Source organism: Salvia miltiorrhiza, chromosome 8 (assembly GCF_028751815.1).
Source record: "Salvia miltiorrhiza cultivar Shanhuang (shh) chromosome 8, IMPLAD_Smil_shh, whole genome shotgun sequence".
NCBI classification, from domain to species: domain Eukaryota; kingdom Viridiplantae; phylum Streptophyta; class Magnoliopsida; order Lamiales; family Lamiaceae; genus Salvia; species Salvia miltiorrhiza.
Window position 1 is genome coordinate 12,910,934 of NC_080394.1, and position 58,154 is coordinate 12,969,087.

At 35.2% G+C, this 58,154-nt stretch overlaps 5 protein-coding genes and 1 long non-coding RNA gene across 24 annotated transcripts; 2 read left to right on the forward strand and 4 right to left on the reverse strand.

The window, feature by feature from the left end:
* Positions 1-3,015: 3,015 nt before the first annotated feature.
* Positions 3,016-3,986, reverse strand: LOC131001111 (uncharacterized). The gene is made up of 2 exons (XR_009093861.1): positions 3,867-3,986; positions 3,016-3,565 (listed from the first exon to the last, which is right to left on the reverse strand). It is a non-coding gene; the product is annotated as an uncharacterized LOC131001111 (long non-coding RNA).
* A 4,054-nt stretch (positions 3,987-8,040) lies between these two features.
* LOC131001112 (uncharacterized) lies at positions 8,041-9,978 on the forward strand. Of its 2 annotated transcripts, none has more exons than XM_057927339.1 (3): positions 8,041-8,263; positions 8,356-8,562; positions 9,496-9,978. In XM_057927339.1, exons 2-3 carry the CDS (start codon positions 8,371-8,373, stop codon positions 9,853-9,855), a joined length of 552 nt encoding a protein of 183 aa, XP_057783322.1. In that variant the 5' UTR covers positions 8,041-8,263; positions 8,356-8,370; the 3' UTR covers positions 9,856-9,978. The 2 variants fall into 2 exon arrangements, with proteins under 2 accessions (XP_057783322.1, XP_057783323.1); XM_057927340.1 differs by having other exon boundaries at positions 8,364-8,562.
* On the reverse strand, positions 9,933-11,265 carry LOC131001113 (guanine nucleotide-binding protein subunit gamma 2-like). Of its 2 annotated transcripts, XM_057927342.1 has the most exons (5): positions 11,075-11,265; positions 10,842-10,985; positions 10,298-10,350; positions 10,176-10,220; positions 9,933-10,106 (listed from the first exon to the last, which is right to left on the reverse strand). In XM_057927342.1, exons 2-5 carry the CDS (start codon positions 10,950-10,952, stop codon positions 10,022-10,024), a joined length of 294 nt encoding a protein of 97 aa, XP_057783325.1. In that variant the 5' UTR covers positions 10,953-10,985; positions 11,075-11,265; the 3' UTR covers positions 9,933-10,021. The 2 variants fall into 2 exon arrangements, with proteins under 2 accessions (XP_057783325.1, XP_057783324.1); XM_057927341.1 differs by having other exon boundaries at positions 10,842-11,251.
* A 16,203-nt stretch (positions 11,266-27,468) lies between these two features.
* On the forward strand, positions 27,469-28,922 carry LOC131001116 (calmodulin-like protein 11). 2 transcript variants are annotated; one of them, XM_057927362.1, is made up of 4 exons: positions 27,469-27,688; positions 27,773-27,930; positions 28,021-28,101; positions 28,584-28,922. In XM_057927362.1, exons 1-4 carry the CDS (start codon positions 27,613-27,615, stop codon positions 28,719-28,721), a joined length of 453 nt encoding a protein of 150 aa, XP_057783345.1. In that variant the 5' UTR covers positions 27,469-27,612; the 3' UTR covers positions 28,722-28,922. The 2 variants fall into 2 exon arrangements, with proteins under 2 accessions (XP_057783345.1, XP_057783343.1); XM_057927360.1 differs by having other exon boundaries at positions 27,483-27,688; positions 27,773-28,101.
* A 4-nt stretch (positions 28,923-28,926) lies between these two features.
* Positions 28,927-30,996, reverse strand: LOC131001114 (uncharacterized). 15 transcript variants are annotated; one of them, XM_057927357.1, is made up of 5 exons: positions 30,842-30,996; positions 30,680-30,738; positions 30,475-30,615; positions 30,299-30,409; positions 28,927-30,185 (listed from the first exon to the last, which is right to left on the reverse strand). In XM_057927357.1, the coding sequence occupies exons 2-5, from the start codon at positions 30,708-30,710 to the stop codon at positions 29,191-29,193; spliced, it is 1,278 nt and encodes a 425-aa protein (XP_057783340.1). In that variant the 5' UTR covers positions 30,711-30,738; positions 30,842-30,996; the 3' UTR covers positions 28,927-29,190. The 15 variants fall into 15 exon arrangements, with proteins under 15 accessions (XP_057783340.1, XP_057783334.1, XP_057783328.1 ...); XM_057927351.1 differs by having other exon boundaries at positions 28,927-30,203; positions 30,299-30,412; positions 30,475-30,612; positions 30,842-30,994; XM_057927345.1 differs by having other exon boundaries at positions 28,927-30,203; positions 30,299-30,412; positions 30,842-30,994.
* A 4,039-nt stretch (positions 30,997-35,035) lies between these two features.
* LOC131001117 (ATP sulfurylase 1, chloroplastic-like) lies at positions 35,036-38,092 on the reverse strand. 2 transcript variants are annotated; one of them, XM_057927364.1, is made up of 5 exons: positions 37,283-38,092; positions 36,304-36,709; positions 35,968-36,228; positions 35,515-35,601; positions 35,036-35,440 (listed from the first exon to the last, which is right to left on the reverse strand). In XM_057927364.1, the coding sequence occupies exons 1-5, from the start codon at positions 37,777-37,779 to the stop codon at positions 35,303-35,305; spliced, it is 1,389 nt and encodes a 462-aa protein (XP_057783347.1). In that variant the 5' UTR covers positions 37,780-38,092; the 3' UTR covers positions 35,036-35,302. The 2 variants fall into 2 exon arrangements, with proteins under 2 accessions (XP_057783347.1, XP_057783346.1); XM_057927363.1 differs by having other exon boundaries at positions 35,036-35,601.
* Positions 38,093-58,154: the final 20,062 nt, after the last annotated feature.

Sequence of the window (58,154 nt, forward strand, 5' to 3'; positions counted from 1 at the left end):
CGGGTTTGCGCTCGGGTTAGGTACTCTTGGCACTATTAGTGCCAAAAGTACCAATATAAAAAAAAAAACTAAATAAATTGGTACTTTTGACACAAATGACAATATTAGTGCCAAAAGTATCAAAAGAAAAAAAAAAGAAAAAAAAAAGTAAATTGGTACTTTTGGCACAAATTGTAATATAAGTGCCAAAAATATCATTCGATGATTAAATCCTAAATGATGAATTTAAATCTTAAATGGAGAATGTAAATCCTAAATAAGAAATCTAAAGCCTGGATGCAGAATCTAAACCCTAAATGGAGAATTTAAACCCCATAGGAAAGTGTTCAAAATAACATATAAATGCACTCATTTATATAAGACAATGCAGTGTATCGGCACAAGTATATGACACTATTGACACTAATATGGTCACTAGTACTATTCGTGCATGACACTATTGACACTAAGGGTGCGTTCTCTTTGGTTGTAAATTTATCATGGGAAAAGAAAGGATAAATAAAATTTCACCCTTTAAATTTTTTCTTTCTTTTTCTACATATCCTACTTGACCCTTACTCATTCCTCATTTACACTACAAATAAGGGATAATATTATCCCTCCAAAAAAGGTGTGATAATATTATCCCTTCTTTGTAGTGTAAATGAGGAATTAGTAAAGGCCAAGTAGGAAATGTGGAAAAAGAAAGGAATAATTTAAATGGTGAAATTTTATTTATCCTTTCTTTTTCCATGATAAATTTACAATCAAAGATAACGCACCCTAATAGTGCCAAGTGTACCTAACCCGCACGCAAATCCGAATTCGGTCCACCCTAATTAAGAGCAAAACGGTCCTAAAACGTAAAAAAATGAACAGATTTTGTGTTTTTTAAATTAGTGGCCAAAAATTGTGTTTTCTTCTTTTAAATGACCACGCGGATGTTGTTTCTATTAAATTTGAGTAGATCACAACAAGAGCATTGATTTGATATTTTTGGGCAAATATTAGATTTAAAATGTAAAAATTATATTTATTTAAAGATTAAAACTCAACAAAATTTTCTCTCCTCTCTCATCTTTTTTGAATAAATCTATTTAATTTTTTTTTTCAATTTCTATTATTGTGTAGTCTTCTTTATTTTTTTTTTATATTTAACTCAGATATATTCACTTAAAATCATATTTTTTATTATATTTATAAATCTGATAAATGAATTAATATCAAATTTATATATATATATATATATATATATATATATATATATGAAAATATTTTTCATGGATTGCACGAGTGCAAATGTTAGCTATGATTAAATAGAAACAATAATTTGATGATAATTAATTTTTTACATACCATCTGCGAATCTGCGATGCCAATAAAATTCGATGAACTTAGGAAATGTAAATGCCATACCTTATTATATATCTTAATCAAAATACTTGATATTTATAAATGAATGATTATAACATCTACCGTATGAGGCTAAAAAACTTTGTTTTGAAGTGTGATTGTTGATTTTACGTTGTTATTGTCTATTTTTCTTGGGCAGTTCTCCAAGATAATGTTCTTTTCTATTATTATTTTTGTTCTAAAAATAATTAATTTCTAGTTTCCTCGTTTCATTGGTTATATTAAATTATCATGTTGGGTTGCATCAAGGTATATATAGACTCTCCCATGCTAGTATAAGTTTCTATTGACATTCTTTGATTTCTGTTCATTAATCTCTCATTTAATTCATCATATATAGTTCTATATTTCTTAAAAGTAATTAAACACTGATAAATCACACCTTTTCAGTGGGGCAATTTTTTCTTGATTACTCTCTTCAATAGTTTTAACTTCTACTAACTTTTTTTTTCCTTTTTCATAATCTTGTATTATAATTAAAATATGACTATATAATTATAGTATATGCACTTTTCTAAATTGTCTACACATAAAATACTAAAACTTAAGCTTACAGTTGAAAATGAAACCAAACACCCTTAAATTGTTTATTTGCTCAAGCTCTTATTTAAATAATTAAACTTTACTTCTATTAAATGAATTAATGAAATATTACACGACGTAGCACAGCAATTCCTTTTGTTTTCTTTTAATCCATTTTTTTTCCCCTCATAAATGATTGAGTATGAAAAGCTACAACAATTTCATAGGGTTCTCTTTTTACAGTCTACTGCATGATTATAATTAAACACATAAACACGCTTATTCTTATGTGCACCGAATTTGATAATGTTTGTGAAACGACATAAGAAATAGATAAAAAAAAAAAAACAATAAATTAATACCATGATTAAAATAAATGAGGATCGTGATAGATAACGACAGAAAGGTGTTTGATAAAGAGTATAAGAAATGATGACTCCAACTTTTTTGCTTTTTCATCCTCTCTCATCAACTCCATAGTAGGAGTATTACATTCGAGTACAAGGTCCATTAACATTTACTCCAGTAGATATGCACCCCCATACTTAATCATGTGACATATGCATTTAAATAATTATGTGAATGTGACATCTCTCTCATATGTTTGAACAAAAATCTATGGGAATGGGAGAAATTTGAATGCATGAAAAGGAAAATATGTTTCCGATTCACACAGTTTAAAAGCGTGTAATATAACTATATTGAAAAAAAATATTAAATACTAGTACAATTTTTAGTTGTGAATTCGTTTTACCAAGAAAAAGATTATGAATTCGAATAAGAGGTTCTGAATTAATAATATGTGAGCACCTTTGAGTAAAAAGTGTAGAAAAAGGAAAAAGAAAAGTTGTTAGTCTTGTGAGAATATTGATGATAATTTGGGTCTCTTTCTCTCATTAAAGGAAAAAATGATTTTGGTTATGAATAACATAAGATATACTCCATATATAATCTTGTGGCCATGGATGAGTGGAGCCGTCTTCTTTTCCCCCAACTCATGAACTTTCTCATTTCTTTTCTCTATCTTCATCTTGCAAATATAAATGCCCATATTGTTTGCTACTCTTTTTCATCTCTTGACACCAAAATATCAATATCGTCTATGGAAAAAAAATCTTAGATACATTGTATTCATAGAATATAGTTCATGTTGAAATATAAAATAGAACACTTAACCATTTAATTTTATGGCGAGAAGTCCCATTGCCTGAGAGAGAAAGACTTAGCATGATGGCCGATGCATCAATGTAAAGCATACTGCAAACTGCCAAAACTTTTATTTTTAATAGCATCAAAGGATAAATGTCATTAGCTTATCCAAACATTAGCTGAATAAGTTGAAGATATCATCATCATCACTACCAGCCTTAAGCAAGGTTAGCCATTAATTTGAAGAAACAGTAGTTCTCTAGTGTCCCACGTCCCACGTGGTGAGACGAGAACGTATGCCCCGTCGTGTGGGGCCCACGTGGGCGGGCGGGCTACGGTTCGCACCCAAAAACCATGGCCTTGTAATGAAAAGGTGTCATTATCTTCATAAAGAAAATACCAAAGCAAAATGCCAAACCTGTCAAATTCACCTTCCTCTGGCAATTCTTGGCTTGCGACATCAAGACTTGATCAATATTTGCAAACTGCGGCTTTTGTCAAACTGAAATTAGAATAAATTACTATTAATGCGTCTACAAAAACAAAATATAAAAAAATATTATGTGTAGAAAGAGATATGATCAGGAAAAGCCAAAAAGAGAGATGAGTAAAATATGGTCTATGGAAGATATCATAGAACGCATCAACATTGACAGTTGCTTATAAATAATAAATAAGCATGATGCTGATATCTAAAATAAAAAGGATGTTTTGAACTTGAACCAGTCAGAGTAATACATATATAATTGTTTAAATCTTAGAAATGAGGCCAGATAGCCTTGTTGTATTTGTTGATCACTCACTATTTTCTGCAATAAGGATAAAATTGCAACTTATAGAGGATGAAAGAATGCATTTGTATGACAAAATACCAAGTTGAGAAGCTAAGAGTGAATTATTTGATTCTATAGCTACAATATTCCAATTCTTGGTTACTGCTATAATTATAAATAAATAGGTGGAGATGGTTGATGGATAAGTTGAACCACAATAAAGAGCTGATCGGCCCAAGCCCACGTGCTAGATGGGATCGGGCCTATTTTTTGCCAGCCCAGCCCGACAATGTATTGTCATTTCACATCCAAAACACCTATTAATAATCACGAATCCTACTAATACAACTTCGCTTATTTTAAAGTTTTGAAGATGAGGATCAATTTTAATCTGGTCTAATTAAAGCAAATAGAATGGAAGGTTAGCTAGCACGAAACAAATGCAAAAACAATTGTAGTATGATTTAAAAATCCATATATAATTTCACCATTTTCAACAAGATGGACAAAATCAAGAATTTATGCAGCTAATAAAATTTAAGTTATAAACACATCACACGTACGACTAGGTAAAAATCTTTTTTTAGTAGGGGTTATTTGAGGTTTATGAAGTATGGTATAATATGCCAATTGCCAAGACAAATAAAATATATATAGTAGATCATCCCTAATTAAGGGAATTCGTTGTTTGATTTTGATTACCTTGAATCATTCATGTGATTGATATTTTTATTTAAACAAGAGATCGAAAATTACATATAGATTTTCTTTTACATGTATATTAGTACATAGCCCGTCGAAAAATTCGATTAAAATATAATTTTTACAAAACTTTCATGCAATCATGTAGATATTAATGTTCATGCATCATACTCGTACGTTCTTCCATTTTCTAGATTTTAAATCCAAAAATCATGTCGTTCAGAACATTTTCCAAAAACACATATATTCGCAGATGCACATTACTTACACAAATTGACAATAAATCTTGTGGACTTGATGAGAAACTTCAAAAAATATACTAGCATTCAAATACTTGCAAGTATAGAGCATCACACATAAACAGATTTTATGAATGCCTTAGCCCTTATTCTCAGAGACAACACCAATTGCTATAAGTAGGAAGGCGTAGTGGGATTCTTTGATGTTAGACGAAACTACACGATATTGATGATTTCCCGGTGAGTAATGAGAACCCTTGAATTGGAGCTTGTGTTTGATGAGATAGAACTATAAAAACAATATGGAGTATGCTCTTGACTTGTATTGTGTATTGATTTTGGCAGCGTTTTTGTATATTTAAATTGCTTCCCCCTTTACAAATGAAGTTTCCCCTCTAATTTTTATAGACGATCCCTTGTCTTTTCCAATCCAAGCACGAGAAGGGCATTTTCATTCTTTCAGGTTTGCCATGACGATGTTAGCCGCCACCGCATCTCTTGAGATTCTCTCCAATGGAAAGTAGTTGTAGGACAACCAAAAGCTTTCCACGTGTTCCTATCGAAGAGGATTTTTTTGTCGTCATCCTCAGCTGGTCGTTTCCTTTAGATTAGATTCGGCTTGAGACCTTACCTTCTTCATTCTTCATGTCTTTATTCTTCTCATCTTCTTTGACTTTTCCTTTCTAGTGAGCCATTCAAATTTGACTAGGGCTTATTTTCTTCTATAACAAACTGTGGAATTAATGGGCTCCATTGCTTAGGGCTTTTGTATAGTTCGTTCCTAGGCTTGATTTTTGATAGTTTGGCTATTTTATACTCTTTTCGTCTCACTTATAATGACATACTTTCCTTTTTATTGTCACATTTTATAGTGACATTTTTTAAAAATAGTATGTGATCCCTACTCACGCTACACAAATTAAATAAGTGGTCTCTACCCACTTTACACTCTAGCTAACACCTTATTCTTAATCTTTGTACTTATTTCTATTGTGACATTATAAATAAGATGAGTCCAAATAGCATCAAATCACAATTAGCGATAGTTAGATTTTAAGTATTTATACACAATATATATAAAATATCTTTAAGTGAAAATTTAAAATGCTCTACTCCTTAAGTTATACTCCCTCCGTCTCCCTGAAGATGAGGCGTTTTTTTTCCGGCAAGAGATTTAAGAAGTTAGCTAGTGTTTAGTAGTTTAAGTATGTTTGGTGGATTGGATTTGTGATTAAGTCATTACCTATATAATTAATAATTATGAATTATTTTTAGAGTTTGTTTCTTTACATTCTTATAAGTGTCTCGCGCTTATAAAAGATAAGTTCTACTCTTCTATGTTCATATAGTCGAGTTATAATTTGTGTTGGGTTTGAAATCGTGAGAGTAATTCTATGTTACTTTGTAAGGGTTGTGTGATAAGTGTCGGTACTCACTCCAGGCAATGTGTGGTTCATTTGTTGCTAACTTCCATTGTTGGTGAATGTTTGGGAAGTTACAGAGGCTTGAAGAGTTGGTTCTTTTGTAAGTCGTTTGTTACTTATCTTCAGCTAGTGGAAAGTTTTTTCGGGCTAGGCGTAGGCCCCTCAGACGTAGGTGTGTTATCTTTGAACTAGGTAATCATATCGTGTGTTGTTTTATGCTATATGCTTGTTTATTGTGAGTTATTATATTAGTACAGAGTGACAACCTGTTTTTTAATTGTTGGAGAACTCTTATTGAGTACCAGTTAGGATTTGACCTTTTCATGAACTATGAATTTTGTATCAATTATACCATATGTCTACTATGCGACGAATAACACAGTGTATTTAACTTACATGACACAAAATGAGCACAAAACAATATTAATATTTTGTGCCACGAATAAAGACTATGGACTATTTATTTTCAATTAGTAAGGTACAAAATGACGTTGTTTTGTCCTTATAAGTTAAAAATGTATAATTATAAATACATCGTGTCATTTGACAAGCCGTATCGACTTTTCATAGTCGAAAAATAGACGGAAGGTGAAATTAATATAAAATTGATAATTCATTATTTAAAAAAGATATTTTTCATAATTCAAAATATGATTGATAGTGTAAAAATAATTTGAAGTTTAAAGTGATATTTATCTTATTTATTACTTACACTGTCCCAATTCAATAGACCACAAGACTAGAGCACGAATATTAACAAACGAATAATTTATAATAAAATAAAATAAAGAAAGATAAAAATAAATAATTTATAATAAAATAAGAAAGAAACAATGATTATTGAGGGTATATTTATCATAAAAGAGAAAAACAATATTGCTTTTAAAGTGAAATTAAGATAACTATTTATGAATTACAATGACATTTGATGTAAATAATTTATTTTATGACAATAGTAATTATGTATTAATTTTTTATTTTAAAAAATAATTTATTAAAATAAAATAATATTTAATTTGAAAAAATATGATTTATTAAAGGGTAAATTTGGTCTAAAACCATAATAAATTTCTAAATTTTAGTTTTTCCCACAATCTTTCATTCTTGTTTCAAAATACATTATAAATTATTTTTTTTGAAATTTCCCACGATGACAGATTCTTTGAAAAAATCGCTTCGGGTATGCTGGGATAATCGGGTCAAGCCATTCAAAGTAATTGCAATTATCTTCCTATCACAAGAAAATCGAAAATCAAAATTACAAATCAGAAAAGTTAGGAATTACAGCTCTTGTTCGACAACAATAATAGCATTAGTACGGATTATAGAATGACTTCGACGTTTCGACATCAGCCCGATACCCATGCTTACAAATTTTATGTGGATTCTCATTCCATAAATTTGAATTATTCGAACATGAATTTGTTGAAGCCATGAAATTGTTGCAATTTCTCCTTCAGTGGCGTAGAAAAGATATAAATCTATATAAAAAAAAATTGAGTTTCAAACCCTAGACTTAGATTTTCAAGATTTTAAATGAGTAGGTGCTAAAACAATGTGTTTCTAATCCCTTCGGTTAAATATGCCACCTCATTCAAGTCCGACGCCACGTCATTTAAAAATTCACCAAAAAGTTACGCAATGAAAATTAAAAAAAAATGATTTATTATGTATTTTGAAATAAGAATAAAAAATGATAGGAAAAATCAAAATTTAGAAATTCATTATAGTCTTGGACAAAATTTACCCTTTATTAAATTGAGACCAAATTTATCGAGTCATCGACTAAAAGTTTGACGACAAAAGATAAAATCAAAAATAAAGAATGTTTCTTATTTTGATTAATTTTTCTCATTTGCCCTCCAAAAGTTACAAATATCGAATGCCGCCCACCAGCCACCACCCCACCCAAAACCCAACCCATTAAGTTTACAAAATAACCACTTTGAAAAATAAAATTAAAAATTCCAAAAGCAAAATCACTAAAACCCAAATTCGTTTCACGACATCAGATTCTCAGCATAATCCAACACCGAATCGCAGTTATCTCTCAGCATAATCGGTCAGATTGTTTTTCGAATTTCAGTAATTTCTCAGCTATCTGCATAGTAGTCGCATCCGATCTGAATTTATTAAATTTTTCTTGGATTGAAGAAATTTAGGGGATCGATGGGGGCGCTGATGTCAAAGATGTGGTTCATGCTGTTTCCGGCGAAGGAGTACAAGATCGTGGTGGTGGGGCTCGACAACGCCGGAAAAACGACGACGCTTTACAAGCTCCATTTGGGGGAGGTGGTCACTACGCATCCAACTGTCGGCAGCAATGTTGAAGAGGTTGTCTACAAGAATATTCGATTTGAGGTGCGTGTTTCTTGGATTTGAAGGCGTGATTTCAGCTCTACTTTAATTTTTATTGTCGATCAGAAGCGATTGGGTTTAGAAATGCAAGTTGGCATTTTTGGTGGTGGTTGATGTCCGATAAATATCATATTCGATTCGCCTGATTCTGGCTCTATGATGATTGTGCGTTTAAGCATTCACATATTCAGTTTGTATTATGTTGGCTTTGTTAGTTATATATGGCGCATCATGATTCATGAATCTTGTTGCTTCTTGAAACAATTACTTGATATGGGAGTTGTTGGTTGCTTTTTTTCACCCATTTCTTTACATTTTTGGGCTATCTCTGGCTCTGTTTCTCCTGGTTAGTGGTTTTTTGGACGTCTATTATATCAAATTAATCGACATATTTACTAAAGAATCGATGATATGTGGGATTTTATGATTCCACAAATGAATGCTATAGGAAGATGGATCAGAACTATGAGCGATTGACACTTGTATTTAGCAGTTTGCTACAAATTGGAGTTTGGTACCTGGATATGTATGAGTTAAATATCTAAGCCAATAGTCCCAAAACCTGAAGTTGATTTACCAAAGGAATTAATAGCATGATGGTTGATGATGGTGAAAACTTAATTTTCTTACATTTGGTGGAGAGTTGCCTGTTTTGTCGAAACTAGCATGCATTAGGTTCCCTCTTTCAAAGGAAGTTAGCAACTAGCATGTGAAATATGGAATCCTTTGGCTTTTCTGTTTCAATAACTACTGGATATAGTGTAGTATCAGATATGATCGAATTTAAACAGAGACGAATCCTCATTAACTAGGCTACCACCCTCACTTGATAAGGTACTTGTCTTGTTCACATATGCCATAGTAGCTACGATTGAATTATTTGTATCTGCTGTAAATGTTCCTGGTTAATCTGATATTATTTGAAATATTTATCAGGTGTGGGATCTTGGCGGTCAGGATAGGTTGAGGACATCGTGGACAACATATTATCGCGGGACTCATGCTGTTATAGTAGTTATAGACAGCACGGATAGAGCTCGGATCTCCATAATGAAAGACGAACTATTCGGGCTGCTTCCAAATGAGGATCTCCAGAGTGCAGTAGTACTCGTATTTGCTAACAAACAGGATCTCAAGGACGCTATGACCCCTGCTGAGATAACCGATGCTCTATCTCTTCACAGTATCAAGAACCACGACTGGCACATCCAAGCTTGCTGTGCACTAACCGGTGAAGGCCTATACGATGGTCTCGGATGGATTGCACAAAGAGTCGCTGGAAAAGCAACCACCTAGACGCACTCCATTTACACAACATTTTCACTTTCCATGTACCGCCCCTAACATTGTTCTTTGTTGTTTCGTGAACTATATTTTTCATGTAATCAAAGAAGCATCATATTGATGGGTTTTGGTGAACTGAAAGATAAAGAATATTCTAAATCTGAATCAAAATATTACATCATAGTATCGGACACCTGCATCCTGAAGAATTTTGTGCTCCTTCGAACCATCTGTCCCAGAATGGATTTATGGGACCAATTGTTCTGAAAAAGCAAATATATACAAACATTTTAGGGTGTGTTAATATGTAAGAACAAAGTAAGAGGCCTTACAGTGGGAGCAGGGGATCTGCTGTGGTTTGCACACTAATCAGCATTCTGGGAAGAAATATGCACTTCAGTTAGATGGTTAGCAACAAGCATGGAATAAGAGAGTATTTGAAATCAATTCTTACTCTTTACAAGAAGCTGATGCCTTCTCCATTTTCTCTAGCTGCTCCAGTTCCTCCTGTATATACAACCTTACTATAAGAAATTTTATTCTTAAAATGCGACTCTTCAAACTCTATTACCAAATGTAAGATAAGGTCTATATAACATCAACTTTATTCTTTTCTTCTGAAAAATAGCAGTGAAGTGGTGATTTAAGATCATTCAGCAGGCAAAAAACTCATGAATTGGACAGTGATCAAATTATAAGATAATCTAAATCCAGCAAACTAATTAAGTTACATGATATTCACTTATTTCAACACTCAATACTTAAAATCATCTACTTGTTGAAGATCATACTGTAAATTATGTATCATTACATAAAATTTACGACACAAATCTTACCCCCCAATTATTCACTTCTCTAGCAAAGTTGCGGTGTGCTACAGTTATGAAATGATAAAATGCATCAAAACTAAAACAAGAAAACTGAAAAATAAATATCCCAGATAACAACAAAACAAAACGAACGTGATTAAACACAAGGGTGTGTATAAATAATAAAACCTCCAAGAATCGAGTTTCTTGCTCAAGCCTCTTTAATTCAGCAGAAATCCAGTGCTTCCCCCTTGTATCCGTTGCTGCCATTCCCGCCTCCTCTGAATTCGCACTTTGCATTTTCTTTTTTCAATGTATTTATCTGCTCATTTGCTTCAACCCAACACCAAAAAAAAAAAAAAATTTCAGAAGAAAGATAAAATCAGATAAAGATGCCAAATTCGTGGAGTCAAAGATGCTACCTTTTTAGATGTTCAGCTGTAATGCTATAACATTAGCATTAAAAACTTTCAAACTAAAGCTTGGATTTTTGTGGTCTTTTCTCTTTTTCAAATAGTAATTGAGAGAAAAGGTTGCAAAAAGGGAGGAAAATAAAGGAACTTTAGCCTTTTGGGGTGGGTGGGTTTGGATTATGGGTGTTATTTTCTGGCTTTGTCTGAATTTGGATATCGTCAAGATTTAAATATAATAATGTTATTTGGACAAAATTTATCTGAACAAAATATAGTTAAATATTTTATAAAATAAATTTATTTAAAAATCTTGATTCAAACTAAAATAGGATTTAACTAGTTTTATTGTTTTCTTTATAATTTTTCAATAACTTTTTTAATTATTACTCCCTCCGTCCACGAATCATCTTCCTATTTGGTGTTCGGCACGAGTTTTAAGAAAACTGAAAAAGGTGGTGTAAAAGTGGTGTAAAAGACTAAAAGGGTAGTGTTAATGTATTGTGGTTACTTTTACTAATCTTGCCCTAACTATTGGCATTATTTTATTAGGTGAATTAAATGAAAGCATTTAAATGAGAAAACATTAAACAAAAGTACCGATTCAATAAATAAATAAACTTGAAATTCAGAAAATAAATAAATAAACAAACTGAAAATTCAGAAAATAAATAAATAAATAAATACATAAATAAACTGGAAAATAAATAAATTGGAAATAAAATTTTCAGAAAATAAATAAACTGAAAATTCGAAAATAAATAAATAAATAAACTGAAAATTCAGAAAATAAATAAATAAATAAACTGAAAATTCAAAAATAAATAAATAAATAAACTGGAAAATAATTAAATTGGAAATTAAATTTTCAGAAAATAAATAATCTGAAAATTCGAAAATAAATAAATAAATAAACTGAAAATTTAGAAAATAAATAAATAAATAAACTGGATAATAAATAAACTGAAAATTCAAAAATAAATAAATAAATAAACTTGAAATTGAGAAAATAAATAAATAAACTGAAAATTGAGAAAATAAAAAAATAAATACATAAATAAACTGGAAAATAATTAAATTGGAAATTAAATTTTTAAAAAATAAATAATCTGAAAATTCGAAAATAAATAAATAAATAAACTGAAAATTCAGAAAATAAATAAATAAATAAACTGGAAAATAAATAAACTGAAAATTCAAAAATAAATAAATAAATAAACTGAAAATTCAAAAAAAAAACTTGAAATTCAGAAAATACATAAATAAACTGGAAATGCAAAAATAAATAAATAAATAAACTTGAAATTAAGAAAATAAATAAACTAGAAACTTAGAAAATAAATAAACTGGAAATAAATAAATTGGAAAATAATTAAACTGAAAATTCGAAAATAAATAAATAAATAAACTGGAAATAAATAAATAAATAAATAAACTGGAAATAAATAAACTGAAAATTCAAAAATAAATAAATAAATAAACTTAAAAATTCAGAAAATAAATAAATAAACTGGAAATAAATTTTTCAAAAAATAAATAAATTGAAAATTCAGAAAATAAATAAATAAACTGAAAAATTCGAAATATCCTACTCCATTTAAGTAACTTCAAAATTGGATTAATTAGACAAGTAATGGTAAAGTGTGGTGGGTCCAATTGGTAAAGTGTAGTAATTTAAAAAGTAAGGGGGTATATATGTCCATAAAGCAGAGTAGGAAGTTAATTGGTGGACAAAATTTTAGAGGCAAACAGGAAGATGATTCGTGGACGGAGGGAGTATTATTTTTAAAGTACACAAATTATAAATAAAATAACAAAAAATAGAAAAAATTATTAAAAAAATATAAAAAACTTACAACATGGAGAAAACAATAAAACTAACTAAATCTTTTTAAATTTTAATCAAAATTTATAAATAAATTATTTTTTAAAAAAATTTAACTTCATTTTTGTCCAGATAAATTTTGTCCAAATAGCACTACTCATTTAAATAATGAGAGGTTGGTGGAGTGGTGGTGGGTTCTCTCTTTCCTCTCCTAATCTTACTTTCTATTCCCACTAAACAGCTAACAGCAGTGAGTGTGTGTGTGGCTTCACATGCAACTTATTTACTGCTAAAACTAAACAATCTTTAAAAATATTCTTATCTATGAATGCAAAAGTCGTCTACTCTTAAAACTAAAGATGGGATTTATGTGTGTGTTGGCCAAGCGGTAAGCGTTTAATGTCTAAGGTTAAAGGTCTTGGGTTCGAGTCTCCTGACGCGCGGCCATTTAATTTCTTTATCTAATATTGTAAATTTATAAAAAAAAATGGAATTTATATTTTATATTATAGATGTTCTAATATATACATATTTTGCTAATTCAAATAAATAAATAAAAAATACACATATTTTGCATGATATCCACGTGTCCGTCATTGCCACGTCTACATAATTAATGTAAGAGTGTTAATATTCTCTCTCCCAAAAACTTCAGTCGATTAGCACGATTAGCACAAAATGTCGATCCCATCCATTTTCTTGAAAAAGTCCTTTTGTGAAATATCCACACACAAATTCAATCCAACACAATCGCTTAAGCAATTTGTTTCAGCTCCGGTACGGCCACGCGGCACCGGAGGAGCCGTACCTAGAAAATCATGGATCACGGTGGCGCCGCCAGTTTACAAGCCTAAGGGGGCGGCGCCACCGCGGGTAATTTATGTTTCAGATTTCGACAAGATTCCGACAGAAAAGCCCCCTGGGCCGCCACTTGGGCCCAATCCTGGTCCAGAATTTCCACGCCCACCAAGCCCGTCTCCGCCGCTTCCTGACAGCCCACGGCCGCCTATGCCTTCACCACCACTACATGGGCCGGATGTGATACCTCCGCCGCCGCCGCCGCCAACTCAGCCGCCGAACTACATGGGCTGCGGTGGGCTTGTTTTTAATTAGGAAGGTATTATAATTTACTAATATTGTCATAATTGGGCTTAAGCCTTATATCACAAGCCCATGATATTATATGCCTCACTTCAATTCTGTATGCCTATAATTTTTCATTCTACATATAATCCGCCTATATTGTTTTGTGGATAGAAGATACATGTCATGCCATGTCATGAATTTCAAACTAATAAATTACAAAGAATTTTAAATATCACGCCTAATAACCAAACAAACATACTCCTAGATTACATATTAATACAAAATGGAATCACAAGACACACTATAACCACAAAAATTGGAACTACAACGCACATCTAGGTTGGATTCGAACCACTACATTTTCATTAAAAATAGTTTTTTGCTTTGAACTAGATTAGAAAAATAGCCTCGGCAAGATATTACGGAATTTGTAGTAACCGAATATGAATGAATATATTAGTATATAAAATCAGCGGTGCTGGTTTAATATAGTTTTGTTTGGAGATGAATATATTGAAAACGAGCCAGCAATTAACAAAGCATTTAATGCTGTTTTTGAATTAGTTCCAGGAATCTAATTAAATTGCTCAATAAGGTTTATCATTTAATCTTGAGGGACCAGGCCTATGTATCTTGTCTAGCGAGCCGACTCTTCTTACATTATTATAGATTTCATCGAAGTCTTTGATATTGACGGATGTTATTTATGTATTTATTTTCCTTTTTTTCATCTTCTTTCTCCCATTTTATGGGTTGTAGTTATTATGTAAATTTGATTATTGTGCCAGCGAGAAATTTTATCATTTTCAGACACAACGTGTTCAAAATTCCAGTCGTTGCCGAAAGCTTTATGTCTGATAAAGTTGCGTGGAAATTGGTCACCAATTTCCATCCATTTTCAAGCTAATCAATCCCATTACGCTTTGTGAAAAATAAATAAATTTTTTTGTGTGTGAAAAATAAATAAATTAATGACTCTGTTTCTCGTCGGTTTTAATGTCACATAGTACCGTTACACATCGAAACATTTGGAACATAATTTTACACATTTCTTTTAGGCCCTTCGATTTCATGACTTTGTCCGTAATAAGTTCATTAAACTTAAAAAACCAGAGACTAAAAACAGGCATTTGAGCCTGAGATAACCTAAGAAAACTTAGGTAACTAAATTAAAGGATTAACAATGTTTTATGTTTCCAACTTTCATACTTTTGTAATTTTTCAAAAGATGTTTCGAATTTTCATTTTTTCTATAGAATTTCAAATTTTCAACATTTTTATAGAAATTTTTGTTTTCTTCTATAAAATTTCGAATCTTTAACTTTTTTTTACAAAATGTTTCGTTCAAAATTCGGTGACGAAAAGCCGATATATTTTTTGAACTTTTAGTGTGCTAATGATGACGGTTCATAATAGTATGATCTTTTGATAATAATTGTCCTCAAAATATTTTATTTGGCAACATAAGTTGTTTTTTCGTCGTCATCGAATTTTATATAGTGAAATATTTTATAAAGAAAACTTCAAATTTAAAAATTTTAAGAAAAAAAATAAGAAACTGAAATATTTTATGAAAATTTATGAAAGTTTGAAACATAAAATCATTTAATCCTAAATAAAATAGGATTGAAATCAAGAAAAGAGAAACGGGAACCGAAAAAATTATAGTTTATAAAAATGGCTTAATCTACCTAGACTGAGTGGGCCATTTCTTCACTTGTAACTTCTTGTACTTTATTACTTCTTGTACCAATTGGTCAATATTTAAAGGATAAAGGCGTCAGATACATGTTTGTTCGGTTGTTCCAAAAATCAAATAAACATTTAATTCAGAATTATTAGATACAATAAACTGATCAATAAATCTATGCAGCCACATTGTGGCCACCCACACATTAATATAATAAGGATAATCTTGATTTATTTAATTTATTTTTTTAAATAAAAATAGGATTTAGTTTTTTTATTATATTCTCTACATTGTACTTATTTTTTTAATTTTTTTTTGCATTTTTTATTTTTTATTTATTTTTTAATAAAAATAAAAAGTTACCAAAAAATTGCAAAAAAATAACTATAATGTAGAGAATATGATAAAATAACTAAATCTTATTTTTACTTTAAAAAATAAGTTAAATAAATTAAATTATTTTCTACTTAAGTAAATTGTGGGTAGCCACAATGTGGCTGTTTAGCATTACTCTAAACTGATAGCCTCAGTCAATACCGACATCCATGGACTGAGCAATAATTTGAAATTGTCGAGAGGGGTTGAATTTGTTGAAAGATGGAGCTTAAAGTTAGTTGTATGAGAATTTTGGATGATAGTTTTTGAGTCAAATGTTTTGGGATAGTTTGTATAGTTCATAGTTCAATAAATTTTTTGGGATAGTTCGTATAATTCATAATTCGTATAGTTTATAGTTCATAGTTTTTGAATCAAAAGTTAGTTCGTACAGTTTATTTTTATGAGTTCAGATAAATTTTATTTGAGTTTAAAATTAAGGTTGCATTACTTACTTTTTTATGAAAAATAAAAATAGAAAAAATAGGGTGTCAGTTGCCCCCGTAACCGCCCCTGTTAACATGGGTTATAAGTAAAAGGTGGTCTTGAGTACACCGGGGTATACCGTACACTCGGGTTGACCCGTTCCTAGATTCTGACCTGCATTCTGTTTCAAATTCGCATCCCGATTTAAATTGTGTAAATTACACTATTCGCTTATACAAATTACACTGCCTGTAATTGACACTATTCTGTTATACAAATGACACTGCGTATAAATGACATTATAACATTGTACATGATACTGTGTATAATTGACACTATATATAAATGACACTTCTTGTAATTGACAATTGTAAATGACACTGATGAGGACTAAATTATGCACCAGCGTTGTGCTTAACAGTGCTGGAATATTTCTCTCGATTACTATTATTATTAATGCTATTATTGTTATCATTTTGAATATTTGACACTGTGCTGACTTGACAGTGCTTATTTTATCAATGGAGAATTAAGTAACTTGGCTCTTAGCGCGGATATTCCAACTTCGGCTCCCAACGCTTACGACTCAAGTAAAAAATAAGGCTAATGTAATAGGGGCTTAGGCCCAATTACTTAAGTTAAGGAGCTCAAATGCTAGGTTTATTTTGAAGGCTTATAAGTAGAGGCTTAGTTATGAGTTGAGAGAGCTATCTTTGATTAATCCATCACTTGTAAAATGTAAACTCTTGAATCTTAGTGAAAACATCCGAAAATCGACCTGTAGATGTAGATCTTATGATCGAACCACTTAAAATTCTCGTGTCTTTTATCGTTTTATAGTTAGGTATTGATTTTGAATACATCAGCTGACGCCGATTATAAGCAGTGTCATTTATATAGTTGAATAGTGTCAATTATAAGCACTGTCATTTGTATAACTGAATAGTGTAATTTACACGATTTGGATCAGAATGCGAGTTTGGATTAATATGTGGGTTAGGATTTGAGTACGGGTCAATTCGGATTTACGGTACACCGAGTGTAGAGGAGATTTTGTGCATAAATAATACTCCATATTTTGCTCATATTTATAACTTTCATATATACATGCGGTTACAAATTACATTGGCTTTTTTTCAAGTCATAAGAATTTTTTTTTTTCAAAATTGCAAATTTGGAGTATTTAACGTCGTGCTATTTTTAATAATTAATCCTAATTTATATACTAATAAATTATATAACAACCTAGAGTATTGATGTTGAATTAACAAGATATATTCTGTATCAACTCAAAAAGTAAAAGATACTCCTTCGTCTCATCAAAATAGTTTTCTTTCATTTTTTTTTACATATATAAAGAAAATACATTTAGTATACTATGAACTATTTTACCTATATGGAATTGTTTTATTTTATATTTTCTATTGCTCCATATTTATTTTTACAAACATTAAATAAAGTTATTTTAATAAAATAACCTTTTAAAACAATTGTAAAAAAATGAATTAACTTTTGATATATTTAAAAAAAAATGAGGAATAATTTTGTGGAAGTAATTAAGAGAGTAGGTTCTTTATTTGTGTGAAGTGATGCAAGTGTAATGTAATTAAAATTGAAGGTGGTGTAACCGTGTAGGTACATGGAATAGATTGCACCTCGTCTAGAGAGCCACAAAACGCGTTGACAGCCAACCACATTTATATACTTTAATATTGAAATTAATAGCATTATTTGTTTAAGAGGATCCAAATCCTGTGGAAAATATTAAAGAGGTACGTATAGCTCAAAGCTGTTACTACTAATTATTTAATTTTCTCATTAATTGGCTCTTAGCCCAAGTCTACTTTGCCTGGTTGGCATACAAAAACTATCAAACTGGGACTTGGGACTGTGATTCTCTTTTTTTTTTCTCTCTTGTTTACCTTTTTAGGCGGTAGTATATGGAAAAAATTTAAATTATATGGGGTGTTTTTTTGCATATAAAATATGTATGATTTGATATCTTTATTTTTAAAAATTATGATTTTTTTAACTCACTGTTTTAATGAATATAAATTAAATAAAATTAACTTAAATGATAGCAAGAATCAAAGGTTCTAGCCCTTAGGATGTTTCAAAGTTCTAATTCTATTTAAATAAATAATAAATTAATTTTACTATTTTTATATATCAAGATTCAAGACCGATCTTAAAAAGTGAACACCTCTAACTTATGTATGCTCGATTATGTGCGCTGCCATAATACTTATATAATCTGTCGTGATTAAGAGAATCAGGCTTAAATATGTTGATAAAAGAAATTAAACAAGTCATAGGAACTATAGGGAGGGAGATCAAATATTTTTTTTTCTTAGTAGTTGTGTATTAGTTAGGAATCAATCTTGATTTGATATTTGTACGATTATCATAAATAGATGTTTTATCGTAATATATCAAATGTATTATATATGAAAGATCAATATGATTAAGCGTGGAAATTCAGAGATATAGATCCACCATTTAATCAAAGATATATGCAGCTAGATTGGTTCCCAATTTTACACTATATGAGTGGTTGCCTTATATATAGATGTAGAAGAATGTCGATTTGAGTAACATAATAGTCGAATGCCTCGAGAATCTTGTTTTGAAGCTTGTCGATGATCAAAGATGGTTATCAATCTAATTACAACTTCGACTTTTAGGTATTAGAATAAGTTTGGAACATATAATATCGATTCACATAATTATTATTTTTTTTGATCAGTAAAGTAAAACTTTTATTGAAAGAAAATGGATCAAGGCATCAGGAATGCCAATCAAAACAATAAAACAAGTTTAAAGTCTTTGGAACACCAAGAAGTAAAAGGAATTCCTAACTCCACGATTTTGTAGGCCTCGTTCCAACTCCAAAGTCTCCCCTTAATCTGTAATACAAGTCTATCAATATCCCAAGCCTTGTCCTGAAAACGACTACCATTCCTGCTTTCCCAGAGCAACCACACTGTTCCCACCCACAAAGCTTTAAGCAGTCTTCTTTCTCTCTTCTTTTTTCCAGCCGCGATGAAAGAAATGAAGTGTTGAAAGATACCTCTCGGATTTACCGTTTTGATGTCGAGCCATTGAAAGATCTGATCCCATACCGCCGCTGCTTTCGAGCAATGGAGGAACAGGTGTTCCGTCGTTTCCTCACTAGAAACACATGCATTGCACCATCTCTCCTCCACGCTGATCTGAACATTTCTTCTACTCAAATTATCACATGTTGCCAATCTGTTTCTAAGACATCTCCATGCCGTCACCTTGGCTTTATTTGGTGTTGGGGCCTTCCAAACCTTTGCCATCTCCAAAGGTAAAACTTGTTGCTCCTGTCTTGTTTTTGCCACAATTTCATATGCCGACTTGATTGTGAAGCATCCATCTGGTGTCGCCTTCCAATTCCATCCGTCTGTTACATCTAAACAAGGAGCAAAATCAGCAATCACCAACCGGATATCCTCCACAAGTCCTTTCTCCCTCTCCCTTAACTCCCTCCTCCACTCGACCCTCCATACCCACGACCCTCCCTCCCAAGACCCGCTTTCACCAACCAGCTTTTTCTTGTTCAGGCTCAAATTATACAATCTCGGAAACACAAACTTAAGGGGTTTGTCTATCGCCCACACATCCTCCCAGAAGCTGATCTCAAGCCCGTCCCCAATTCTTCGCCTCAAATTATTGATGAACCATCGCTCTCTCCTCCCTCCTCCCTTTTCCACAATTTTTTGCCACCACCCTTTCTGTCCACCTCTTCCCGCCACCGAACATTCTCCCCCTTCCCCCCACACTAGCTCCCCATAAAGCGATTTGATCACCCTTACCCACAGAGCTTTCCCCTCCCCCAAAAACCTCCAGAGCCACTTACTTAACAGCACCTGATTAAACCAATCGATATTCCGAAACCCCAGACCTCCTGAATCCTTGTTGAAGCACAAGACATTCCACTTAAACCAGGTGATACCGCCCGTCTGTGTACCTCCTCCCCACAAAAATTTTGAGAACAGTGAATTAAGTTCCTTAATCACCGCTTTAAGTATGAAAGCGAGGGATAATTGATAGACCGGGATGGATTGCAACACTGACTTGACTAGAGTAATTCGTCCTGCCAGCGAAAGATGTCTCTTCTTCCAGCTTGCCACTTTGTTTGAAACTTTTTCAACCAAAAACTTCCAATCTCCAACACCATTGCTGCGCCCCCCCACTTTAGTACCCAAGTAGTTGCACGGAAAGGATCCGATCTTGCACCTGAGGAGCGAAGCCCATCTCCTCTCAACTGCGTCATCCACTCCCACTGTCAGAAGACAACTTTTGTCGAAATTTACAGCTAAACCCGAGACGAACTGGAAGAGAATCAGGAGTTTCTTCACGCTCTCCATATTTCTTTCATCTGCCTCCAACAAGAAGATAGTATCGTCCGCGTACTGTAGATGTGAAATGGACACTTTATCCTTGCCAATCTTCGCCGGAACCAGGAACTGCCTCTCCGCTGCTCTTTCAATGAACTCGTTGAGGCCTTCTGCCACGATAAGGAAAAGGAAAGGTGACAACGGGTCACCCTGTCTCAAACCTCTCTCCATTTTAAAGTCTCCCGTCGATGACCCGTTCACCAAAACACTTGCCGTTCCTGATTCCAGACTCCCTTTAATCCACTTCCTCCAAAGTCCGTCAAAGTTAAGTCGACTGAGAAGCATATCCAAGAAATCCCATTGCACAGAGTCGTATGCTTTTGCGAAGTCAATCTTGAAGAAAATACGACCCACTCTCTTCTTTTTTGCCTCAAAAATAGCTTCATTCAGGATAACCACCCCATCTAGGATGAAGCGACCCTTGACAAACGCACTTTGATTATCGGAAATGATTGACCCCATAACCCTCTTCAATCTCTCAGCCAGGATCTTAGCCACAATTTTATACAAGCTGTTGATAAGAGAAATTGGGCGAAACTCATCGAGCGACCCAGCCCCTTCTTTCTTCGGAATCAGAACAATAAAAGAGGCGTTACCACCTTTCGGTATTATCCCGTTTTCGTGAAATTCCTTCAAAACCTGGAGTAAGTCCTCTTTAACCACGTGCCACGCCGCTCTCCAGAATGTGAAGTTAAATCCATCGGGTCCCGGACTCTTGTCTCCACAACAACTCCAAACTGCTTCTTTAATCTCGTCCAGATCAAAATCCCTGATCAGCCAATGCCTCTCGTCATTTGAAATTTTCCTCCTCATGAAATCCAAGGGGAAATCAGGCATCTGTCGTTCTTTCCTTTTGAAAAAAGCTTCAAAATGATTTCTCACTCTTGCTTTAACCTCTTCCGGTTTAGATATCCACGAGTTTTCAAAGAGCATTCCGCCAATCTCGTTTTTAATCCGTCTCCCACGAATTGCCCTATGGAAAAAACCCGAATTTGTGTCTCCCTCTTTGAGCCATTTGAGTTTGGCTTTCTGTTGCAGCATCATCTGTTTATTCTTGAATTGAAGGGAGAGCAGGGCTTGAATCTCATTTCTCCTGATCACCTCTGATTCTTCAAGACCTCTCTGCTCGTCCACCTTATCCTTCTCTTGAAGTTCCTTCTGAAGTTCTTGGATTTTGTAGTCAATCTCACCGAAAGAAGTCCGATTCCACACCTTCAAGGCCTCTTTGAGTTTCTTCAATTTTTCCTTAACCACAAAAAAACTCCATCCCTCCACATTAGTCACCGTCCAAACCTGCTTGACCATCTCCTCGAACTCCGAATGATTCACCCATGCATTGAGGAACCGAAAAGGTCTTGGACCCCAATCCTCCGATCTTGTAGTAAGAATAATCGGACAGTGATCCGAAATTGAGCGTTGAAGTCTTCGTGCCGACGTCCCTTCCCAAGCAGCCAGCCAATTCTCATTAACAAGGAAGCGATCAATCTTACTCTTGCACTTTCCATTTGGTTTGTACCAAGTAAATTTCCGGCCTTGAGTTTTAATTTCCTCCAGATCGTTCTCCCGGATAAATTCTTCAAAACTTCTTGCATCAGCCACTCCAAACGCCTCCCCACTGCCCACACGTTCATCCCTCCTCCTAACTGAGTTAAAGTCTCCCAAGATACAGACACTCCTATCCGTATTTTGTTCCACAATTGAGCTTAATGCATCCCACAAGATCCGCTTATCCCCTGAGCCGACTGGTGCGTACACATTGATGATGCAACATAAGATATCCCCCTCCTTGTACCTACCATTCACCACCACCGCCCCCGGTAAATCCCACGTACTAGAGGCTTCGAAAACCTCCCTATTCCACAAACAAACAATTCCTCCAGCCCTTCCCTCCGAGTTCCTAATCGCTATGTCTGTATAATTAGACCCCCACCAAGATTTACAGAACAAATCCCTAAACACCTCCATCTTTGTCTCCTGTAAACAACAAAAATCGATCTTCTGCCCTTTCACCAAATCAGTAACATCTCTCTGCTTCGCAACACTCCCCAAGCCCCGAATGTTATAAGATAACAAATTCATTAAACATTCCTCAAAATACTCCCAGCATTTTCGCAAGAAAGAAAATTACCTTGCACCTCAATCTGTCGAGCAACATCTTCGTCTGGAATACGACTTGACAGCCCGATCTTCTTTCCAAAATCCCAGATCTGCTGACCTGAAATTTGCTCCCCAACTGTCGTCTTCTGCCCTTCTTCGTTCTCCCCCCCTCTTTCCTGCTCTGCCACTTCCTCCCCCCTTCCATCAATTGGCTCTAAATCTGAAATGAAGTGTTCCCATTTCTCTTTCTCCCTGGCTCTATTCTTTTTCTTTTCTCTCCCTTTTTTTCCTTTTGAATTTCGGTCACCACACCTTTTACTTTGGTTTGAACGACTTCCTTCCTCGGAGCTAAAAATCGGAAGCTCGTTTCTTTCGATCCTTTGCCCTTCCTCTTTCCCCGCCGTGTCCTCCACAACATTTTTGACACCTTGACTTTCGCTGTACACAACTGAATCGGCTTCTTCCCTTTCCAGAATAGCGCTTCTAATCTCTCCTTGCGCTTGGGTCGACATTAAGGTATGATCTCCCTCACAAACACTTCTTCCTTCGGCCCCAACCAACTTCAAAAGCATTTTCGATCCTCCCGCCAACTCTCTCTCAAAATTGGTTTCCTCGACAAACGTGTCCACAACGGTTTGGATCGAAGGAGACGAAACATTGATTTCTTGGAGAACCGAAACGTCGTCATCCCTTTCATCGTTCTCGTTTCGATCTCCGATGATTGCAACTGCCGGATCCATGGACTCCTCCCCGCTCGTCCATCCTGCATCCGATCCTGAATCCTCGAACTCCGGCTCGCCGATCATGGAAGAGAAAGGGTTCTCGTGAATTTCCTCAATGCGAAACGTGAACCTTGCTCCATTAATACAACACTCCGTCACTTGATCAATGGATCTAAGGCCCGTGGAAATTTGAATCAAAGCAACATCCAGTTTTTCTTTTTCTTTCGTCTTCTCATGCATCTTCAACACCCGACCGAACTTTGCAGTTGCCAACTCAAAGAAACGAGGATTCCATGCATGGAGTGGAATTCCGACCCACCTCGTCCACACAACTCGTTGTTGAAACACATCCACAACGTTCCATTTCCTCTTCCATTGAAACCAGAACTCACTCCATTCATCCATCTCAGTTAAAACTTTTTCTGTTGGCGCGTCGCAGACACTACGTATCAACACCAAATTTCCTCCCATCGTCGTCACCTTCAGTTTCCCAGCACTTTCGCTATTGATTTCTTCATTAATCTCTTCCCACAAGAACTCATCTTTGATGAAACCCGTGAAGGCTCCATCTAGCCATCGTGTTTCCTCATCCGAAGTTTTGAACTGAAGCAAATCCGAAGGTCCTGACTCCCCTTCTTTGGATCCAGTGAGCACCTCCTTAAAAGAAACCCCCATCATCCTTTTTGCAGTATGCACGAGCTTTGTTTTTTCCGGCTTTCTACCTGCGTCAGCTTTGATTCCGTTCCCTTTACTTCCTTGGATCTTCACTTCTCTCTCGAATCTCGGTTTGAACACCCTAATTTTATAGCTCCCAATCCACAACTTATTCAGCTGCTCCAGCAAACCGTCCTTATCTTCAACATCTTCGAAGCGAACAAAACCGAAAGGCTTCCCTTTTTTGTCTCTCTTTCTTGGACAAAAGATGTCTGTCGGTTCTCGCACGGAACCGAACTTTCTCCTCAAAAAATCGAAACTACATTCTTTTGGAATGTTGTTGAAAAAGAATGTAACTCTTTGTGCTTCATTCTCGTCTCTTTCTTTCCAAATTTTTGAAAACCGTTGAGTTTTTTGGTTCAGATGCTTCTTCACCATCCCATCGGCTCCTGTCCTCACTTCCCCTCGTCTCCTCACCTCCCTCCAAACCTCCTCTCCCATCTGTTAAAATGTAAGTATTCAAAATGCAGCCCGCCGCATACGATAGCCGCACCTCCGCCGCATCTTCCCGCCGCTAGACTGCCCGAGACCTCAGATCCAGACCCCCCTGACGCGTTCGACTGGAGAACCGAATCCGCTGCGACTCCGGAGAGACCCGATCTGGAAATTCGAGGTTCGCTGAAGAGAGCTAGAGAAAAAGAGGTGACACGCTGCTCCGGATCTGTCTTCTGAAAACGGATCGGGCTGGAGGCGCGGTCTCGCCGGACTGGAGAGCTGCGGTGGGCCTGTAGTGGAAAGCAGCTGTCTCGCCGGAGTGGAAAGCAGCTGCGGCAAATCTGAATCGCGTCTCGCTGGTCTGAAGTCGAAGGCAGCTACCGCACGTCTCGCCTGAGGAAGGTGTCGCCGATCTGGACTGGAGCCGATCTGTAGATCCGAGATTCGCTGAAGAGACGCGCCGGAAACTGGAATCTGGAGTTGGTGGTGAAGAGCAAGTGGACTAGACGCCGGGTGATCTGCGACCTCCGACGGGTAAGGGGGAAGGGGTGGTCTGCGTCGCGGCGTTCAATCGGCGCCGCCGTCGGAGCGACAGTATAGAGAGTCTAGCTAGGTCCGAGCGGCGCGAGAGAAATTGGGCTGAGATTCGCTGAAGAGACGCGCCGGAAACTGGAATCTGGAGTTGGTGATGAAGAGCAAGTGGACTAGACGCCGGGTGATCTGCGACCTCCGACGGGTAAGGGGGAAGGGGTGGCCTGCGTCGCGGCGTTCAATCGGCGCCGCCGTCGGAGCGACAGTATAGAGAGTCTAGCAAGGTCCGAGCGGCGCGAGAGAAATTGAGTAGGACATGCTTTCTTTTCAATATCGATTCACATAATTATAATTGAAAAAACTCAAACAACATCATGGACAAAACGACTTGGTATATATTGACACTCACGTATCTTATTAGATATAATTCAGAAGTGCCTATCTGTCACGTGCAGAAAACAATTAATACTAATATTTATACATAATTTTATCACTGTATACTATACCCAGTATGAAATATGGCGACGTGCAAGCTCACTGCAACTACAAGCCCACCTCTCTCTCTCTCTCTCTCTCCCCTCTCTATGGTTAGCCCTTTCAATTTCGAACTCGAATTGTCCCCTATACATCAAACCATACAGCTGTAATTAATAATAACAACAATAAATGAGAATGTACCCCTTCTTCTTCAATTTTTATATATTAATCACAGATGTATACTATTATGATGGAGTTTGATCTGAATTCCCTCCTCCCAATCCAAGCAAGAAAAATTAAATAAAATATGGGTTTGAATTTCGAGTGAAGTTGGGTCACTTCACTAGTTGTTAAAATTGGATAACGTATATGTGCATATGCTGGCTTAGAAATAGGACGATTAATACTTAAAGGTAAAGGTCTTGAAATGAGTCCACGAGTCCATCGTCCACAGTCCACCAGCGACATGATTTTTAAATTTCTTTGTTTAATTATTAATTTATAAAAAAAATGTTGGATTACATGCATTCTATGAAACTGAAATTAAGGACATGAATTTGGTTAATTAAATTCTAAATATTTATGTGATTCAAACAGATTTTCATTTAGTATAATTAATAAAAAAATCAGTATTGTTCTAAGAAGTGAAAGATTGGACCGGGTCCCCCATTTATTTGCATCTAATTAAATTAACTTAAATAGATGCCTCCATGGCCAATTAAGTATTTTGACCCATTCATATAGACATATGTTGTGAATTGATATTTTCTCCAATATTGCAGTGTCAAAGACTCAAAGTATGATAGAGACTCGATTACAATTTCCCCCCATAAGTATATTTATACACACCTTCAATTCGTCTATTGCTACTAAAGGTACATTTAGATAAACGTTGTTTTTGTGGTAATAATGTAATCACGCTAGGCGTTTGATTTGAGTGATAAGACATGATTGATAAAATAATCCATCTTAATTAAGTGTTTGGTTTGCACGATTGAGCCCGTGATTGATAACTCGGCCGCATCTAATCACTCAAATGAGTGATTGTTTATCACCTTAAAGTTGGGTGAATTATTTAATCATCCTATCAATCTTATCTATCTCATCCTCCAAACCAAACACTTTAGATGTAAACATGGTGGATTGGAGCTCATCAAATCCATGATTCTTTTACTATAAGTTCACATATCCCATGAATCAAGAAGCAAATTATTTGTGTGCGTGTGTTGGCCTAGCGGTAGGATGTTAATGTTCAAGATCTGAGGTTCTGGGTTCGAGTTCTCTATCACGTGGTCATTAATTTTCTTTATTTACTTATATAATTGATTAAGAAAAAAGCAAATTATTTGTGATTTTAGTACACAACATATGATGCTAGCCAATACCCACAAAGAGTGTTTTTTTCTTTCTTTTTTTCACAGAAGACGTGATTAAAAGTGCAACTTAGCCTAAAACAATTTCTTAGATATGATATCCTCATGATTAATATATAAATTAATATTACTATAGTATTCACCTACTCAAGAGTCAAGACGCAGAGCTCTCTCTATCTTGACTCCTCAATTTCTTTAATTTTGAAAAATATTTCTAGTAAACTCTAACGAAAATTCAATGCATTTACTAGGCTTTGCTGTCCAGTTTCATTCAAATTCTACAAATAGCCCACCAAGCCTTGAGCTATACTCAACTCTCTCTCTCTCTCTCCAAATACACACACACACACACACACACAGCCCCAAAGAAGCCACATGGCTGATATACTGAATGCAGAGCAAATTGTTGAATTACAGGAAGCCTTCAGACTGTTTGACAAAGATGGAGATGGTGTGTTTCTACTTCATTTTCTTGTTCTTACGAAATTTATCAAATATATATATATATAATGTTGTTGGTTGATGAAAAGTGCAGGGTGCATAACCATAGAAGAACTAGCGACAGTGATTAGGTCTCTAGATCAAAATCCCAGCGAGGAAGAGCTCCACGACATGATCAACGAAGTCGACATCGATGGCAACGGCACCATTGAATTCGCCGAGTTCTTGAACCTCATGGCCAACAAAATGAAGGTTTCTTCTTATCGCTCTTACATCATCAACACTTTTTTTTTCAGTTTGGTTTTCACACTGTGTGTGTGTGTGTGTGCTGTTTTTAATCAGGAAACTGATGCAGAGGAAGAGCTTAAAGAAGCTTTCAAGGTGTTTGATAAGGATCAAAATGGTTACATCTCAGCTAGTGAGGTGAGTTGACCTATTTTCTTGTTTCTCTTTGTCTCCGGAAATGAAATACGAGATTGAAATATTGAATTTTCTCTAATCATATTCATCAACTCTAGTAGTATTTCATTTTTGTGTCAAATATGTTTGGATATATTTTGTTTCAAGATATAATTTAATCTGACAGCCAACAACTCTCATTCTTTACTTATAGTACTTGTTTATGTACGTTATGTACTGTGGTCTGACAAATCAAATAGAGATAAATTGAAAAATATAACACTACAAAACACCAAGACTAAGTACTCCAGTTTTCACTACTTGTAACATTTTAGAAGTGTCATTTAATTATTTGAACTTGCAAATAGATCTATATATCATTAGTCAACTAGTTCTTGAAACACATCTCATGCAAAAAAACAAAAAAAGGATCTACCATTTTCTAATTAAACTTTATATCCCAATATTTTCAATGATTTTTTTTAATATATTATCAATTTTCCCAGCTTCGGCACGTGATGATCAATCTTGGTGAGAAGTTGACAGATGAAGAGGTGGATCAGATGATTAGAGAGGCTGATTTGGATGGTGATGGACAGGTTGACTATGATGAATTTGTGAAAATGATGATGGCTATTGGATAGAGATATCTCAAGTTTATTTTATTTTTTTGTATTTTGATTCCATTTATTACATTGTTGTTTCAAACTTAGGATCTCGTAGTTAATCATGTAGCAAGAAAATTCAAGATGATGTCATGTCTATGTCCAAATAGATTGTTGTGTTGATTGTATTCTTTCAAATACTCCTATTTTAGTTCAAATGAACAAAGAATCTTCAGACAATATATGTTGCGAAAATCATAGTATATGTAAAAAGATAAGACATGTTACAATCATGGTAAACTGCAAACCATATTTTTGTTTCTCCAAGCATTCAAGAATCTCTCCAAACAAGAAAAACAAACTCAAAAAGAAAAAGGGAGTGAAATCAGACAGAGATGATGGATGTTTTTCCTCTTTAAAAACAGGAAGAAGAGACGAACCCGAAAAGAATAAAATTGAGCAAGCAAAGGAAGCTTTTGTAAGTATGAGTTTCTGGCAGGAGCTGCTCTCAGCTGATGGCTGCTGTGCAGCATATGCAGGTAGTGAAGAGGGAGGACCTCGCCTTTCGCCTCCCATTTCTCTTTGGTGAGATTGCATCAGCATCTGTTGATGGAGAGGCATTTGAGTGTGTAACAGCATTGGCATTTTCTTGCGAGCTTTCAGAATTGCTTCGTTCCATTCGGATAGTCTTCTCCTCCACTTGGACAGCTTGGAACTGCAATGTCTTCTCCACGTATTCTGCCTCAACGCTTGTGTTTTGAAACCCTAGATTTGAGCAGGTGGAGAGGCTTCTTCTTGCTGTCTTGTCCTGATATAGAAGAGGAGTTTGATCAGATTCTTGGGACCTCGTATCGAATGATATGCCAAAATCGAAACTTGGAGATTTTCTGAGCTCAACTTGAGCTCTTATTGGTTGAGTTGAATTTAAGATTGGTGCTGTCTTGTTGCAGAGGCGCTGTGTATCGATTTCTGTCGAAGATTGCAGCTCTATCACACATTTATCAGTAGTTTCATGGACATTTTCTGTATCAGATGCATCACTCTCCAAATCAATAGCTTTTTCAACCACATCTTGATCAGTTAGCTCATTGTCTTGTTGTTTCTCTGCATCGTCTACGTTTTCCTCAAATTCGGCCTTGATCACCTCCATTGGATTGCTGCTGCATCTGATCAAGAACTGGTTATTTTCTTGATCAGACTGCTCATCACCATTGCCTAATTCATGGATCATTGGTTTCTCTTCATGATCAAGAGTTAAGCACTCATTTTGTGAAGTAGATGAGCCTACCAAACTAGTTCTTGGAGCTTCATTGGCAGTAGTGAAGGAGTTACTCTGCTCTTCTTGAGGGGGTTCGTAATCGTCGTCTCTCCCAAGCGCTTCCTCACGGACTTGTAAAACCGTGTCTTGAGGAGAGGCTAAAGCCAAGTATTGTTCATTCTTGTTTGCATCATCATCAACCTCTAAAACCTCCTTCACCAGAACAGTCTGCTCTTCTTGAATATCTGAAGTAGTATTCACAGCTTCACATTTTGGATCATCCATTTGAAATCAGTTGATATTCCTAGCTAAGTATGCAAATATCATCTTAATTATTTTTATGCAAAATGGAAGTAACCTGTCAGGGTGCATGGCTCTTCATCACTCAACTCGGATCTTCCTTCCCCTAAATCCGAGCCGTTCGTGCTGATATCCATCACAGCATCAGATTCCTTGCGATCCTCAACATCTGCTAAAGATTAAGACATCTCAAAAATGTAGCATAAGTGCCAGCAAAATCTTGATTCCACTAACCCTTATGTATTTCAACAGGAGGAATTTTGTCAGCTTCTGCTGCATTTTCTTGAACCACTGTCTGCTTCTCTACTGCGACAGCATCTGGTGGACTAATTCCTTGCGCGTTATCTGGTGCCTCGTTCTTGGCTTCCTCCTCTTCTAAGAAACAAAGAAATCAACGCAGTTTTTCCACAAGATCATATCACAAGTTTAATGATCATACCTACTATCCCTGAAGCGTTTTGATTTCCCATCTCTTATATTTGTTCCACTGTTGTATCCCTGCAAATGAAGCAACACATTTCTCAACTATATGAACTACACCAACTACTAAGAATTCAGAGCTAATTAATTAGATTTTCTAGGAATCTTTACAAAGACTTGCTTTAATGCAGCAGAAACTGGCATTGCCAGAGTGTTTTTGCTTATGTTTGCTTAAAGCAAAAGACTTTAGACTTGTTTTCTCCCACTTTTAACTCTTATTTTTGAAGTACAAAAAAGGCTCATTAATGCAGACTTCTTTTCCTTAAACATTGTTGTTCTGCAATGATGAAATTTGAGTTAGTTAAACTAAGTAAAGTTCATGTCAGAAAAAAGTGGGCTATAAGATAATGTTGTCTAGACCCCAAGACAACTGTGTGTGTTTTTCGTAGCCAGTTTAAAAATTTACAAGTAATACAGGTTGAATATATTGTCATGTTTTTGAGGAACAAGTGACGCCTACTCGTTGCATCGCAATTGGAGTCGGGAATCATCTACTATTTCTTATTGTGTTTTAATTAATCTCCTATTTTATGTTAATTAATCGCCACTTGTGTTTTGATTGTCTTCTACCTCATTTATTTAGTATGATATTTTCCCATTATGTAGAACTGGGCCTAAATTGCATCTGGACCAGCCTATTGAACAATAAAATTTGTTTTTGAATATCTTAGGATTACTTAATGACCAAAGCATTTAACAACTGCATTAGTGAATGAAATGATTGTAGCAATATTTGGAAATTCTTTGTAAAGAATAATTCTTTTTTCTTTCTTTATAAAGTTGTGCTAATGATGGAGCCAAAATTATAGCGCCACTAAAGGTTTGGAAATTGTGGGACTATATGCATTAGTTTTTCTTCGTGGTAAAGGATAGGGTGGCCTATAAATCTCATCATAAATACCCAATACTTTTATTAAGACATTCTTTTGGGAGCATTCTATATGTGGTGCGGTTAGATTTTAGATTAATTTGTAAGTGTTAATTTAATGTATTCTATGTCTTATTTGAAGGGGAAAAATTTCACCTGAATTAGAGTCATGGAGGGGGCAAAAATTTTAATAATTTTTTTTAACATCGTTATTCAATAGTATTATATACTCTCTTATTCAACACTATATATTGTCTTATTTATAAGTCTCACAATTTCACGAAAAATAAAAATCTCATTGGAACCTCTATATATATATATATACTACTCAATTTGTGAACTCTTAACACTTACACATTTTATTTTATACACCTTTCATCGAGGATAAATGTGATTTTTTTATTATTTTTGTCTGTTCATAATAAGTATGATCATTCTATTTTAAAATATACTTTCTCCTTCTCACTTCAATAGGCTCACTTCTTTTGAGCACAGAGATTACGAAAATTTACTTTTTAATAGGAAAGTGGTAGTAAAGTGGTGTGATCCACACCAATTAAGTACAACTTTTTTACCTAAAAAGAAAAATGAGCCTATTGAAATGGGACAACCCAAAAAGAAAAATGAATCTATTGAAGTGGGACGAAGGGAGTATTTCTTTATATTTTTTACCGTCATTCACAGACAATATTTATAGAAAAAATATATCACAAGTAATTATCTAATAATTGAATTTTAGTGAAAACTTTTACTCCATCTACTTTGTACACACTATCTCAATGTTTTCTAAACACGTCCCCTTGAGATCATACTTATCATGAACAGAGGAAAGAGTATGTATTGTATTGGCAAGGTGACACGCGGAAAGAAAATAATAAAGAAACATATTCTGGTAGAGAGCATGGATGGTCGATGGAGTAGATTTAGTCGCAATTAATATAAAAGGAAATGATTCCACATTTGACTCTGATTGGTGTACTTCATAATAATTAGAACATCAAATCCGAAATCGACATAAAAATTCTTGAATCATTATTTGGAGTCATTATGTTGTGCTTCAAATAGTCGCAACATCGTCCCATTTCAATAACGAAAATGAAGTTAAAAGTGTTAATTTAATTTTTCAGTAAAATTTTCATGCGTGAAACATTTACCAAGCCTAAATGCAGGAGTTTTGAGTTTTTGATCCGATATTCAGTTTTTTTGAATTGGTAGTGAAGCCGATAAACGAATCCTTTCTCGTGTATTTTGTAATTTCACAATTTTCTTTTGTTAGAAATACTTTCACAAGAGTTCCGCTTTAATAAAAATGTTAAAGTTATTAAAGTGGACTAATAGTTTTATTTTTATGGGCTTGAAGGATAGACTAAAATGATAAAAAATACTTCATTCGTTCCAATAATATTGTCTCCTTTCTTTTGTCCACATGTTTAAAAAAATTAAGAATAACTTAATTATCCTTATTTATCCCCAAACATCTCTCTCTCTCTCTCTCTCTCTCGTCACTCTCTCCCTCAACATACAACGCCGCGCCGCCGGCGACACCATGTTTAACTCCGGCGACGGAAACAGTAGTGGAGCCACATCTGCGTGCAAGCCCTAGTCCGACAGCCCCACCGCTCTGATTCAGCTGAGCAGCATCAGGAGCAGCCTCGACCGTTGCCCTCCCCCAACTCGATTCAAACCCACTCAACAACTTTAATAAGATTTCTATTTTTACAAATTAAAAAAACACACCATCATTCTTCACAGACCGACATAGATCTCAGATTTAGCGCAGCGGAGCGACGCCGCTACCGCCGGGCAAATCTCAGATTCAGAGCTACGCGACCCTCTGTAAACCCAACCCCCAAATTGCTAACCCTTATTTCTTCTGTAAACCCTCATTTCTACAGGTGGTGGCGGTGGTGGCTCCAGCCGTTCGGCTGAAGAAGATGAAGCAGGAGGGGCGGCGCAGTGGAGAAAGAAAGAAAATTTTGGAGTTTATAGCGGTGCCGCGAATCTAAGCAACATTGATTCACCTGGAATCGAAGGCCGACGATCTGCCACGCCAAAAATAGGAGCCGCGACGGTGGCTGAATTCTTGGGGAGAGCTAGGGCTCGAAATTTGCAGAAGGTTGAAGGGTGAGAGTGTCGAGCAAGTAGGATGAAGGGATGGATTTGTTTTAGTGGATTAATTAGGATGAGGTTTAATTAATTAATCAAGTCCTAAATTTTTCTAAACAGGAAATGAGACAAGATTATTAGGACAAACCAAAAAGGAAAGTGAAACAAGATTATTGGGACAGAGGAAGTATATGAACATCTTTAGTCTTAATGGGTAAAAATGCTCATATTTATAACTTGTAATTAAAAATGCCCAATTTATAAAAAAATTGATCATATGCCTAAATTAAAGTGAAGAGTCGAAATTTTCCTTGAATGTTGATGATTTTGCTTCATTTTTTGTGTAAAGTCTTACACTTTTCTGACACAAGTACAAATATGTAAGAAAAATGTAAGAAAAAATAGTTTGCTGTCGGAAAAATAAGTTACCGTCCGGGCGACAACCTCCACTAAGTAGACAGTAGACTATTTTTTCTTGCAAGTACATTGGTTGAGACATTAAATGCAACTTAGTTAATTTGGACATAAAAACAATAGTTTTATAAAAGTGGACATTTTTCATTACAACTTAACAAAACTGAGCATTTTAAATTTTTACTCTAATCTTTATGCCTCAATTTCAATCTATATCTATACTAGAATAAAAAGTGTATTGGGCACAAAACATAGATTGCCTATTATATCCTTTTTACATATTTAATTTTAAAGATAACTATGTAAATTATACTCCATCCGTCTCACAAAACATGAACATTTCCATTTTTGTACATTACCCTCTTATTTTTTGTCCCTCCTTTTCATACTTATTATTCACAAAAAACCATCATGCATTTTTGTACATTACCCTCTTATTTTTTGTCCCTCCTTTTCATACTTATTATTCACAAAAAACCATCATGGCCAACCACTACTTTTCCTCAATTAACTCATTACTCTCACAATACTTTATAAAGAATGAGATCCATTTTCCACTCACAATAACTTTCAATTAATATTTCTTAAGAGTTGTGCCACTCTCAATTGTTCATATTTTTATGAGAAGGAAGGAGTATATTAATATGGTGTATATTTAGAAGAAGGATAAATATCATATTAAACCTCAAATTATACCCGCTTTATAAAAAATGTCTCGAACTATAACAAAATTTTTTAAAAGCCTCAAACTATTATGTTTGTATAAAAAATGTCCTGCAACCATAATGAAAAATATTTTTATACCAGCTTTATACTTTTATTACTTTAATTAAATAAAATAACATTGATTATGTATACAACGTACGCTCTTTGAGCTGGTCTAGAAAAATGGATCTACGTCCGTCCTTAAAAACAAATGAAAAAAGGTGGAGCCAAATCGAATCAAACTCCATTCAAACTTAAAACCAATGCAAACAGAGCTCATACTTGATAATGTATGTATACATGTAGAGCAAACTCAATCTTGGATGTGTTGCAGCAAACACAAATATCACACCTATTTCTTCAACTGCCATTGATGGTACTATATTACACAGATTGAGGCAAAGAGTTTTGCCTCATTTGGCATTATTCAACCACAGAAATTTCTTCATCATTATGATACAAATGGAGGTGCCCAGGCAGGTGATGCACTCAAGCTGGAATTGGCTCCGGCACTCTCCCGTTGTCGGAGAGAGAAAGGGTGTCATAGTAATCCACCAGAACCTTCCACCCACCAGGGCACATGAAACCGTTGGGCGGGCTTTCTTTGTTCTTAGCAAGGGTACGCATCTGCAGAGAGAGCGATGAAGAATGAGGAAAATCACTTTTAACTCAGTTTTGAACAACAGAAACGACTTAATTACCTTTGTGCCGGATATAAAGACAAAATCTTGTGCCCTTGATGGATCAAAGAATGCCATCTTGTTTTGAGTCTTGTCATAAGCAGCTACCTGAGAATAGTAGTTTCATGTTACCTTGTTCAAATATTATTCATCTTCTTATAATTGAAAAGGGCTAAATATATCACTTCTTAGCCTAAAGTATGCAATGTGTTTCTTTACAAATATCTTATTATTTCGATAATGATTTATAAGTACTCAATAAATTGACTTCGTCTTCAAATATAGGATGGATTCACGTCGTGTTGGCAACGGAATACCTATGTGAAAATTATTTGAATTTCAACATGACTTTTTAGTACCAAAGAAGTGAAGTTGATCTAGATTTGAAAACGAAGTCAATTTATTGGGTACTCATATGTGAGACATTTCTGATAACATATGCATGCTTTAGACTTGAGGGCTGCTCTCGTTTACCTTGAAAGGAAGGATATTGAGGCGCTCCAAGCCGGGCGCCATGCTGAGCACCTTCTTCCCATGATCGGCATCGTAGAGGTCTCTCTTCTCAAGCGGGTGGCTCATACCAGCCGGATCCCGACCCACAATATAGAAGTTGGCGCCCGCATTGATCCTAGCCTTGGCGTGCCACTGCACCTCTGTCGGGCCAGCATAGTGCATTGGCGAGGGGAAGATGGACACAACTGTCGTCTCCGGGTCCAACACACCATCTTCCAGCACCTGCAAAAATAATTCATGTCAAAACAATCTCCACATTGGCATACCCTTTTTGGCGAAGGCCTCAACCCGACTGACCTTCTCGTGCTGCTTCATCCGCCAGCTCAGTGGCACGTCATCCGCCTTGGTGTAGCCTCCCAAGGGATGGAGCAAGAGCACTGGGTTCTTGTACCCCATCTCAAGGAGCCTACGACGAGTGTCTGTCATCAAGAGGGCGTGGCCGTTGTGGACGGGGTTCCTCAGCTGGAATGCAAAAACAGCATCTGCATTGCGCCTCTCAAACTCCTCCCGCAGCTGTGCAGGGGAGAGACGGAACCGGTCAAGTCCGTCCTCGTACTTGACCGGATTTATGACCTCTAGGTCGCCCCCGACGAGCCAGTTCCCGGCATCAGTGATGGCTTCGTCCACGTAAGGTAGACCGGGTGCCGTCGTGCCCCAAGTTCTTGCTATCCTTTCTTCTTTGTTGTGTTTGTAAATCTCAATGCTGCATATTGTGGTTGTTTAGTTTCGGAGTAATTGCATCAACTCAATACATTGCTAATATTAAAGAGATATGTTTATATTGGAAAACTAGCTCATTTGTTTTTGCAGTTAACGCTTTCGATTTCACCATATAATACTCCAAACAGCAGCCCAGAATCTCATCAAAAACACTAAAGCAGAATGAACTACAATTTCAACTGTAACATAATACTAATATACTATTCAACTCTTGATACATATTATAATGTTGAATTATATCAATCACAGAACCTATTATTGGGGTTTATCATGACTTGTTTGCTATCCAAATAGTGCCCCGAACCTAACTCAATTATTGACATGGTTGATTTCTAACATAATCGTATAAAAAATTGTTTTTAACTGATAATCCTATCAAAACGACAGCGGTCCTCGCATAATCGTACTATTTCATACATGCATGTAATAATTAGCATTGCGACATTCCTCCAAACAAAAGGTCGAAAATGACAAAATTCACCAAACAATATATATATATAAAAACAAATGTGAAACAGCTATAGCAATTTTTGGATCAAATAAAAAACAGGCGTACTTGCTCAAGACAGCAACGACGTCGTCGCGGTCATCGACGAGCGCCACGCTGGCAGACGACCCGACCCGATTCTTCTGGGCGTCGTCGATGGCGAGCACGATGGGCACGGACATGTTGACTACCGACCCGTTTTCGAGCCGGAGCGAGTTGAAATGAAGTGTTTGGAGAAACTCGGCTTCGCGCATGAAGCCCTTGAGCGGGCTGGCCCACCCCTCGCTGAGCACGTGGACCCATTGCAGATCGATTTCCGACAGCGTGATCCTCGGCAGCCCCGACGCCAGCTTCAATTTCGAATTCTTCTCGGATTCCGGAACGAAGAGCTCAACGAGTTTTCCGCCGTCCGGGTCGATGAGGGAGGCCGAAATCCGGGTCGCCGGTGCCGGGCGGCGGCGGAGGGGGAGTCTGAGGGCGGCGGGTGAATAGGGTTTTGGTAATTTGGAGATGGAATGGGGGTGAGATGAGGATGTTTTGAGGTGAAGAGAGGCCATGGCTGCCATTTTTGCCTCTCCCACTTTAGTGTTGGAGGTTAATGGGGTGGGTTTATGGTGGAAGAGGGATCTTAATTAGGGGCAGATTACCAAATGAAATTCTGATTACAAGGGTGATTTCGGGATTAAATTTGGGGACAAGGGTATTTTGGGGAAATTGAATGATGAGTGGGAGGAGCACCTTCGGTTTTGGATGGAATTAATAAGAGATGTGATTTGTCTGGTTTTATAAGGTTGGAGCATATCTGGGGGGATGAATCTGGACGCAATTTGGTTTCACCTCTTTCCTTCTACTTTCGACCTTCTTCATATGTGCATTCAAATCCCTCACATTTGGAAGTCGTGAATTATTTATTTATTTTTTAATTATACGAAAACACTATCCAAGTTTAACTTGGATTGTTTAGTCGAAATTTCAAAATTAATAATGGTCCAATTAAAACGAAGTTTTACGTCGTACTCAATAGGATTTATTGTCACGGCGCAATTCTATTTCTAATTGAAGACACGCTTGAAAAGTGTATAGTGAAAGCTTTGTAATGAACTGAAATCCATATTTTTCATTGAAAGCTCCTCCAAGTGTGGGATGTTTGATCAATTGGCTTAACCAACAAACAATATTTAGGGGTGTTTGGTAGTCAAGGCAAGATAAGACATGGTGGATAAAAATAAAAGGGCCCATTGCATATAAGGCATGTCAGGTAGCGTAGTATTGTGTTTAGTAGCTAAGTTACGAATCTAGATAGCAAGTATCAACTATTTGGTAGAATCGGTTAAGCACAAGATTAATTAGTGAAATTATAAATTTACCATCAACCAAATTTATAAATGACACGCGTATTCATTTTCTAATGTGTAGTTCACCATCGGTCAAATTTGAATTGTATCATCGGGGATAAGGAAAATTTCAACGAATTCAAAGATCCCTCCAATTGCTCTTGGTTGACGAAATTGGCGGAGTACTTGTTGACAATCGCTTAATTGCAAGAGGAGCCTGCATCCGACTGAAATTGACAGCTAGGGCTTCACAGACATGGCTTCAACACAACAATGTAAGGAATCCTTCTGTCATACACACTTGTGGTTAGGGTTTGTCTATGTGCCATCCTCATTTCACATATTTTATGCATGAATATCTAAAACGCATAAGGTGGCCATTTAGTTATTGTTCTACTATGTGCTACTGATTAGGGCTTCTGTCACATAGATGAATGAAAATGCAAATATTTTATTTTTTATTTTTTGGTGAAAATTTAGCTTTGTTCATATATGCGTGGGGATAATTTTGCGGATGTTAATAGCTGATGAAAATGCACAATCGCAAAGGCTTGTTCTTCAATTTCTGTTAACGTGATTTTGGCCCGATTATCTGTATCAGCTATTGGGGATTCACCACTATTATTCTGACATGTGTATACTGTGATTCATTGTTTCATTATATGTGATTAGAGCTTGTTTAGGTCTAATTGATCCATGAATTTGCATATCAGGAATAATTTTCGAGGAACAAATGATAAAGTCCATTGGCGCTGGCATGGACGTGTGCTTACCTTACCAATGCCTTTATCCCGGGGAAAGATCAAAAGAAAGTCAGATATTGTATTTGAATATTTGTTGTGAATGTTGTGTGTTTGCATTGTGATCTGCACTTTTTCAAAAAAAAATTAGATCTTGCCTCGTCTTCTTTGCCAAGGTGTTGAGACGGGGAGCAACAAAGCTTGCCGTAATCGAGCAAACAAAACCGAGAAGACACGCCGTTCCTGATGTCACAGCCCGCTACCTTTAATGATGATTTAGCCGGAATTATGACTTGGGATGAAAATTAATGAGTGGGAACGGATATGGACAATTACTTAACATTAAAGTATATGAAAATGTCACTTATAGATAAAAAGCTAGGATCATATATGATCATTTGGATACTTATAAAACATACACATAAAAGAGAACTGATTAAGGTGGGTTACCCAATAACACGTGTAACAACTTCATAACATAGAGTTATCCTAATCAAAGTGTTTTGCAGCGGAAAACGTGTGAGATATACATATGAAGATGTATACTCAAGGTTACATTTCTTGAAATGTCAAAGGAACACCCGCTCAACATCATTCCATTCCATCAGCTGCTCAACCTGCACATTTAGAAATACATGCAGGGCTGAGTATAAAAATACTCAGTGGGCATAGCCGAAAATACATTCATGCATACATATATAAATTGAACTGCCATAACAGTAACACACAGGGGTTTTCTTAAATGATCTGCGCTTACTAAAATATTTCTTTCATTTTCATAAAGTCGATCGGCCGATCATTTTCCTTCATATGATCCATATCTGTTCCTTTCTGTCACGCGCCGGGAAGGAGGCCTCCTTACCACGGACGCCAAGACCGGTCGCAAGCGACTCGCGGTCTCCATGAGTGTACACGTTAACCCTAGCTAGCGACCTTTGTCTAGCATAGGATCCCAATTGGATTTCCTTTAAAGTTGGCGAACCAACACAGATAGGATACATATAAAAACATAAACATTTTTGGCAGTCAATCATTTCATAAACATTTCATTTCATTTCATAAACATTTCATTTTCATTTCATAAGAGTCATTTATCATTTGGGCATAATAATAAACTGAAATTAACAGTTAAAATCATCTCATGCATATATTCGTATAAGAGGCCTACGACACGCAGGGGATCTCTATATACGTATAGTAAAAGTAATGCCCACATGTATAGGCAAAGCCTGTCGTTTAACCTTATCTCTGAATCGGAATAGCAGTGCTAATCCTTCTGATGCTCGAAGCCTACAAGAAATCTATTCTCAATAGGTCTCCTTGTATCTAATCTTAAGTCATGGTGTAGTGCTTAACATTCTATGATTCACTTAGCCGGGTTTTCAAAATTTAATAAATAAATACTTGAAAATATTTCTCTTGAGTTAAGAACACCAACAATATTCTTACTCATCTTTCTTTAATAATTGGAATTATAATTAAAACCAATTAAATCTTTTATTGCAAGTAAAAATGCAATTTCATGTCATGCTTAGCATATAATAAGTAATTTACTTAAAAATATACACATAATAATAATTTAATATTATAATGAAAATTAAAATAATTAATCAAACTTAATAAGTCTAATTAATTATAATAGTGTCGCTCTTTAAAACAAATCTGCACAATCCAATTAAATCATAAATACGTTTTATTTCATGATGCAAATGCAATGTCATGTCATGCTTAACATATGATAAGTAATTACTTAAAATATGCACATAATAATAATAATATTATTATGCTAATTATCCTTTAAAAATAATAATTAATTAAACTAATTAATAGTTCAATTAATTAATATAAGTGTAGTCCATTTAATTAATAGAAGGCAGCCCAAAATTTTAAAGGAATGAAGGCCCAACTATTAATTAAAATTGAGTCCATGTTAAATAAATAAAATCAGCCCAAAGTTTTAAATAAATAAGGGCCCAGCTAAGATTTGGAAATGGCCCAAGCTTTTAAAAATCGCAGCCTAATCTAATTAAAATCCGGCCCAACACTCAAACCCACAATCTTACTCAGCCCAAGTGAAAATTAAAGTATAGGCCCATCTGCAAAACCCAACTCTTAAGCCCAAACCTAACCCATCATTTAACACCCTCACACACACAATCACACGCATATACTCACACACACAAAGCTGCGCGCAGCAGCACGCCTTCCCCCCCTTTTCTTCCTTCTCCGGCGGCGGTAGAGTCGCCGGCCGCTCGATCCTTAAACCCCTCTACCTCGTCCTCTCTCTCGTTCCTCGCTCACCGAACGAGCACGCACACACTCCCACAAACTGAGAACGCCGCTGCATCTCTCCGAAGTCCGGCGGCCACAGTGGCTAGCGGAGCTAACCACCGCCGCGTGCCCGGCCCCTGCCTCTCTTCCTCTCACTCTGTGTCGGACGGACGACAGCAACCAGCCATCGCCGACCGCCTCTAATCCCCACCTTCAGTCTCCACCTCCCTACCCTCTGACTTCCGGCGACTGCACGGCTGGAAGACCGCCGCCGCCGATCCCTAGCCCTCAAGCTCTCTCCCCGACTCGACACGGCAGTTCGAAAACAAAGAATAAAAACAGAGCTTCAATTTCTACTTCTTTTCTATTTAGAAAACATGCTTCATGTATGTATGTATATGCACAGACGATAAATAAACATCATTGAGTTTGGGTCTTGTTGTCATATGCAAATTTATATATAATGGAATCAGTGTATGTGTTATGGGTTCTAACTTGAGTTTCTGTTTCAAAAGAAGTGCTCGAGTCATAGAAATAACCTTGTAGGTGTGGAATGGAGTCTGTTTCTATTTGTTGTGTATCTGCAAAGAATTCATGAAAAATGTATGTAGTCTGATATGGTTTGGGATTGTGTAAAGAATAAATGAAAGATGTATAAAGAAAAGGTAGAACCTTTGTGAATGAATGATACTGGTTTTGATTGCTTCTATTGATGAAATCGGCGTTGCTGTTTTCTTGAGAACTCAAAGATTGTATGGATGGATGAGTTCATGTTCTGATGTTTGATTATATGGCTGGCAGTTGGGTTTTACAGTGGTGATGTTAAGTGTAGTGGAATTTGAAAGTGGAAGCAAAAGAAAGTGGACAGCCTAAAGCAAAAGAAATTTGATAAAGATATGGGAGATTTGATTGTCTGCATAAAGACATGTATGAAAAAAAATAATCATGATATAGGGTGGCTAAAGACATGTATGAAAAAAAATAATCATGATATAGGGTGGCTATTAGGAACATAGGGTATGGTGTGAGATGCGGTGTTGATTGAACTAATAAAATCCCTCAGGATAAAATATTGGGACTGTAATAAATACTTCAGGGTTCGCTAAATAAATATCGATCTCGTGAAAATACTTGAATGCTAAATTAAATAAATATGCAATGCATATAAATTTAATAACTAAATTTACAAATGTTTTTGTAAATCATTTTTGTTGGAATTAAAAATAAATTCTTTTTCTCATTCCGGCGTGAATCATCTTAAATCTAAGTTCAAAATTATTCTAAACTTAGCTCGAGGAAACGGGGTATTACACCTGATCTCCAAAAATCAAATCGAACTACCTTATTCTTTTTATGATGTGCGAATATGGATAAAAACATCGCAACATGTTCTATGCTTACATATCTACCATCATTTAACGATCCTAGCTGTTTTAACAGGTTACACAATCAACAAAACGTGTTGCGGTTGATTCGCATGTTGAGGATACAATCTATGTCACTAACAGTTGTCATCCTACTAAGATGCTTAACTTGGTCAGAAATCCTATATAACATGCCATACGGCTCGATGGAATCACTACGTTTTCTCTTTCTTATTTTTACCTTAATAATGACATAAATTATTATACAAGTTGGAATAAAAACTAGCGCATTATCTCTTCAATTAGCCAAGACACATGTGTTTTGCTACCTCTACCGTTCCTCATGGTATATCTCGAATAAAATGAAACAGCAATGTACGTAATTTGCGATTCAAGACGCATTTGTCACCGTCGTAAAGAGCACCACGACTAATACATATCATGCGCAAGGATTGAACAATATTCGAGTGCCTCAAACACTGCAACTCCAAAAAAAACCTCTAAAACTAACAACTACAGCACACATGATTGGAGCAAAGTTATAACAACAAGATTCATGCGTGATATATAATCTGACATGCTTTCATCACAAGCAATTGGCAGATCAAGCAAGCATAGCAATATCAAAGACAACAGAGCAATATTAAAAATCGATTCAATAACAACACTATACTTTGTTTCCCACCAAATATATCCATGATTATTTTTAAGAAATGGCAGCTCAACTTGGATTAGTTACTGATATGCTGCCCAATTTTCAACAGAGAAATTATAGACCAGCAAACGCATGCTTCAACCTTGTACCTAAAGAAAAACCACAAAAAATAAGATTAACAGAATAATGGGAAACACACTTGAATTCGATTTTTTTGATAACTTTTTTAATTATTTGTAAAACGAGAACACAAGAAATTGGTGAACATAGAAATGTCGGAGCGTCGAAGAGCTATATGATATGTGCTTCATTTTGACGGGCAGAATAGAATCAAAACGAAATTTAATTTTAAAAAACACATAAACTTCAAGAAGAACATAGAAACCTAAAAATTTCATATATATCAATGAAAATCGATATGTGGCCCCGAATGAACGCAATCCTGTTCACGTAACATGGAACCCTAAAAAATTTCAAAGACAACAACGAAGAAAAGAAGAGGAGATAACGAATTACCTTGTGCGGCGATATGTTTATCTCAAATGACAGTTAAAATTCAATATATCTATAGTATTAAATATGCTACTTTTCTATGCTAAAGAATATGCAACTTTCTATCTGAAATTAATTTTAAAATTAAATGGTAATTTTGTGATTATAATAAATTTTAAAAATTAATTGTAAACCATATTTTTTTTATCTTCTTATTTTTCATTTTTAAAATTATGAAATTCTGCTAATTATAAAATATTTGACATGCATATCAAATTAAAGATTACGAAAAGTTCTTTATTTTGAATTGTTTTATGTAGATATTGAATTTAAAATGTAAAAGTTATATTTATTTAAAATTAAAACTTAACAAATGTAAAAGTTTACTAATGTATTAAGTATTATTGAACAACTTAATAATATATTCAGTATTATTGAACAGCTTACTGATAATTGATAAACATGCATTTTTTGCCTCTTGGTATGTCATATTTGATGCTTAGTTGTGAGAATTTTGTGTGTTTGATGGTTTATTAGAGCGAATATTGGTTTATTGTCAAAAACTTGTTACTTCCTTGTTGTTTGAACGAATTTTCAAAAATAATGAAGAAGAATTTGGAAGAATTGCTCGAAATACAAGTTGTAGAGCATCTCGATAGGAGTCCGTGAGCGCAAACGGATCGTACATTAGAGTTCAGAGGAGAAAGATATGACCAAAACAAGAAAGTCGCACGCAGTAGTGAATAGTGCCCGACGGGGATTTACGGTAATTTTTGGAATTTTGGGATTTTATCAATATTTTCAAGCTTTGTACAATATTTGACACCCTGACCTATAAATACCCCTCAAAAGCTTCAAGAAAAGGTTCCAGACTTTACCTTTTATCATATTTTCTTTTCCTGAGAGCTGAGAAAAACAGATGGAGAAGACAAGAATTGAAGATTCATCACAGCTTACTAGTTTCATTGTTGAATGATTTTATTCTTGATTTTTCTTTGCTAGTTCATATGCTTATGTGTGGCTAGAACATTTTTATCCTAGGGTACATATTGGATTCTGGACATTATTTGATTCAATTTATCAAGATTTATTTTTCTTTTTTATGTTCTTGTGCCTGTTGTTTGCTTAATTGATTGGCCACCAATTTAGCATAATCTTAGGTTTTAATTTGATATCGGGAGATGATAATTATTACATGAACTAAGAACAACATAGTTGTTAATATTCGCCAGATAGTTGAGATAAGTGTGAGGACATTAATCCTAAGGACTATTTGGAGTTGCATGTTTAGGAGTGATCCGGGGACGGTAGCCTTACATGTAATCAACTGTTTGTATACCACGGAAGTGGGTATAGACTAGCTTTGAGATTGTCTTAGAAGAATTTATCTTGGTTTATTGAATTGAATATGTTGGATATTTGAATCTGTTGAAACCTTTACCTTGGGATAATTTATTTCCATCAGTTTTTCCCTGCAGCTTGATTTATTTTCTTTCCAATATTTATTTCTTTTGCTTTAAACCAAAATCCATCACTTCTGTTATCTAGATATAGAATAACGATTTAGGATATATAGTAATTAGTTTTAATCAGTCTCTGTGGATTCGACCTTGCTTGCCTATACACAATTGCACTCGTGCACTTGCGGCGTGTAAAGAAATAAGCGAACAATAATGAGTCTGTAAGTGAAAAAAGTAGTCTATCGACTGAAGGCAAGCTTACTGATACATCATGTAAGTTGACTGTACTCAGCTTAGACGAGCACATGTTCATGTTCAATTGATCAAGCATAATTCGGTGGATTACGAGACTTACTATGTAGAAAATTGATGTGTGCGATTTAGTTGTTTAGATTTATGTCTATCATCGTGTATTTTATTTGATATTGTCCAAGTTCGTTGGTGTTTTGGCACAGAAATTGCATGAAGCGTGGTTGGAGGCTCGTGGATAAAGAAAGATCGAGAAAGACATAATTTTGATGAAGTTGGAGTTGATTTGGAAGAGATTTAGAGATTGGGCTTGGAGCTAATTATTTTAGATTTATTAAAGCCTTAACTCTTGTATTTTAATTATTTTTGGGCTCATGTTTTGTATGAGCCGGTCAGCCCATTTAGTGGAGCTAATGGACGACACTTAAGGGTTTTAATCCCTTTGGTTTGCTTTAATTAGAGTAGCCGCATGCATATGAGCATATATATAGGATTAGTTGTTGACTTTTTGGGAATTATATACGTTTTTTTTACTACTTTGGAGATTAGGTTTTTATTTTCTTGCTTTTACCTTGGAGTTGGCGGCTGGATTCTCAAGTGTGGCAGACGATTGCTATTTGGTTTTCAATAGTGGTTATTTTATTTAATTGCAATTTATTTTCTTGTTTAATGTTCATCTTTATTTATTTGATTGTGTTAGTTTAATTATGAGTAGCTAAATTCGTAATTCGGCAAGAATAATGAAATACTGATTCAATAAATGTGAGACCTAATTGAGCATATAATTGATTCATGTTGATTCCGATTTATTCCTTATGTTTAAGGACAATTCTGATTTTATTTAAGTCTGGCCAACTTAGGTTTAATTGAATTAAAGTCAATTGGTTCCTCCAATCCGTAATTGTTGAAATATGGCTGATTAGTGATAAAGCTACCATGTTCGTATTAGGAATAAATTGGTAGACGAATTATTACTTGCGTTTTTGGGTAATTTGTCTAAATTGGGTTCCTTCATCTTAATGCTATTAGAATATTAAATCTAGGTATGTCGTTTTCAGCTAGGTTATATTTTAATAAGGGAAATAGGCATGTCTGACGTCTCCAACTGTCTATCGACACAGTAAGTAGGAATTGGGGTACGTCCGTTGCGTTCACGGTATCCTATAACTGGTTGGTTAATAGGGATTAATTTATCTTTGCGTCGATGAACATATTTATTAAATTAGCATGAATTTATTCGAGCCGAGTTACCTTTCTTTGATTGATTTCTGGTAATTTTTATCGATTTATTTGCTTTCTTAGTTGATTAATATTTTCTCTCCAATTTAAGGCGTGGTGGCTACACCAATTTTAGACCTCTAGGAAATTAAATGCTCTTACCCGTTCTCTGTGGTTCGATCCTGCTTCTTACTATACTATACAAATTTCTGGTAGAAAACTATTTAGTGTTATACAACGTTCACCAAAAATCTTTTCAATTCATTCTCACATCAATGGCCTAAGTTTGTTTGATGTGGTTTTGTAAAATAGTTTGATCATGTATAGTTTATGATGTTGGGGATCAGCTTGCTAAAAGGTTTTGCAAGTGAGCTAAGTCGGAATCCCAAGTACAGATTGTGATTCACAATCAGTTTTTCCCCCCTAAGTCTTGGCTACTTAGACCACATTTAGATAATCATGCTGAGCAAGCAGACATCAAGACAAAAATAGAAAACATAAGTACAACACTCAATCATTTTTATGTGGTTCAGAGCAACTCCTCCCACATCCACGACCCTGAGTCCACAGGGTAATCCCTTAACCTTAACTTGGCCATTTTCTCTGTTGCGATCTCGTTACTTAGCAATTTACACAGTTGCAGTCCCGTACTTAGCAATTTCTACAGTTGCAATCCCATTGGTAATTTACGCGTTTGCGATGCCGTTACTTAGTCAACTTTCAGACTTCTCACTCGAAGCTGACTCGTTGACTTCTCCTTACTTCTTCACTTCGTCTTTACAACTTTGTCAAATGTTTCAGAGTGGGGGTTTATCCAACTATGTGAACACACTGTTACAAAGAAGAACAATTTTAAATATCAGTGTGTTCAATGATAAGCTTAGGATGTTTACATTGAAAACGCCCAATTTAGGAATTTCAAATGTATTCACAAGTTATTCACTTGGAATTTACAATGAAGATCTAGTTCCTAATCATGATAGTTTACTGGTTTCTAAGGATGTATCCTAAACCAACACAACAACTTCATATTTTCTACCACCGCCACCACGCGTCTCTTTCTTCTGATGTATAGATAGACTGGAGATTGAATCTAGTCGTTGGACAGAGCTTTCTTCAGATTTTCGATCTGTTGTTCTCTTTTGAATTCTTCCCGTTGTAGCAATGAATGATTGAGTTGATAGATTTGCACATATGTACTTGATGTTGACTTCCAATAGTCATCTTGTACTTTCTTTTGAAAAGCGGGATTCACATTTAATGCAAATTCAGAGGCATTTAATGTTCAGAAAACTATACGCTTTAAGGGTTGACTTTGCTTTGAGCCTTTTGACTAAAGGGCTAACGTAACATGAGTGAGTTTGGGCACTAGTCACCAGGTTATCCTTTGGTAAGTCTAGTAGGTCAAGCTGATAGTAGGATCCGGCGAATAGCGGGTGACGGATATCCGCTGGATAGCGGGTTCGTGGATACCCGACGGGTAGCGGGTATCCACAGGTAGCAGGTTTGGATACCATTTGATATCCATGGATAGTTTCGTGGTTAAAAACCTCTATCCATTTAGTTCGTGAGTATGGGTATGGATAGTCACTATCCGTACCCGTCGTACCCGATTGCCATCCTTAGTTGGAGATAGATTTAAACTCTGCTGAGCCTTCAATCTTCGAGGTTCCTTGTTTGGTGAGAATGGCTACTAAGAAGCATGAGATAGGACATCTCTGAAAAAGGTAATCACCAAAAAGGAAGGCTCTGCAGAGAAAGGACGATCCTTGAGATCTCTGCATTTAATGCGGTTGTACTCTGGGAGTGTGTGGCTTCCTTTTAACTATGGAGGTTCAGTCCGAGGAAGAATGTTTAACTGATACTTGACTTTAGTATCAGTCCGCTGAATCCACATGGCCCGCATTAAATAATCAGTCGTAATTGATTCTTGGACTGTTCAGTCAAATATTAGTATTTGACTCTGCCTTAATTCGTTACATCAGTCGGCAACTTCAGTCTTCAGTTTTCAATCCTCCGGTCTTCAGTCTTCAAAACACTAACTAAACTAGAAAAAGAACTCTAACGCTTAAGTTCGAACAGTTCTAGTCTATTACCAAGAAAATCTAAAGATTTTAGTATCATCAAAACAAGGATTAGAATATTTCATTAAATTCCCAACACCCTATAAACATGTTTATAGGAAACATTCGTGATCAATTTTTAATTCGATTCGCAACCATGCTAATTATTTTTATTTAGGGATTAGAGGATGGAGAATCAAATTCCCAATTTTACAAATGTGAGAAATAATGCTAAACTGCAATGATTGGGTGGAACCCTGCTAATTATTAGCTAGGCATTTGCAATACGCGGATGACACCATGTTCGTTGCCTCCGGTAAGGTATCAAATGCCTGGGCATTCAAATGCATTTTAACTCTTTTTGAGAAGCTTTCGGGTCTCTCCGTCAATTTTGAGAAAAGCAGTCTGTTTGGTATCAGAATTTCGAGCCCTCTCTGTTCTCAGTTGGCTTCGATCATCGGATGCAATTTGGATTCTCTTCCGACAAAATACTTGGGTATTAGAATTGGCTCGAGTCTCAATAGAGTGGATGAATGGTCTTATGTTGAGGAGAAGATAAAACAGAAAATCATCAAGTGGAATAACAGGAAGTTGTCCATGGCTGGGAGATCAACCCTTATCCGCTCAATCCTGTCTTCTATTCCGATTTACCATATTTCCTTCTCCATTATCCCAAAAAGAGTCTTACGAAATATCCACTCTCTGTTGAGTAACTTTCTTTGGGGGGGGAAGAGGCGGGGGGCAAAAGAAAATCCATTGGCTTAAATGGAACGACCTATGTGTTGATCCAAAATTGGGGGGTTTGGGTTTCATCGATCTTGAGAGATTCAATAAAGCTCTCATGTTGAAATGGTTGTGGAGGTTCCTTAATGAGAAAGATAGTTTGTGGGTCAGAATTATGAGAGCTAGTAAGGGTGAGATCCTTTGGGACGATGAGGGTTTTAGGATTGAAAAGTGCAGAGCGAAGGAAGCGGGATGGTGGAGGAGAGTTTTGGGCTTGAGTCAGGGCGAGAAAGGGAAATGGTTTCGAGATAATTTGGAAGTTAAAATTGGGGAGGGTAATCTGTTCAAGTTTTGGCACCACGCGTGGCAAGGGGGGATTAGATTGAGAGATAGGTTCTCTAGATTGTTTCGCCTTAATAACAACAAGGGAGGATTCATTAGACACATGGGGGAGTGGGATCAAGGCGTCTTGAGATGAAAACTAGAGTGGGAGAGAGACCTGAGGGATAAGGAGCAATTCAATCTTGAGGAGCTGACGTCTTTTATCAATAATGTGTCTTTGGTTTCAGGTCAAAATGACAGGTGGATTTGGAAACCATCTCCAAACGGATACTTCTCCGTTAACTCTGCCTACAAAGAGATTAGCAAGGAGCTTTCTTCAAACACTTTGTTCAGCACCGGAAAGGAATTCAGATCCATCTGGAAAGCAGCAGCTACACACAAGGCGAAGTTTACAGCTTGGAGAATCCTTAAAGACAGGTTGGCGACGTGCGAAAATCTGATTAGAAGACAGATCCCTATTCCGAACGTCGAAGCAGATTGTGTTTTTTGCCGATCACAACAGGAAGATTCAAATCATCTTTTCTTCGGTTGCCAACGAACCTCCGAAATCTGGTATGAATTACTATCTTGGCTCGGAGTTCAGACGTCATTACAACCACGTACAAAAGAACACTTCACCACTTTTTCTAATCTTGGCAACAAGAAAGATGTTAGCAGCCTTAGGAGCTTATGGATCTGCTCGGTCTGGTGCATCTGGAATTTGAGAAATGAGTGCAAATTCAGCAACTCTTCTTGGAGCAAGGACAATTTGGTTAGAGAAATCAAAACAAGAACATGGACATGGAGCTCGGCTTTCGGCTCGGAACCTGCAACGAGAGATTTTAAAACTTGGATGCTTTCCTTTCGTTAGTTTCTTGTTTGCGTGTTCCTGATTTGTTTTGGATCTTTCCCGGAGTTTTGCTTCTTCTCTATTTCTCTTTTTTCTTATCCCTTGTTCCCTGGAACTGGTTTTGGTACTCCTGGTACCCGTTTATCTAAATCTGTTTTTTTTTTATCAAAAAAAAAATTAGCTAGGCATTTGGACAAGGTGACGTAATTATTTTGTGTTATTTATGAGTTTGTTTTAGAATGTTACGTTTAGAGGGAATTAATTTGATCTTGGAGATACCGGCATTTGGATAAAGATCATTCGTTTTAGATTTTTTTTTTCTCTCATTCGTTTTAGAATGTTACATTTGCAGTAATTTAATTTAATTATGAAGAGTATTCAAAAAAAAAAATGAAGAAACCGAAGTCCGTAGAAAAGAAAGATGACATAATAAATAATACTAAATACTTCCTAAGTTACATAAAAATGTGTACACTTTATGATTTTTATTCGTTTCATAAAAGTGTTAACTGTGTTTGGACACTATAGTTGGAGTATTTTTTTTTTTTTTAATTTATTTGTTGTTTGTCACTTTCTTCATTAACAACATTATAAATAATCCCCTCAAATAAACATTATAGATAATATGAGCTTCTTTCTATATTCAACTAATATTTTTAAAATTTATATCGTCCAAGCCATAAAATTAAAGCACTAAAAAAACTCCATGTAATAATTGACCTCTTCCAAGAGGTCATTAGTTGATATTGAGTTATACTTGTCTTTATTTGAATATTTAATTTAATTTGTAATAATTTGATTATTTTTATTTGATTAATTCCATGTAATATATATGTAGCATTTCTTAAGATATAAAATAATACACTTCTCTAAAAAAAAAGTGTGAATTGGCACTTTTTCGGAGCTAAGTGAGTAATTAAGTTTGACTCCATCCAATTGAATCGTGCCATCATAAAGTCCAGATTCATGCATAATGAAAATAAAGAGGTATGAAAGACTGATTTTGCTTTCTCAACTCTTGCAATGTATGTTTAAAGTTTCCTTATTTTGACTGAAATATACAGGACAAACAAAAAAGATTGATTAATTGACATACACGTCACTTATATGTTTTAACATTATTATATAAAAAGTAATTACAATATCTTTTTTGTTTTATCTAGTATGATTTTGCAAATATAGTGTAAGCGAGTGGTTTAAATGAATCTATGTGTTGTGTTTATTAGAAAATTATTTTTTAGCTCTTAAGTCGTGAAGATCTACGATGGATCGATCAGTTCGATTAATAAATTCATGGTTCATGGTATGAATTGTGTAGATAGGAATTTTTTTTTATACTAAATTCATAATGTTTCATAGAAAAATTGTAATGTATCATTGGACTTGACTCATTGAAATCACTCCTTATATATGACATGTAATAATGTATCATATGTTTCTATAAATTTAGATTTTAATATACATTATATTAGTAGTTTAATATTTATATAAAACTTATATTAATATTTTTACCAAAAAAAAAGAACCTATATTGATTGCGGCACATCTTACGAATTACCTTATACATGAAACCTTAGTGCAGAGTAGTTGGCAGGTATTAGGATTTTTTTGTTTAGAGAGAAGACATGGTTATTGTTAAGTCAAATCGGAAGTAACAATATCCAGAAGCCATTTAAGAAAATCGGCCTTCCAAGTAATTACAACAGAATAAGACAAAGAGAAACGAGCAAGCTCATGAGCTGCTCGATTAGCCTCACGACGAGAGTGAAGAAATTTCAAAACAATATATTGACGTGCATGAGCAAAAGCCTCCCACAAATCATCGCATAGTGATTGATCAGATCCATGATGAGTGTCTTGAAGAACATGAATGTCGAGAATGGAATCCGTATACATCGTGACCGGTCCCGTATCATTTTCCAGATAGTATCCCACAGCCACCATAAGAGCATGCAATTCCCCCAACAACACAGTAGCTGTAAAACCAATTCTTTGGCATCCCGCAGCCATAATCTGTCCCGAGGAGTTTCGAAGAATAAACCCCGTACCAATTCGGCTGCCATTCTCCTGATAGGCAACATTAACATCCACCCATAATATACCAATGGGCGGAGTATACCAGTGTCTCAAACCCTCCCTTGAAAAAAGGTGGTGTTCACACCAATTAAATACATTTTTTTTACTCAAAATGAAAAACGAGCCTATTATAGTGGGATGTCCCAAAAAGAAAAATAAGTCTATTAGTGTGGGATGGAGAGAGTAATAGACACCACTAAAAAGACATTGATTTTATGATAATATCGGTAATGTAGCTTAAAAAATATGTGTCATAGCTAAAATCGGTGTCGTAGATTATAAAATTGTGCTGAAAAATATCGATTCTATGTTACCGGTGTCTTTGTTGTGATCATAGTGATATTACGACACCGATTTTTATTAATCTTATTACACGGATTTTATAGCTAAATTAAAAATAATAACAAAAACCAATTTTGAAACCCTAACCTGCTACAGTATTGAGCCTCCATATTTCATCCCCTTCCTTCACCGCCGTGAAGACTGTGGTTCTTTATGCCACCCTATCGTCCATTGTTTGCGTCGTATGTATCTACGAAATCGATTTTTGATCGGTGTCTGTTAGCATATTTTTTAGGATCCCTATAACACCACAAGCTATGACACCACTGATTTCCAGGCTACTACATTGGTTAAAAATCGGTGTCTATTAGCATTTTTGTTGTAGTGGGAGTGGGAGTGCTGCATTCATTCATCAAGATTATGCATCCATCGTAGATCTTGGCGATCTAAAAGTTGAAAATGGTTCTCAGTTCTCACATTCATATTTTAAAAAAATTGTTTTCATTTGAATCTCTTCTTGTCTATCTATCTATCTATCTGGTAGACGTCGTTTTCCACCAAAATAATTCCTGCAAGAACTAGTATAGCAATAAGCAGGGTCGATCCCACAGAGAACGGGTAATTGCAATCAAATTCCTAAAGATCTAGATTTTGGTGATGCCACCACGCCTTAATTTGGAGAAAATATTAATCAACTAAGAAAATAAATAAAATCAAATAAAATAACTCTTGAAACAAATCAATAAAAGGGTAACTCGGCTCGAATAAATCCATATCAATTTAATACTCTGTTCATCGACGCAAAGATTAATTAATCCCTATCAACCAACCAGTTATAGGATACCGTGATACGCACTGACATACCCCAATTCCTACTTACTGTGTCGATAGACAGCTAGATATGCTAGTCTTGTCTATTTCCCTTATTAAAATATAACCTAGCTGGATACGCCAGTCTTAGATTTAATATTCTAATAGCATTAAGATGAAGGAACCCAGTTTAGACCAATTATCCTAGATACGCTAGTAATAATTAATCCACCAATTTATTCCTACTACGAACATGGTAGCTTTATCACTAATCAGCCCTATTCCAACAATTACGGATTGGAGGTGCTAATTGACTGTAATCCAATTAAACCTAAGTTGGCCAGACTTAAATAAAATCAGAATTATCTTTAAACACAAGGAACAAATCAAAATCAACAGGAATCAATTATATGAACAATTAGGTCTCACAGATTATTAAATCAATACTTCATTATTCTCGCCGAATTAAAGATTTAGCTACTCATAATTAAACTAGAAATAATCAAATAAATAAACATAAACATAAACATAAAATCAAGTAAACATGTAAATAACGAAATAAACTAAATTAAAAAGCAAACTAATCTATTAGTTGAAGAAGAAAAACCAATTCTGCCAAGTAGAGGGTTTCGAAAGTCAACACCACCAACTCTCCAAAGCAAAACTTTTGAAATATGTAAAAAGTAAAAAAAAAACTAAACTAATCAACTAATCAAACTAATGAATCCTAATGTATGCGTCTGTACTTAAAAAAACTAAACTAAACACCTATCTATCTATCCCAAAGTTTGCGGCTGGGAGGAAATTTAAACTAAGGGAATTATTTCCCTAAAGTGCCGATACCTAGCTACACATGGGCCAATCGGCCAACACCAAAAAATAAGCCCAAAATAATAATCAAAACAAGAGTATTAGGTTTTAATTAAATATAAAATAATTAACTTCAAGCCCAATCTCTAATTCTCTTCCAAAAGCATTCAACTTGATCCAAAATTCTCGACTTTCATCATCTCCCGACATCTGCCATCTTCATTCTCCATCCACGCAATTCCTGCCCCAAAATAACAACAACTTGGGTAATATCAAATAAAATCACACGATAAATAACTCGAATCTAGACAACTAAATCACACACATCACTATCTATACACACAGGGAGAAGCTATCTATCTATCTATACACACACAGGGAGAAGCTATCTATCTATCTATACATACACACACAGGGAGAAGCTACATGGGTGGTAAGGTGTTCACTGACTCCCTAGATTTTTCAAAATTTAAAGGGTTAATTTCGTAATTTCATAATTAATAGTACTCATATTTATTTTTCTTATGTTCAAATATACCATTCCCTATTCACTATTCATGATAAAGCTTTTTAGGAGGAAATGATACGATTTTTAAGATGAAGTTGTGAAGTGTATTGTGAGTGATGAAAATATGTTATAATTAATATTATGAGTCATGAGAATGTGAAAATGTAAGGGTACGCAAATGGGGAATTACAAGTAGTGTGGCATAGTTAAAAAATAGAATAGAATTTTTTTAGACGTCCTAAAAAGAAAAAATAGAAAATTTTATCATGGACGAAGGAAGTGGAGTATTATTTTATAACAAATTAATCATATTAAATAAACAATTAGACGTGCAACTCTCTGATCTCTACAAAACATGAAAATTTAATTCTTGGACGGTGCGATGCGTACAGATGATTCATGCAACTGTACCATTCCAAGAATAAGCTATGGAATTAGCGTTTTCTAAATCGAGCTATTAGAACGCAATTATATATAGACAGTGACTACTGAAAAATAGAAAAAGAAAATGAACCATGTTTTAGATGAAGATAAGAAGACAAACTGTGCCTGCAGCTTCACTGTTACAGTTTTCTGATCGATCAGTTTTAATAACACAGACTGCAAAAACTTCCTACAAAAAGCGTGATTTAAATGCATAAGCTCATGAAGAATTGTATAACCATACATAATTAATGCAAATCCAAAAAAAAAACAGGAATTAGAAAAAAAAATAAAAAAAAAATTGCTAACCTTGCCAATTTTTGGAATGAACAAGGAAGCTAAACAAAAATCGTAAAAATCAACTGCAGAATTGATTCACATTATTTTTTTTTTATTTTTTCTGCAACTTTTTCCCTGTCTTTGAGAGATTTAAGGAATAATATTAACAAAACATCCTAATTAATTAATATTGTCTTTCTTCAACGATAATTTTGTGATCAAGAAACCCTAGATAAAAAGATTTAATCGTGTTTGAAATTTTGAATCTTATTCTCTAAAATAAAGATAAAGAATCAACTGCGAAGAACAAAGGGTTTCTTGAAAAATATGTGTACATATATAATCAGCGCAGCAAATTCGCAGCAGAAGTAAAGAATCACACATATTTATATTTTCTAGGCATAGATATAATTAAAGAGATCTTGGAATTGAATAAGTTTAGCGAAAACGTTTAAGACTTTCCGTTCAAGATCGATCGATTTTGCTAATACATGACATCCCATAAAATAAAATAGCAAATCAAATACTATCTTCTTATTCCTAAATGGAAGAGAAGCAGAAACCCTAAGCAGATAAGATGCCAAAAACACATATATATACACCAGACAAAAGAAAAGCACAAAATAACTAAATGAGGCAAGAAGAGGGCCTCACACATTCTTGCTCACCTGAAAAAACAAACCCTAGAATGGAAAAGAAAAATTAGGGTTTTCATGTGCAAACAAGATCTGATTGCTTTCATGATCAAATTCTTGAGCAAGAACAAGGGTTTCTGTTTCTTCGTGGCAAACGGCATAGGATGAAGCTGCCACATGACCTAATCCTTCCTTCCCCGACTAGGAAGGAAAGCTTAGATCATGCTGGCAGCTTTACCCGACACGATCACACGGCGGGAAAAGAGAAAGGAAACAAGTGATCAAGAGAGCCTACTATACACATATGGTTCCTTGTTTCTTGTACAAGAGAATAGATGAATGAGCAGCAAAATAGCTAGGGGGTATAAGTAGAGGTCATAAGTAGGAGGAATCAAAGAGGGGGGATGGTTTTAGGGCTAAAAAGATAAGATGTTTGTGAAGGACAAAGCTATGGGATAAACAATTATAAATAGTAATAAAAATTTGAAGAAGAAAGAATTAATAAGTGGTCCCGATATTTATATAAATTTAGGTGAAATTTTTAAAAAATGTCACGCCTCCACCTCCACCATGCAGGTTTTTCAGACAGGCTAGTGTGAGTTTCTATATTCTGTAAGAGCATTTATTCACTTTTAGGTTGGAGAGTGGGGGACCCTTTCTCTCTCAAACACCTATAATGAGACATATATGTATATAAATATGTATTTACAAAGTCCTTATGTGTTTGCACCATTAATGTGTATTTTGTTGTTATCTTTATGGAATAACGATTGAACATAAAAATAATATATTCATGTGATGAATTGCACCATCACCCTATGATAATATTATCATAAATTGGAGTGAAAAAGGAAGGCAAAAATAAATGGAGTGAAAAGGAAGGCAAAAATGAACTGTCTGAATTTCTTTCCATGTTATCCCAAGAAAATTATTACTATAAAAAACACGTGAAAAGAATTTTAATAAAATGGTGAAAATGTATATTTTCCACCATTTTTTTTATCGAAGAGAGGGCACCCTTATTAAATTTTTGCAGAAAATTGATGGGAATCATACCATTGTCACGAGATATATAGTCCCGAATATTCAAGGTTTTCGATCGGTAATATTAATAGGACTAATATAAAAACCACTATTTTTGTGAAGTTGTAAGTAGAGACTCAAAATGAATCATGTTATATAAGACTAGAATCACATTTCACCCGACTTTCAATCCATTACAATGTCATTGTTTAAAACTTCATCACACAAACACCGGGAGATGATTAGTATGATGGAATAATGGAATAAAGAATTAATGGAATGAAGAGGAGAAAACAATCCTTGGGTGATTCCTATGCTTGGTATGCACAAGGAATTGTGATGCGAAGCAACAAGA

Coding starts and splice junctions, on each gene's coding strand:
- LOC131001112 (XM_057927339.1), top strand. CDS start 8,371: ATGGGGGCGCTGATGTCAAAGATGTGGTTCATGCTGTTTCCGGCGAAG. Junction 8,563..9,495: donor ACAAGAATATTCGATTTGAG/GTGCGTGTTTCT, acceptor AATATTTATCAG/GTGTGGGATCTTGGCGGTCA.
- LOC131001113 (XM_057927342.1), bottom strand. CDS start 10,952: ATGCAAAGTGCGAATTCAGAGGAGGCGGGAATGGCAGCAACGGATACA. Junction 10,221..10,297: donor GCATCAGCTTCTTGTAAAGA/GTAAGAATTGAT, acceptor ATTTCTTCCCAG/AATGCTGATTAGTGTGCAAA. Junction 10,107..10,175: donor GCAGATCCCCTGCTCCCACT/GTAAGGCCTCTT, acceptor TTGCTTTTTCAG/AACAATTGGTCCCATAAATC.
- LOC131001116 (XM_057927360.1), top strand. CDS start 27,613: ATGGCTGATATACTGAATGCAGAGCAAATTGTTGAATTACAGGAAGCC. Junction 27,689..27,772: donor GTTTGACAAAGATGGAGATG/GTGTGTTTCTAC, acceptor TGAAAAGTGCAG/GGTGCATAACCATAGAAGAA. Junction 28,102..28,583: donor GTTACATCTCAGCTAGTGAG/GTGAGTTGACCT, acceptor CAATTTTCCCAG/CTTCGGCACGTGATGATCAA.
- LOC131001114 (XM_057927345.1), bottom strand. CDS start 30,710: ATGGGAAATCAAAACGCTTCAGGGATAGTAG. Junction 30,616..30,679: donor AAACGCTTCAGGGATAGTAG/GTATGATCATTA, acceptor TTTGTTTCTTAG/AAGAGGAGGAAGCCAAGAAC. Junction 30,204..30,298: donor AGAGCCATGCACCCTGACAG/GTTACTTCCATT, acceptor CAAAATGTGAAG/CTGTGAATACTACTTCAGAT.
- LOC131001117 (XM_057927363.1), bottom strand. CDS start 37,779: ATGGCAGCCATGGCCTCTCTTCACCTCAAAACATCCTCATCTCACCCC. Junction 36,229..36,303: donor GGATGAAGCAGCACGAGAAG/GTCAGTCGGGTT, acceptor TTATTTTTGCAG/GTGCTGGAAGATGGTGTGTT. Junction 35,602..35,967: donor TCAATATCCTTCCTTTCAAG/GTAAACGAGAGC, acceptor TACTATTCTCAG/GTAGCTGCTTATGACAAGAC.